Genomic DNA, 72089 nt, shown 5'->3' on the forward strand with positions numbered 1-72089 from the left:
GCCATAGCCACAAAAAGATCCCATCCGTGTAGACCTGACGCGTCGGTTTCCCCCCTCCAGGTGCCGGCGGCTGCGCCGTCCGTGACGGGGGTACACCCCGGAGACCCGTGCCGGGCGTTTGCAATCGCCACAACACTTCCAGACTTGTGGGAGGCTGCCTACGCAAGATTTGGTGGCACGTGCTAGGCCCCGGAGGCCGCCGGCCACAGTCGTAGACACGCGAAGAGCAATCCGCGTAGAGGGAAGTGTTCAGATACTTCTCCATCACCAAAAATTATGAAAAATTACCATCAGTCCTATAGCACATGTGCCCACGTCGTGTAAAAAACTCATGATTTTATCGTGCTCTGAGTATTTAATAATATTCACGCCACATCATTCCCGCAGAACGTCTACTACTGTGTCATCGCCGTTCGTGAAGGGGGCCACCCCCCGGAGACGGTGCCGCCTCTTTGGACATGCTACCACACCGTACGGCATGTATGAGGGCCCGATGCGACGCTCCGGTGGCATTGCTAACCCCCAGGGCCCCCGTCCTGCCTAACCCTATAGCGTTTGACCACGGGATCTCTAGCCCTTTGACTTTGCACGGACAGGCTTTGACCAGTGGAACTCTCCACCCGGTTGTGTTTGGTCAGCCCGTAGGACCAGTTTGGAGCAACACCCGGGCCAAAGTCACAGCAAGATCCCATTCGTGTAGACCCGACGCGTCCGTTTCCCCCCAACAGGTGCCGGCGGCGGCGCCGTCCCTGAGGGGGGCACACCCCGGAGACGCGTGTCGGGCGTTTGCAACCTCCACAACACTTCCAGACTTGTGAGAAGCCGCCTATGCAAGATTTGGCGGCATGCCCCCGGAGGCCGCCGGCCACAGTCGTAGACACGCGAAGAGCAATCCGCGTAGAGGGAAGTGTTCAGATACTTCTCCATCACCAAAAATTATGAAAAATTACCATCAGTCCTATATCACATGTGCCCACGTCGTGTAAAAAACTCATGATTTTATCGCGCTCAGAGTATTTAATAATATTCACGCCGCATCGTTACCGCAGAACGTCTACTACTGTGTCATCGCCGTCCGTGAGGGGGGCCACACCCCGGAGACACATGCCGCCTCTTCGGACATGCCACCTCACCATACGGCATGTACGAGGGCCCTGTGCGACGCTCCGGTGGCATTGCTACCCCCCAGGGCCCCCATCCTGCCTAACCCTATAGCGTTTGACCACGGGATCTAGCCCTTTGACTTTGCACGGACGGGCTTTAACCAGTGGAACTCTCCACCCGGTTGTGCTAGGTCAGCCCATAGGAACACTTTGGACAAACATCCGGGCCAAAGCCACAGCAAGATCCCATCCGTGTAGACCAGACGCGTCCGTTTTCCCCCTTCAGGTGCCGGCGGCGGCGCTGTCCGTGAGGGGGGGCACACCCCGGAGACGCGTGCCTGGCGTTTGCAACCGCCATAACATTTCCAGACTTGTGAGAGGCCGCCTACACAAGATTTGGTGGCATGCCCCCGGAGGCCACCGGCCACAGTCGTAGACACGCGAAGAGCAATCCGCGTAGAGGGAAGTGTTCAGATACTTCTCCATCACCAAAATTTACGAAAAATAACCATCAGTCCTATAGCACATGTGCCCACGTCGTGTAAAAAACTCATGATTTTATCGCGCTCCGAGTATTTAACAATATTCACGCCGCATCGTTACCGCAGAATGTCTACTACTGTGTCATCGCTGTCTGTTAGGGGGGCCACACCCCGGAGACGCGTGCCGCCTCTTCGGACATACCACCACACTGTACGGCATGTATGAGGGCCCGATGCGACGCTCCGGTGGCATCGCTACCCCCCCAGGGCCGCCGTCCGCCTAACCCTGTAGTGTTTTACCACGGGATCTAGCCCTTTGACTTTGCACGGACGGGCATTAACCAGTGGAACTCTCCACGCGGTTGTGTTAGGTCAGCCCATAGGAACAGTTTGGAGCAACATCCGGGCCAAAGCCAGAGCAAGATCCCATCCGTGTAGACCAGACGCGTACGTTTCCCCCCTCCAGTTGCCGGCGGCGGCGCCGTCCGTGAGGGGGGCACACCCAGGAGACGCGTGTCAGGCGTTTGCAACCTCCACAACACTTCCAGACTTGTGAGAGGCCGCCTATGCAAGATTTGGCGGCATGCCCCCGGAGGCCGCCGGCCACAGTCGTAGACACGCGAAGAGCAATTCGCGTAGAGGGAAGTGTTTAGATACTTCTCCATCACCAAATTTATGAAAAATTACCATCAGTCCTATAGCACATGTCCCCACGTCGTGTAAAAAACTCATGATTTGTCGCGCTCCGAGTATTTAATAATATTCATGCCGCATTGTTACCGCAGAACGTCTACTACTATGTCATCGCCGTTCGTGAGGGGGGCCACTCCCCGGAGACGCGTGCCGCCTCTTCGGACATGCCACCACGTCGTACGCATGTATGAGAGCCCATTGCGACGCTCCGGTGGCATTGCTACCCCCCAGGGCCCCCGTCCCGCCTAACCCTGTAGTGTTTGACCACGGGATCTAGCCCTTTGACTTTGCATGGACGGGTTTTGACCAGTGGAACTCTCCACCCGGTTGTGTTAGGTCAGCCCATAGGAACACTTTGGAGCAACATCCGGGCCATAGCCACAAAAAGATCCCATCCGTGTAGACCTGACGCGTCGGTTTCCCCCCTCCAGGTGCCGGCGGCTGCGCCGTCCGTGACGGGGGTACACCCCGGAGACCCGTGCCGGGCGTTTGCAATCGCCACAACACTTCCAGACTTGTGGGAGGCTGCCTACGCAAGATTTGGTGGCACGTGCTAGGCCCCGGAGGCCGCCGGCCACAGTCGTAGACACGCGAAGAGCAATCCGCGTAGAGGGAAGTGTTCAGATACTTCTCCATCACCAAAAATTATGAAAAATTACCATCAGTCCTATAGCACATGTGCCCACGTCGTGTAAAAAACTCATGATTTTATCGTGCTCTGAGTATTTAATAATATTCACGCCACATCATTCCCGCAGAACGTCTACTACTGTGTCATCGCCGTTCGTGAAGGGGGCCACCCCCCGGAGACGGTGCCGCCTCTTTGGACATGCTACCACACCGTACGGCATGTATGAGGGCCCGATGCGACGCTCCGGTGGCATTGCTAACCCCCAGGGCCCCCGTCCTGCCTAACCCTATAGCGTTTGACCACGGGATCTCTAGCCCTTTGACTTTGCACGGACAGGCTTTGACCAGTGGAACTCTCCACCCGGTTGTGTTTGGTCAGCCCGTAGGACCAGTTTGGAGCAACACCCGGGCCAAAGTCACAGCAAGATCCCATTCGTGTAGACCCGACGCGTCCGTTTCCCCCCAACAGGTGCCGGCGGCGGCGCCGTCCCTGAGGGGGGCACACCCCGGAGACGCGTGTCGGGCGTTTGCAACCTCCACAACACTTCCAGACTTGTGAGAAGCCGCCTATGCAAGATTTGGCGGCATGCCCCCGGAGGCCGCCGGCCACAGTCGTAGACACGCGAAGAGCAATCCGCGTAGAGGGAAGTGTTCAGATACTTCTCCATCACCAAAAATTATGAAAAATTACCATCAGTCCTATATCACATGTGCCCACGTCGTGTAAAAAACTCATGATTTTATCGCGCTCAGAGTATTTAATAATATTCACGCCGCATCGTTACCGCAGAACGTCTACTACTGTGTCATCGCCGTCCGTGAGGGGGGCCACACCCCGGAGACACATGCCGCCTCTTCGGACATGCCACCTCACCATACGGCATGTACGAGGGCCCTGTGCGACGCTCCGGTGGCATTGCTACCCCCCAGGGCCCCCGTCCTGCCTAACCCTATAGCGTTTGACCACGGGATCTAGCCCTTTGACTTTGCACGGACGGGCTTTAACCAGTGGAACTCTCCACCCGGTTGTGCTAGGTCAGCCCATAGGAACACTTTGGACAAACATCCGGGCCAAAGCCACAGCAAGATCCCATCCGTGTAGACCAGACGCGTCCGTTTTCCCCCTTCAGGTGCCGGCGGCGGCGCTGTCCGTGAGGGGGGGCACACCCCGGAGACGCGTGCCTGGCGTTTGCAACCGCCATAACATTTCCAGACTTGTGAGAGGCCGCCTACACAAGATTTGGTGGCATGCCCCCGGAGGCCACCGGCCACAGTCGTAGACACGCGAAGAGCAATCCGCGTAGAGGGAAGTGTTCAGATACTTCTCCATCACCAAAATTTACGAAAAATAACCATCAGTCCTATAGCACATGTGCCCACGTCGTGTAAAAAACTCATGATTTTATGGCGCTCCGAGTATTTAACAATATTCACGCCGCATCGTTACCGCAGAATGTCTACTACTGTGTCATCGCTGTCTGTTAGGGGGGCCACACCCCGGAGACGCGTGCCGCCTCTTCGGACATACCACCACACTGTACGGCATGTATGAGGGCCCGGTGCGACGCTTCGGTGGCATCGCTACCCCCCCAGGGCCGCCGTCCGCCTAACCCTGTAGTGTTTTACCACGGGATCTAGCCCTTTGACTTTGCACGGACGGGCATTAACCAGTGGAACTCTCCACGCGGTTGTGTTAGGTCAGCCCATAGGAACAGTTTGGAGCAACATCCGGGCCAAAGCCAGAGCAAGATCCCATCCGTGTAGACCAGACGCGTACGTTTCCCCCCTCCAGTTGCCGGCGGCGGCGCCGTCCGTGAGGGGGGCACACCCAGGAGACGCGTGTCAGGCGTTTGCAACCTCCACAACACTTCCAGACTTGTGAGAGGCCGCCTATGCAAGATTTGGCGGCATGCCCCCGGAGGCCGCCGGCCACAGTCGTAGACACGCGAAGAGCAATTCGCGTAGAGGGAAGTGTTTAGATACTTCTCCATCACCAAATTTATGAAAAATTACCATCAGTCCTATAGCACATGTCCCCACGTCGTGTAAAAAACTCATGATTTGTCGCGCTCCGAGTATTTAATAATATTCATGCCGCATTGTTACCGCAGAACGTCTACTACTATGTCATCGCCGTTCGTGAGGGGGGCCACTCCCCGGAGACGCGTGCCGCCTCTTCGGACATGCCACCACGTCGTACGCATGTATGAGAGCCCATTGCGACGCTCCGGTGGCATTGCTACCCCCCAGGGCCCCCGTCCCGCCTAACCCTGTAGTGTTTGACCACGGGATCTAGCCCTTTGACTTTGCATGGACGGGTTTTGACCAGTGGAACTCTCCACCCGGTTGTGTTAGGTCAGCCCATAGGAACACTTTGGAGCAACATCCGGGCCATAGCCACAAAAAGATCCCATCCGTGTAGACCTGACGCGTCGGTTTCCCCCCTCCAGGTGCCGGCGGCTGCGCCGTCCGTGACGGGGGTACACCCCGGAGACCCGTGCCGGGCGTTTGCAATCGCCACAACACTTCCAGACTTGTGGGAGGCTGCCTACGCAAGATTTGGTGGCACGTGCTAGGCCCCGGAGGCCGCCGGCCACAGTCGTAGACACGCGAAGAGCAATCCGCGTAGAGGGAAGTGTTCAGATACTTCTCCATCACCAAAAATTATGAAAAATTACCATCAGTCCTATAGCACATGTGCCCACGTCGTGTAAAAAACTCATGATTTTATCGTGCTCTGAGTATTTAATAATATTCACGCCACATCATTCCCGCAGAACGTCTACTACTGTGTCATCGCTGTTCGTGAAGGGGGCCACCCCCCGGAGACGGTGCCGCCTCTTTGGACATGCTACCACACCGTACGGCATGTATGAGGGCCCGATGCGACGCTCCGGTGGCATTGTGTGACACCCAAGTTTTTATTTGGATTTATTTTTCAAAAAGATTTTTATTTGGCTTGAGGGGAGTGATTTAAATTTTTTTTTTCTTCAAGAGAACTCTCCCTCTCAAATATTTTTTTTCTTTATGGCAAAAGTTTTATTTGGATTCACCCAAGATCTGTCTTTGGTCTTGGAGGTTTTTGCCTTTCATTTGGATTCAAGACAAAATACTTTTTCACTTGGGAAATGCCTTTTGAAAATCTCTTTGAAATTTGCACTATGGCTTTTGGAAAAAAAATCCTTTGCCACTTTCAACTATTCCTTCTTGCCATGGCCTTAGTGCAAATCCTCTCTCCTAACCCTTCCCTCACCTTTGGATTATGATTTGCATCAAATCCAGCAAGTTGAACCTCCCCATGTGATCTTTTCCATTTAAATCTTATTCAAACAAATTTCTGTCATCTATTCTAGCACTTGGAGATTTACAAAGGAACTCCATTTTCTGTTTTTATTTTTTCCCCCAAACCTTTTTCCCCTTCTAGTCCTTTGAATCCTCAACCAAGATCCATGAAGATCCACTAGTCTTCAGTTCAAAATTTTCAAACTACACTTGCTGCAAGTTTGGACCAGATTTGTCAAATTTGGTGAAATTCATTCAAAACCTTCTCCAAAAATTCCAAGTAAAATCAGGCAGCCTCTGGGTGCATTGAGTGGTCACCTCACCAAGTTACAGCCCCAGAAAAATTTATCTCATAGCCAAATCCTTCTGTCAAACACCTGCCGTGCATGGTCATTGTCAAGTTCAGAGTTTCAGAAATTCAGTCAGTGGCTTGCTGTCGTTTTCTTCATAGATGGACGTCGATCTCGCCAGTGCCACTGTGTCGCCTTGCTCCTCGTCCCCCCCTCTTGTTCCTGCACCGCACGAACGCCTGGCACCTTGCGGGCGTCGGCGACGAGCAGCAGGAGGTGCGCCGCCCCGTGACCGACGCTGGCGGCGGCTTTGCGGACGGCAGTGGGAGACACGGTGCCGACGACGCCACCCAGCGCCGCCCAAACCACCGGAGCTCGCCGCATGGCCTTCCACTCCCCCGAACGCGCTGCCACCCTCGTCGTGAACCGCAGGACGCGGAGCGCGCTCTCTGCCGCCGTCGAGCCCGTGCGGTCACCTCACCGTGGACCGACGCCATTACGCCAAGACCAACTCCGTTTAAGCTGTGGAATGACTCCAGTAACCTCCACTGATGCTGCCTGGCCACTCAAACCTCCTGCCAATCCACTGCTCCGCCGTAATCACTCGCCGGAGATTCTCCGTTCACGGCCACCGCGTCGATCCGCCTATAAATAGAGGCCCCGAGCTTCAACTCGAGCACCCACCATCCCTGCATTCCCCCTAGAGCACGCCTAGCCACTGGAAGAGCCCCGAGGAGGTCTCCTTCCTCGACTCCGGCCGCCGCGACCCGCCACGGGATCCAGCCCGATTCGCCCCCGTGTGTGCTCCTCCGCGTCCTTTCTCTTGCCAGTAGCTTCACCATGTACCACTCTTGCTGACCCACGCTTCAATTCGAAGTTTGCAGCCCTCCACCGGAGTTCCCCATCCTCACCCGAGCCGCCGTCCGCCGGAGAAAGTGTCGCCGTCGACGTGGTGCTCCCCGTTGGTCGAGTCCACCACCCACCGACGCGGAAGAAGACGCTGAAGCTCTTGGTACCCTCCGATCCTCCTAACTCGCCGTGGTTCGACGCCGGCGTCCACCGCAGTCTTCGGGCGCCGGTGAGCTTTTCAAACCTGACATGTGGACCCCGCGTGTCAGCCTCTGTTTTATTCCCCCTCGAACCGTTTTCTGTTGGCGCCTTCAGGAAAATACGCTTTCCCTCTTGAGCTCGCGCATTTCCAACCGAAGCGTTTTCTGTTTTCTCAGTTAAAACCCTGGAACTTTTCTGTTTCATTACAGATAAGTCCCTGGACAGAAACCTTTATAACTTTTTAATAAAAAGGGATTTTTGAGTGATTCTTTTTCTGACCATCTTCAAATTTTGTCTAGTTTTTTATGGGATTTATTTGAAAAATATTTGGAGAAGTTTCTGTGCACCCATTGGTTTTCACGTTAGTGCCCGTTTTCGTGATTGCCGTAGGTTCCGGAAGAGGTGACGGAGCCGCGAACTTCGCCGAGCTTGACTCCGACTTCTCCGAACCAGGCAAGCATGTTTGAACATTTGATATGGCAGATGTTTTGCATGTTCATGTGAAAGTTTGTGTGTGGCATATGAGTGTCGGTAAATACCTCGTTGATTGTAAGGCAACTACCCGCATGTTCCAAAGTCGCGATGATCTCTGATGAGAGATGGCCTAACCATGTGGTGACATGAAGGGCAGCAAGGTGGTACTGTTGTAGCATACCAGCCTTGCGTCATTCGACTTTCTCCGACGTTAACATGGACGGAGTCATGTTATCGTTCTTTTCCCCCATGTTCCATAGTTGCGATGATCTCTGATGAGAGATGGCCTAACCATGTGGTGACATGAAGGGCAGCAAGGTGGTACTGTTGTAGCATACCAGCCTTGCGTCATCCGACTATTTCTGACGATAACGTGGACGGAGTCACGTTATCGTTCTTTCCCCCTTTCGTGCTACCACATGTTTCATTTGCCAGGATGCGGTTTAGTAAGTTGGTAACCTCTTTCCGTGTACACACCAAACAGAGAGGCCGGGATGATGGTACCTTGGCCCAGGATTAAAGCCAGTCATCCGGTCAGGGGGCATGGGTGTTTCCGGTTGGGACCGAGAGGGGGGGCACCCCCTTAGAGCGCGCGTATAGAAATTTGATCCCATGCTACGCGAGGTTGTAGCCTCCCCGTTTCAAGGTTTTTCTTGAACGTTGCCGAGGGTGATCCCTGGCTTCGGATGGTTGAATTGGGTGTGTACTGGTTAGACGTGTTTCTTCCAAAACACCGTAGACGGAACTAGTCCCCGTGACTACTGAAATCCGTTGGCTGTGGTTAAGTACAAACTCTGCAGAGTCAATTCCTTCCAAATCATCGTAACCATGATCAAGTAGTGTAATCAGTACATCCATATCTATCCGCGTGAAAACTTGTCCCCGGTGAACAAGCTCAAGTGGTAAAGCCAGATTTATTGTTATTCCTGTGTTTGGACTAACTTTATAATTATCTCATGCTTGTGATAATTTATGTTCCCGCACTATTGTATTATTGAACTGTAATTTAAGCCCTTTATGTGACGTCGCGCAGACGTCCGACTGTGGCGTGTCTTTGTTTTCTTACTTCAAATATAAGCCCTTTATGTGATGTCGCTCAGACGTCCGACTGTGGCACGCACTGCCGTTATTTTCTGTATAAGCCCTTTATGTGGTGTCGCCCCGACGCCCCACTGCGGCATTATTATTCTGCATTTTCCTCTCGAGGAGTCTTTCAGACACTCGTTTGGCACCAGTATTACTATTCTGCAGTTTCCGCTCGAGGAGTCTTTCAGACACTCGTTTGGCACCAGTATTACTTTTCTGCAGTTTCCGCTCGAGGCGTCATTCAGACCCTCGTTTGGCACCCAGTATTTATTATCTCTATGTCTGAACGCACTGGTTAATTGTTCATATGCCTCATGTTTACATTTGTTATACCTTATGTCCGAACTGTCTTGCGAGTACTTTCATAGTACTCACCTGGCTTGTTGATTTGGCCAGATGTTGACGAAGGCGATCTCTTGGATGAAGAGTATGATAGCGCGTCCGACGCCTAGAGGAGTCCCAGTCAGTCCTGCGCGATCCCGGATATTGGTCACTTGTTTTGTATACGCTTCCGCCACCCGCAATAAGTCTCCTCGAGCCTCACTCCGACGCTCGAAGAGCTGTAGTCTTCTGGAATCATATCACTCGCTTCGCGGTGATATTTCCACCACCGTTTTTATCGTGAGTTAGTAGTTGCCACCCTATCCGCCGTCTTGTTTTATCGGCGTGCATGTAACAAATTGTTGGGCCGTCTCCGCTCAACCTTGTATTATATTTAGTACTCCTGGTATTTTTCTTCTGTGACCAAGATATTGTCTACCAGTGAGAAGGAATTCTTCCTCGCTGGTCCGTAAAAGGGATTGGTCTCTCAATAAGTATTTTATTGAAAAACCGGTCGTGACAAGCTTGGTATCAGAGCCAGGCTGACTGTAGGAAGCCACTAGGTGCGATCGCTAATCGGTTATTAGCGTTTTTGTGCTTTTTCAGCATTTTGCAATTGTAGCTATTTTCTGTTGGTCATCATAAATTTATGACATGACTACCCAGAATTTTTGCCTACTTTTGTAGATGGCTGGCAGCAGCTGTGAGAATCGAGTGTTCACCAACGTGCCCGAGGGGTTTGTCAAGCTCCTCGTCTCCATCACCAAGCTCGCGATCGGGCCAGCAGCTCGCCCGGAGTTCACACTGTATCAGCACAAGCTCAGTGACGACGTGTCTATGCACCAAGCCGTGGTGCAATTCAAGGGAGGACGTTCTGCAGCTCGCCACTTCCGTTTTGTGGGAAGGGCCATGCCTACAGAGAGGCATGCCATGCAGATGGCTGCCCGTGAGGCGATAGCGCGCCTTCGGGACATCCTTCCTACGATGAAGACTCGTCGCTACCGCTACCTCCCATGCCATGTGCCTTACACCAGCCACTATGCGTTCGCCTGCCATCGGGGAGAACGAGATGAAGCCATCGAGATGGTTGTGGAGTATCTCAAGGCTCTGGCGGAGTCTTTTGACAACCTCGTGGACGGTCTTGTGGCTGCCCGCATGGACTTAGTCCGGGGCGGTCCTGCCAGCAGGAAGGAGCTTCTCAGCACGGCGCCGCCTCTGACATTCGTCTCGTCTTCAGCCTCGTATGCACCGGCCGTCTTGGCCACTGCTCGCCGTCTACCTACCACTGAGGAGTTCGACCGAGTCATCGCTCCTACTCCAGTCAGAGCCGCACCGCCTGCCGCACCCGCTCTGCCACCCGTCGCTCCCACACCGTCACCGCAGCGCAGCGTCACGCGCCAGGAGCCAGCTAGAGAGGAGGTGGAGGTTGATTCTCCTGGACCGCTGAGTCTTGCCATCGGCAAGGGGAAGGAGATCTTCACCATCTCCGACTGAGAGCACCGAGTAGCCGCGTGTTATGTCTGCTTGTATGATGTGCTGTTTTATCTGTACGCTAGTTTGTATTGGTGTGTTTGTTGCCTTCCGGAGTAGTACGCTAGTCTAAATAACATGTCAGGATTGTGTACGCGCATCCTGAGTGTTGTATCGTGTGTTTGCTTTCCGCGTGTAAGATTTCTGTTAAGCAGTTCTTCTCCATGCAAAATTGTATGTTTTCTTGAAAAACCTTGAAGTCTTTTAAATTGTTGCCTTTGCAAGATTTTTCTTGTGCTACACAGTTTTTCTCATGGGTTTTGCAAATAATACCCCCAGACTGGAAAAATGTCTCGCCCGTGGACTCGCTCCATGCCCAATCAGCCAGAAGAGGTTTACGGGACACAGACCAGCAACAATTTCACTCAGGGACAGTCCAGTCAACAAGACAGCGAAGCAGCCCTGTCTCAAGTATGCCGTCTCTTCAAGCAAAGCCAGCAACAGCACCAAGAGATGATGAATCATGTCATCAATATGGGAAACCACCGTGAACCCTATCAACCACATTCCAAGTTATCTGAGTTACAGAAGACTCGCCCCTCAACTTTTGCTCACACCGATAGGCCGCTGGAAGCCGATGATTGGCTTCATGAGGTTGAAAGGAAACTGATTATTGCTCAGTGCTCAGATCATGAGAAGGTGCTCTATGCACCACACTACCTTACTGGAGCAGCCGCAGCATGGTGGGAAAACTTCCTACACATGCATCCCAGGGAACACAACATCACCTGGGAAGAGTTCAAGGAAGGCTTCCGTGGGGCACACATCCCCAGGAGCATCCTAAAGATCAAGAAGAGAGAGTTTGATGACCTGAAGCAGAGAGGCATGTCAGTGACAGAGTACAATGGTCAGTTTACCCAGCTGTCTCGTTATGCCTATGACGAGCACATGACAGAAAGCAAGAAGATGGAAAAATTCCTGGACGGCCTGGCACCAGCACTAAGATGCCAACTGATTGTACACACCTTTCCAGATTTTAAGACTCTGGTGGACAAGGCCATTACCTTGGAAAATGAGCGCCGTAGTCTGGAAGATATCCGCAAGCGAAAGAGGGACAAGACGACTCTTGCTTGCAACAACCGAGGCAAGACTGAGGTCCCAAGGACAGACGCAAGGAGATCCACGACTACTGAGCCAAGGCCCGTCGGACAATTTCATGCCAGGGACAAGGAGTACACATACCGTCCAGGGGTCACCTGCTATGCTTGTGGTCAACAAGGGCATTATGCTAAACAGTGCCCGAAGCCAAGAGACTCGGTACCCAAGCCGAACAATGGTGGAAACAATCCAGCCCCCAAGCGCAACAATTTCAACCCCAACAACAACCAGAGGAAGGTCCACCTGAACCATGTGACCAGGGAAGAAGCGCAGAATGCCCCAGACATCATGCTCGGTACGTTCCCTGTCAACACAGTACCTGCCACAGTTTTGTTTGATTCTGGAGCTTCCCATTCGTTCGTTTCGAAGAGTTTTGTTTCGCAACATGGTTTTCCGATACTTCCCTTGGAAAAATCGCTCAGGGTTACTGCCAAGGAGTGGTCATTGAGTTCGAAGGACTACAATTCCACGCGAATCTCATCGTGTTGGAAAGTAAAGGACTGGATGTCATTTTAGGAATGGACTGGTTGACCACCAACAAAGGATTCATTGACTGTTTCAATCGGACAGTGATTCTCACTCACCATCACGGCAAGACAATAAGAGTTTCCGCTCAAGAAAGGCCACGATCACAGCAACCAAAACTGAACAAAATGGACATTGCAGAACTGAGAAAGGTTCCAGTTGTATGCGGGTTTCCTGATGTGTTCCCTGAAGAACTACCAGGCATGCCACCAGACCGAGAGATAGAATTCAGCATCGAACTAGCACCTGGCACCGCTCCCATCTATAAGAAGCCTTATAGAATGGCACCCTCAGAGTTGGTAGAGTTGAAGAAGCAGATAAAGGAATTATTGGACAAAGGATTTATTCGAGCCAGCTCCTCACCATGGGGTTCGCCAGTGTTGTTCGCCAAGAAGAAGGATGGGACACTGAGACTGTGTATAGACTATCGAGCCCTCAATATGGTCACAATCAAAAACAAATATCCGATGCCACAGATAAATGATTTGTTTGACCAGCTCGCACAAGCCAAGGTATTTTCAAAGATTGATTTAAGATCGGGATACCATCAACTGAAGGTACGGACAGAAGATATCCCCAAGACAGCATTCACTTCCAGATATGGGTTATACGAGTTTACAGTGATGCCTTTTGGACTAACGAACGCCCCCGCATATTTCGTCCACCTCATGAACAAAGTGTTCATGAAATTCATGGACAAATTTGTGGTGGTATTCATTGACGATATTCTGGTTTACTCAAGGACACCAGAAGAGCATGCTGAGCACCTCAGAATTGTTTTGGGAGAATTGAGGAAGCATCAGTTGTACGCCAAATTTAGCAAGTGCGAATTTTGGCTAAGGCAAGTTGGTTTCTTAGGCCATATACTGAACCAAGAAGGCGTGGCCGTAGACCCAGAAAAACTCAAGGCCATACTGGACTGGAAGCCACCCGCCAACGTCACAGATGTGCGGAGTTTCCTAGGAATGGCCGGATATTACAGAAGATTTATTGAAGGATTCTCCACTGTGGCAAAACCAATGACACAGTTACTCAAGAAGGACAAGAAATTTGTATGGACGGAAGCATGCGAGCAGAGCTTCCAAGAACTCAAGAAGAAGCTGACCACAGCACCGGTCTTAACTGTGCCAGACATACACAAAAGTTTTGAAGTGTATTGTGACGCGTCCCAAAAAGGTCTCGGATGCGTACTAATGCAGGATGGCAAAGTTGTCGCATATGCCTCCAGGCAGCTGCGAAAACATGAGGAAAATTACCCAACACATGACTTGGAACTAGCAGCAGTCATACATGCACTCAAGGAGTGGAGGCACTTTCTGTTGGGAAATCACTGTGAAATATATACGGACCATAAGAGCCTCAAATATATTTTCACACAGCCAGAGCTGAATTTACGCCAACGACGCTGGTTGGAACTGGTCAAGGACTATGACGTTGGTATTCACTACCACCCAGGGAAAGCAAATGTAGTGGCCGATGCCCTTAGTCGAAACCCCAGCCCGGACAATGACGGTCAGCAAAAATTGGAGGCCTGAGTTTCAGCGAGAGTTCGCTAGGCTCAACATGATGTTAGTCTCCGAGGGCACCGTATCGAACCTGGAGATACAACCCACCCTGGTGGAACGAATTAAGAAGGCTCAACAGGGACATCCCAGCATCGAAGGTATAAAGAAGAAAATGAACCTTGGTAAGGCTTCAGAGTTCGTCACGGACAGTGAAGGGACATTATGGTACGGAGACCGACTTTGCGTACCTAACATTGAGGAACTCAAGCAACATATCTTGACAGAGAGCCACACCGCTCCATACTCGATCCATCCTGGAGGAACCAAAATGTACAAGGACATTCAGGAAAGATTTTGGTGGCACGGTATGAAAAGAGATATAGCCACATTCATTGCTTGTTGCGATTCATGTCAGCGCATCAAGGCCGAGCACCAAAAGCCAGCAGGGCTACTCCAACCTAACAGGATACCGGAGTGGAAATGGGATGAAATAGGAATGGATTTCATCGTCGGACTACCCCGATCACAACGCGGAAATGACGCCATATGGGTCATCGCAGACCGACTAACCAAGGTTGCTCATTTCATTCCCGTGAAGACTACCTACTCCACACAAAGACTGGCCAAACTTTATCTCTCCCGTATAGTTTGCTTGCATGGAGTCCCAAAGACTATAATATCAGACCGAGGCACACAATTTGTCTCCAAATTTTGGGATCACCTACAACAAGCTCTGGGCACGCAACTAGCTTTCAGTACAGCGTACCACCCTCAGACTGATGGACAAACGGAACGTGTAAACCAAATCCTAGAGGATATGCTAAGAGCCTGTGTGCTCACCTATGGATCCAGTTGGGAAGAGAGTTTGCCGTATGCCGAATTTGCTTACAATAACAGTTACCAAGCCAGCTTGCAAATGGCACCCTTTGAAGCATTGTACGGACGAAGGTGTCGTACCCCACTGAATTGGTCAGAAACAGGTGACAGCCGTATCTTCGGTCCGGACATGCTTAAAGAGGACGAGGAGAAAGTTAAACAAATCAGGGACAGACTCAAGACAGCACAGAGCCGACAAAAGAGCTACTATGATCAGAAGCATCGGGAGGTCAGCTTTGAACCTGGTGATTCCGTATACCTCCGAGTATCTCCTATGAGGGGTCTGCAACGGTTCAAAATAAAGGGGAAGCTAGCCCCAAGATTTATTGGACCATTTTGTGTAAAGGCACGAAGAGGCATGGTAGCCTACCAACTAGACCTACCCAAGGAGCTGTCAGACGTCCATGACGTATTCCACGTCTCACAGTTAAGGAAATGTGTGAGTAACCCGGAGAAGCATGTACCTCATGAGAACATTGATATGCAACCAGATCTAACCTACAGGGAGAGGCCGGTAAAGATATTGGAAGAGTCTGAAAAAAGGACCCGTCAGAAAACGACGAAATTTTTCAGGGTTCAGTGGAGCAACCACACTGAGGATGAAGCTACATGGGAAAGGGAAGATTTTCTCCGGGCAGAGTATCCATATCTATTTGAGGATCAGCAGAAATCTCGAGGACGAGATTTTTCCTAAGGGGGTAGGTGTTGTGACACCCAAGTTTTTATTTGGATTTTTTTTTCAAAAAGATTTTTATTTGGCTTGAGGGGAGTGATTTAAATTTTTTTTTCTTCAAGAGAAATCTCCCTCTCAAATATTTTTTTTCTTTATGGCAAAAGTTTTATTTGGATTCACCCAAGATCTGTCTTTGGTCTTGGATGTTTTTACCTTTCATTTGGATTCAAGACAAAATACTTTTTCACTTGGGAAATGCCTATTGAAAATCTCTTTAAAATTTGCACTATGGCTTTTGGAAAAAATCCTTTGCCACTTTCAACTATTCCTTCTTGCCATGGCCCTCACCTTTGGATTATGATTTGCATCAAATCCAGCAAGTTGAACCTCCCCATGTGATCTTTTCCATTTAAATCTTATTCAAACAAATTTCTGTCATCTATTCTAGCACTTGGAGATTTACAAAGGAACTCCATATTCTGTTTTGATTTTTGCCCCCAAACCTTTTTCCCCTTCTAGTCCTTTGAACCCTCAACCAAGATCCATGAAGATCCACTGGTCTTCAGTTCAAATTTTTCAAACTACACTTGCTGCAAGTTTGGACCAGATTTGTCAAATTTGGTGAAATTCATTCAAAACCTTCTCCAAAAATTCCAAGTAAAATCAGGCAGCCTCTGGGTGCATTGAGTGGTCACCTCACCAAGTTACAGCCCCAGAAAAATTTATCTCATAGCCAAATCCTTCTGTCGAACACCTGCCGTGCATGGTCATTGTCAAGTTCAGAGTTTCAGAAATTCAGTCAGTGGCTTGCTGTCGTTTTCTTCAGAGATGGACGTCGATCTCGCCAGTGCCACTGTGTCGCCTTGCTCCTTGTCCCCTCCCTCTTGTTCCTGCACCGCACGAACGCCTGGCACCTTGCAGGCGTCGGCGATGAGCAGCAGATGGTGCGCCGCCCCGTGACCGACGCCGGCGGCGGCTTTGCGGACGCCAGCGGGAGACACGGCGCCGACGACGCCACCCAGCGCCGCCCAAACCACCGGAGCTCGCCGCGTGGCCTTCCACTCCCCCGAACGCGCTGCCACCCTCGTCGTGAACCGCAGGGCGCGGAGCACGCTCTCTGCCGCCGTCGAGCCCGTGCGGTCACCTCACCGTGGACCGACGCCAAGACCAACTCCGTTTAAGCTGTGGAATGACTCCAGTAACCTCCACTGATGCTGCCTGGCCACTCCAACCTCCTGCCAATCCACTGCTCCGCCGTAATCACTCGCCGGAGATTCTCCGTTCACGGCCACCCCGTCGATCCGCCTATAAATAGAGGCCCCGAGCTTCAACTCGAGCACCCACCATCCCTGCACTCCCCCCTAGAGCACGCCTAGCCACTGGAAGAGCCCCGAGGAGGTCTCCTTCCTCGACTCCGGCCGCCGCGACCCGCCACGGGATCCAGCCCGATTCGCCCCCGTGTGTGCTCCTCCGCGTCCTTTCTCTTGCCAGTAGCTTCACCATGCACCACTCTTGCTGACCCACGCTTCAATTCGAAGTTTGCAGCCCTCCACCGGAGTTCCCCATCCTCACCCGAGCCGCCGTCCGCCGGAGAAAGTGTCGCCGTCGACGTGGTGCTCCCCGTTGGTCGAGTCCACCACCCACCGACGCGGAAGAAGACGCTGAAGCTCTTGGTACCCTCCGATCCTCCTAACTCGCCGTGGTTCGACGCCGGCGTCCACCGCAGTCTCCGGGCGCCGGCGAGCTTTTCAAACCTGACATGTGGACCCCGCGTGTCAGCCTCTGTTTTATTCCCCCTCGAACCGTTTTCTGTTGGCGCGGGCAAATACGCTTTCCCTCTTGACCTCTCGCATTTCCAACCGAAGCGTTTTCTGTTTTCTCAGTTAAAACCCTGGAACTTTTCTGTTTCATTACACATAAGTCCCTGGACAAAAACCTTTATAACTTTTTAATAAAAAGGGATTTTTGAGTGATTCTTTTTCTGACCATCTTCAAATTTTGTCTAGTTTTTTATGGGATTTATTTGAAAAATATTTGGAGAAGTTTCTGTGCACCCATTGGTTTTCACATTAGTGCCCGTTTTCGTGATTGCCGTAGGTTCCGGAAGAGGTGACGGAGCCGCGAACTTCGCCGAGCTAGACTCCGACTTCTCCGAACCAGGCAAGCATGTTTGAACATTTGATATGGCAGATGTTTTGCATGTTCATGCGAAAGTTTGTGTGTGGCATATGAGTGTCGGTAAATACCTCGTTGCTTGTAAGGCAACTACCCGCATGTTCCAAAGTCGCGATGATCTCTGATGAGAGATGGCCTAACCATGTGGTGACATGAAGGGCAGCAAGGTGGTACTGTTGTAGCATACCAGCCTTGCGTCATCCGACTTTCTCCGATGTTAACATGGACGGAGTCATGTTATCGTTCTTTTCCCGCATGTTCCATAGTTGGGATGATCTCTAATGAGAGATGGCCTAACCATGTGGTGACATGAAGGGCAGCAAGGTGGTACTGTTGTAGCATACCGGCCTTGCGTCATCCGACTATTTCTGACGTTAACGTGGACGGAGTCACGTTATCGTTCTTTCCCCCTTCCGTGCTACCACATGTTTCATTTGCTAGGATGCGGTTTAGTAAGTTGGTAACCTCTTTCCGTGTACACACCAAACAGAGAGGCCGGGATGATGGTACCTTGGCCCAGGATTAAAGCCAGTCATCCGGTCAGGGGGCATGGGTGTTTCCGGTTGGGACCGAGAGGGGGGGCACCCCCTTAGAGCGCGCGTATAGAAATTTGATCCCATGCTACGCGAGGTTGTAGCCTCCCCGTCTCAAGGTTTTTCTTGAACGTTGCCGAGGGTGATCCCTGGCTTCGGATGGTTGAATTGGGTGTGTACTGGTTAGACGTGTTTCTTCCAAAACACCGTAGACGGAACTAGTCCCCGTGACTACTGAAATCCGTTGGCTGTGGTTAAGTACAAACTCTGCAGAGTCAATTCCTTCCAAATCATCGTAACCATGATCAAGTAGTGTAATCAGTACATCCATATCTATCTGCGTGAAAACTTGTCCCCGGTGAACAAGCTCAAGTGGTAAAGCCAGATTTATTGTTATTCCTGTGGATGGACTAACTTTATAATTATCTCATGCTTGTGATAATTTATGTTCCCGCACTATTGTATTATTGAACTGTAATTTAAGCCCTTTATGTGACGTCACGCAGACGTCCGACTGTGGCGTGTCTTTGTTTTCTTACTTCAAATATAAGCCCTTTATGTGATGTTGCTGAGACGTCCGACTGTGGCACGCACTGCCGTTATTTTCTGTATAAGGGTGTCGCCCCGACGCCCGACTGCGGCATTATTATTCTGCATTTTCCTCTCAAGGAGTCTTTCAGACACTCGTTTGGCACCAGTATTACTATTCTGCAGTTTCCGCTCGAGGAGTCTTTCAGACACTCGTTTGGCACCAGTATTACTTCTCTGCAGTTTCCGCTCGAGGCGTCATTCAGACCCTCGTTTGGCACCCAGTATTTATTATCTCTATGTCTGAACGCACTGGTTAATTGTTCATATGCCTCATGTTTACATTTGTTATACCTTATGTCCGAACTGTCTTGCGAGTACTTTCATAGTACTCACCTGGCTTGTTGATTTGGCCAGATGTTGACGAAGGCGATCTCTTGGATGAAGAGTATGATAGCGCGTCCGACAGCTAGAGGAGTCCCAGTCAGTCCTGCGCGATCCCGGATATTGGTCACTTGTTTTGTATACGCTTCCGCCACCCGCAATAAGTCTCCTCGAGCCTCACTCCGACGCTCGAAGAGCTGTAGTCTTCTAGAATCATATCACTCGCTTCGCGGTGATATTTCCACCACCGTTTTTATCGTGAGTTAGTAGTTGCCACCCTATCCACCGTCTTGTTTTATCGGCGTGCATGTAATAAATTGTTGGGCCGTCTCCGCTCAACCTTGTATTATATTTAGTACTCCTGGTATTTTTCTTCTGTGACCAAGATATTGTCTACCAGTGAGAAGGAATTCTTCCTCGCTGGTCCGTAAAAGGGATTGGTCTCTCAATAAGTATTTTATTGAAAAACCGGTCGTGACAAATTGCTAACCCCCAGGGCCCCCGTCCCGCCTAACCCTATAGCGTTTGACCACGGGATCTCTAGCCCTTTGACTTTGCATGGACAGGCTTTGACCTGTGGAACTCTCCACCCGGTTGTGTTAGGTCAGCCCGTAGGACCAGTTTGGAGCAACACCCGGGACAAAGTCACAGCAAGATCCCATCCATGTAGACCCGACGCGTCCGTTTCCCCCCTCCAGGTGCCGGCGGCGGCGCCGTCCGTGAGGGGGGCACACCTCGGAGACGCGTGTCGGGCGTTTGCAACCTCCACAACCCTTCCAGACTTGTGAGAAGCCGCCTATGCAAGATTTGGCAGCATGCCCCCGGAGGCCGCCGGCCACAGTCCTAGACACGCGAAGAGCAATCCGCGTAGAGGGAAGTGTTCAGATACTTCTCCATCACCAAATATTATGAAAAATTACCATCAGTCCTATATCACATGTGCCCACGTCGTGTAAAAAACTCATGATTTTATCGTGCTCTGAGTATTTAATAATATTCACGCCACATCGTTACCGCAGAACGTCTACTACTGTGTCATCGCCGTTCGTGAGGGGGGCCACCTCCCGGAGACGCGTGCCGCCTCTTCGGACATGCTACCACATCGTACGACATGTATGAGGGCCCGATGCGACGCTCCGGTGGCATTGCTAACCCCCCAGGGCCCCCGTCCCGCCTAACCCTTTAGCGTTTGACCACGGGATCTCTAGCCCTTTGACTTTGCATGGACGGGCTTTGACCAGTGGAACTCTCCACCCGGTTGTGTTAGGTCAGCCCATAGGAACACATTGGAGCAACATCCGGGCCAAAGCCACAGCAAGATCCCATCCGTGTAGACCCGACGCGTCCGTTTCCAACCTCCAGGTGCCGGCGGCGGCGCCGTCCGTGAGGAGGGGCACACCCCGGAGACGCGTGCCGGGAGTTTGCAACCACCATCACACTTCCAAACTTGTGAGAGGCCGCCTACGCAAGATTTGGCGGCATGTGCTAGCCCCCGGAGGCCGCCGGCCCCAATCATAGACACGCGAAGAGCAATCCGCGTAGAGGGAAGTGTTCAGATACTTCTCCATCGCCAAAAATTATGAAAAATTACCATCAGTCCTATAGCACATGTGCCCACGTCGTGTAAAAAAACTCATGATTTTATCGCGCTCCGAGTATTTAACAATATTCACGCCGCATCGTTACCGCAGAACATCTACTACCGTGTCATCGCCGTCCGTGAGGGGGGCCACACCCCGGAGACGCGTGCCGCCTCTTCGGACATGCCACCACACCGTACGGCATGTATGAAGGGCCCGGTGCGACGCTCCGGTGGCATTGCTACCCCCCAGGGCCTCTATCCCGCCTAACCCTGTAGCGTTTGACCACGGGATCTAGCCCTTTGACTTTGCACGGACGGGCTTTGACCAGTGGAACTCTCCACCCAGTTGTGTTAGGTCAGCCCATAGGAACACTTTGGAGCAACATCCGGGCCAAAGCCACAGCAAGATCCCATCCCTGTAGACCCGACGTGTCCATTTCCCCTCTCTAGGTGCCGGCAGCGGCGCCGTCCGTGAGGGGGGCACACCCCGGAGACGCGTGCCGGGCGTTTGCAACCGCCACAACACTTCCAAACTTGTGAGAGGCCGCCGCCCGTGTGTGTGGTGTGTGAGGCACGTGCCATGTCAAGGACATGCGTTGGTTATTCAAATAGCACACCACCCCTGCATGCATATGCATGGGCCACACGCATGTACGGGTGCCCTCCCCCCCTCAGGCGGTCTCTATATTGAGCACCCATCTGGTGGCCCCGGTGGTCTAGGGCGTTGATCGGCACCAAGAGGGTGTAGTCCATGGGGCATAACTGCTTCTTCGTGTTAGTGCATGTCATCGCGAGATGACATACCAAGCCTAGGCCCGTTCTTCGAGATAGTCTATGGGTATCGAGAGGGAATGTGTCCGGTTTGTGCAGGAAGTGCGGGTCCTGTTGCTCCGTTGGCCTCGAAACTTCTTGTGCTCTCAAAGGAGGCCATCGCATGTATATGCATGGGCTATCCAGTGGCCCCTGCGGTCTAGGAAGTTGACCGGCACCGAGAGAGGGGGTAGGCCACGGTCAACAACTGCTTCTTCTCATTTTTATTTCTTTACACTTTAAAGTTCTCTCTCGGTGCCGGCCTAGAAAGTTGAGCAGCACCGAGAGAGGGGGTAGGCCACGGTCAAGAATTGCTTCTTCCCATGTCTTTTTCTTTACACTCTTCAAAGTTCTCTCTCGGTGCCGTTCTAGGAAGTTGGCCGGCACCAAGAGAGGGGGTAGGCCACGGTCAACAACTGCCTCTTCTCATGTTTTTTACTTTACACTCTTTAAAGTTCTCTCTCGATGCCGGTCTAGAAAGTTGACCGGCACCGAGAGAGGGGGTAGGCCTCGGTCAACAACTGATTCTTCGCACGTTTTTTACTTTACACTCTTTGAAGTTGAGTTTTGAACAAACCCAAAAAGCATAAATATATATCTATGAGGGAATCAAAAGTCTTTTATCGAAAAATTCATCAAAAATCATGGAATTTCCAAACTTTGGTCGTAAAAACATATGAAATATGAGATACAAAAAAGATAGTACCAAACAAAAACAAAAAGAGAAGGGAAAAAAATTAGAGCAGTGGTTACCGAGGGTCTGCTATAGGCTCTCGGTAATGGCCACCTTTCCGAGAGGGCCTGTCGGTAACGCATCTAACGTAAATCTAGGGGGACATATTTTCCGAGAGTTACTCTTGGTAAAAGTGTACCCTAGATCTAGAGTTGATTTCTTTTCCGAGAGCCCGCACCAACAAGCACTCGGTAAAGGTGACGTCGACTACTTAAGTATATTCCCCCTGTTGTTTCTTCTCTCTGCTCCCCACCGACCGGCGCCCCTCCACCGGCCGGCGCCCCCTCCGCCGCTGCCCCCCACACCACACCGAGCTCCTCCCTCCGGTGAGTCCCCCCTCCTCCTCTCCATGTGTGCATAGATAGATGGATTGATAGATGGATGCATAGATATATGGATGGATTGATAGATGGATGCATTGATAGATGGATGGATTGATAGATGGATGCATAGATAGATGGATGGATTGATAGATGGATGGATGGATTGATAGATGCATGGATGCCATGTAGATACATTTTTTCTATATCAAAAGACACTAGTAGAAAAATGGGCTTTCATTCGGGCCTGGCCAGCCCATTAGTCCCGGTTCTTATACGAACCCCGGGACCAACGGGTGCATTCGTTCCGGTTCGTGAGCCCAGGTGGCTGGCCGGGGCCTCGCGGGCTTTGGTCCCGGTTCGTCTGGACCCATTGTCCCGGTTCTAGGAATGAACCGGGACCAATGGGCCTCGCTCCTGGCCCATAACCATTGGTCCCGGTTCCAGCCACGAACCGGGACAAATGATTTGCCTATATATAGCCCATCGCCAGCGAGCAGAGCACTCCACCCTGCTCTGTTTTTTGCTGGCCGGCGAGGGGAGGGCATTTGGGTGCTCTAGCTCACCTCCTATGCACATGAGGTGTTCGATGAAATGTCCGAGCCACACTAGTTAATATTTCTTCTCTGGAAACTCGACCTCCAAGCTCCATTTTCCCCGAGATTTTTCTAGGTTTAGCAGTCCGTCACGTCCCGTCCCCGTCTTCACCGGCGTCGATCACCCGCGCCAATCTCGTCGCCGGCACCACCGTGGTGAGCCTCTTGTTCTTATCTTCTTTCTGAAAGAAAAAAAATTCTTACTTGAGATAGATACTTGTCTAATTTTCTTACTTTTATTATTCCTTGTTATTATATAGTGCGATGGTTCTGGTATCCGCCCCCGTCGGCCCTCGTGCTCTCTATGATTCAGATGTGGTATATATTATCTTTTTATAACTATTTGGTTCATTTATTGTTTATGACAATTATGCCGACCAACGTGACATAGAATTTATTTATGTCGGAGGTGGTTGAACCGGAAATTCTGACCGGCCCTATTGTCGAGAGGTTAAATTTAGTCAAAGAAGAAAACAATTACTTGAAGGAAAAAATAAAAAATTGAGGAGGAGAAGATGATATTGGAGTTGCATGTTGCGGACGTCGTCGATGATCACAAGATCAAGATGGATGCAATGCGGTTGAAGATTAGAAAGATTAGAAAATATGCCATTCATACCGAGGCTTGGTATCATTATGCCGTTGGATCAATTGTTACCTTAGTTGTGATTACGATCGCATTTGTTGTTGCATTGAAAGGTTTTACATAGTTTCAATGTATGGTTTAACTAGATGCTCTGGAGAGCTATATGTTGTTCAATTTGAACTATGTATGTACTTTGGTTTTAATGTGATGATGAACTACTATTAATTTGGTCACTTATCTATCCATGTTCACTTGTAGTGCTTTTCAATTTCAGGGTCTTATAGCTGAAAAAATCAGTAAATGCATGAAAAATAACAAATGAAGTCAGAAAGGCTTGAAAATTAATGATGTGGCTTTGAATGGTGCATTTTGAACATAGAAAAAGTATGGAGTTCAAATAAGTTCAAAAAATGAAATCCCTTTTGTAACAGACGAGTTTCCGTATGAAACCCTGATACTTCGAAAGAGATTGTCCGTTTTGTACACGAAGGGCATCTAGTTTTTGCCGTAAGCCTCTCTACTTTCTTGCACATGCTATGTGGGTGAAATGATGATACCATGCCAACTTTTAACCTTTTCAGAGTTCATTTGAAATGCTTTTCAATTTCAGGGTCTTATAGCTGAAAAAAATCAGTAAATGCATGAAAACTAACAAATGAAGTCAGAAAGGGTTGAAAATTGATGATGTGGCTTGGAATGGTGCATTTTGAACATAGAAAAACTATGGAGTTCAAATAAGTTCAAAAAAATGAAATCCTTTTGTAACAGACGAGTTTCAGTATGAAACCCTGATACTTCGAAAGAGATTGTCCGTTTTGTACACGAAGTGCATCCAGTTTTTGCCGTAAGCCTCTCTAATTTCTTGCACATGCTATGTGCATGAAATGATGATACCATGCTGATACGTCTCCGTCGTATCTACTTTTCCAAACACTTTTGCCCTTGTTTTGGACTCTAACTTGCATGATTTCAATGGAACTAACCCGGACTAACGCTGTTTTCAGCAGAATTGCCATGGTGTTATTTATGTGCAGAAACAAAAGTTCTCGCAATGACCTGAAACTCCACGGAACATATTTTTGGAAAATATTAAAAATATTGGAAGAAGAATCCACGTCAGGGGGCCCACACCCTGTCCACGAGGGTGGGGGGCGCGCCTGCCCCCCTAGGCGCGCCCCCTGCCTCGTGGGCCCCCTGACGCTCCACCGACCTCAACTCCAACTCCATATATTCACTTTCGGGGAGAAAAAAGTCAAAGAGAAGGATTCATCGTGTTTTACGATATGGAGCCGCCGCCAAGCCCTAAAACCTCTCGGGAGGGCTGATCTGGAGTCCGTTCGGGGCTCCGGAGAGGGGTATCCATCGCCATCGTCATCATCAACCATCTCCATCACCAATTTCATGATGCTCACCGCCATGCGTGAGTAATTCCATCGTAGGCTTGTTGGACGGTGATCCCTAGTATCCACTATGTTCTGAGATTGATGTTGCTATGACTTTGCTATGCTTAATGCTTGTCACTAGGGCCCGAGTGCCATGATTTCAGATCTGAACCTATTATGTTTTCATGAATATATGTGAGTTCTTGATCGTATCTTGCATGTCTATAGTCACCTACTATGTGTTATGATCCGGCAACCCCGAAGTGACAATAATCGGGACCACTCCCGGTGATGACCATAGTTTGAGGAGTTCATGTATTCACTATGTGTTAATGCTTTGGTCCGGTACTCTATTAAAAGGAGGCCTTAATATCCCTTAGTTTCCATCAGGACCCCGCTGCCACGGGAGGGTAGGACAAAAGATGTCATGCAAGTTCTTTTCCATAAGCACGTATGACTATATTCGGAATACATGCCTACATTACATTGATGAATTGGAGCTAGTTCTGTGTCACCCTATGTTATGATTGTTACATGATGAACCGCATCCGGCATAATTCTCCATCACCGATCCAACGCCTACGAGCTTTTCACATATTGTTCTCCGCTTATTTACTTTTCCGTTTCTACTGTTACAATCACTACAAAACCCAAAAATATTACTTTGCTACCGTTACCGCTACTTCCATACTACTTTGCTACTAAATACTTTGCTGCAGATATTAAGTTATCTAGGTGTGGTTGAATTGAGAACTCAACTGCTAATACTTGAGAATATTCTTTGGCTCCCCTTGTGTCGAATCAATAAATTTGGGTTGAATACTCTACCCTCGAAAACTGTTGCGGTCCCCTATACTTGTGGGTTATCACATGCCAACTTTTAACATTTTCAGAGTTCATTTGAAATGCTTTTCAATTTCAGGGTCTTATAGCTGAAAAAAATCAGTAAATGCATGAAAAATAACAAATGAAGTCAGAAAGGGTTGAAAATTGATGATGTGTCTTTTAATGGTGCATTTTGAACATAGAAAAACTATGGAGTTCAAATAAGTTCAAAAAAATGAAATCCTTTTGTAACAGACGAGTTTCCGTATGAAACCCTGATACTTGTAAAGAGATTGTCCGTTTTGTACACGAAGTGCATCCAGTTTTTGCCGTAAGCCTCTCTACTTTCTTGCACATGCTATGTGGGTGAAATGATGATACCATGCCAACTTTTAACCTTTTCAGAGTTCATTTGAATTTCTTTTCAATTTCAGGGTCTTATAGCTGAAAAAAATAGTAAATGCATGAAAAATAACAAAATGAAGTCAGAAAGGGTTGAAAATTGATGATGTGGCTTTGAATGGTGCATTTTGAACATAGAAAAACTATGGATTTGAAATAAGTTCAAAAATATGAAATCCTTTTGTAACAGACGAGTTTCCGTATGAAACCCTGATACTTCGAAAGAGACTGTCAGTTTTGTACACGAAGTGCATCTAATTTTTGCCGTAAGCCTCTCTACTTTCTTGCACATGCTATGTGGGAGAAATGATGATACCATGCCAACTTTTAACATTTTCAGAGTTCATTTGAAATGCTTTTCAATTTCAGGGTCTTATAGCTGAAAAAAATGAGTAAATGCATGAAAAATAACAAATGAAGTCAGAAAGGGTTGAAAATTGATGATGTGGCTTTGAATGGTGCTTTTTGAACATAGAAAAACTATGGAGTTCAAGTAAGTTCAAAAAATGAAATCCCTTTTGTAACAGACGAGTTTCCGTATGAAACCCTCATACTTCCAAAGAGAAACAAAATAAAATAATCAGTAAATGCATGAAAATTTAATAGCAAAAAGAATTATCATAAAATAAAATAAATAAGTAATTTTGAACAAAATAATATAAACTTTAATAAAATATATAAGTAGAAACAAATTAAAATAAAATAAAATAAACTTTAATAACATAAATAAAATTTATGAAACTAAAATTATCAAAGTATTTTCTGTTCAAAACATTATAAGCAACCTCTAAAATTTATGAAACTAAAATTATATAAAATTGATGCAACTAAAATTATCAAAGTATTTTCTGTTCAAAATCATTAAAAGGAAAAAGAATTTTCATAAAGAACTTTGTTTGTTAGGAACTTTAATAGCAAATATATAAGTAGAAACAAAATAAAATGAAATAAATAAGTATTTTGTTGTAAGTAGAAACAAAACAGAAAACAAAGCAAAAAAGAAAACAAAAAAACTGGGAAAATATAAAAAATTTGCCACCTACAGGGCTAGCACAGCCTGAATACGACTAGAAACCCATCCCTGGGCCAAGATTCAGGCCCGCATAAGGCCCAGTAGGCCCATCAGGCATAGCAGTCACAATTAGGCCCGTAAGCCTGCAATGGAGAGGAGCTCGAGAGGGGTGCGACAGTGGGGCTTATAAACCACTACGTGCCCCTCTCTACTAGCGAGGTGGGACTAAACTTTCGACGCGGGCGCAGCAGCACAAGGCCTTTGGTCCAGGTTGGTGGCACCAACTGGTACTAAAGGGGTGCATTGGTACCGGTTTGCGGCACCAACCGGGACCAATGCCACCCCTTTAGTCCCGGTTGGTGCCACCAACCGGGACCAAAGGCCGCCGCTTCCCGCCCTTTGGGCTGCTGAAAAGAGGCCTTTGGTCCCGGTTGGTGGCACCAACCGGGACTAAAGGGGGTCTTTGGTCCCGGTTGCTGCTATGAACCGGGACCAATGCCCTGGGTATATAAGAAAACACTTAGCAGTTTCGACCCAATCCATCACTTCTTCCCCCGACGCCCCTGCTCCTCCTCGCCGTCGCTGCCCGACGCCCATGCTCCACCTTGCCGTCGCCGCCGCCACCGACGCTGTCAGGCTGCTCGACGTCGCCATCGCCTCCGCCACCGACGCCGTCAGGCTGCTCAACGTCGCCGCCACCACCGCTGATGCCCTCTGCCCCGACGACGGCGTCGACCCTCGCGCCCCTGCCGGCCCCGACGCGCCGCCCACCGTGCCCCGCCGCCCCCTGTGAGCACCAGCCTGCTCCCGTGCCCCTCCCCTGTCCCGCGCCCCTGCGCCCCTGCCCTGCCCCGCCGGCGCCGGCGCCGGCCCCTCCGCCGTGCCCCTCCGCCCCTGCCGGGTGCTAGCGCTATTAGATTTTTAGATTTTTTAGATGTTTTTACATGTTTTTTAGATTATTTTAGTTTATGTTTAGTTTAGTTTTAAGATTAGGAAAATTTCAGATGTATAGGTATATTTATTTAGATGTATAGTTAATTTAGATGTTGTAATTTGTTCATAAAAATTGTGCACTTTTGTATAGGTATATTTTTTTCATATGTACGAAAATGTCGAATGAAAACGAAAACAAACATATAAGAAAAAACAAAGGAAAAAATGAAGAAGGACCCGCGGCGAAGCAACTCTTTTTTAAAGGTAGTTCTTTGTTAAAGTGAGGGGGGACGTTCGGAGCAACCCCCGGCCCTCTCGCTCGACCAAAACTCTCGAGGACACCCAAACCCTACAAAAAAACAATGTCGGTCTCCTACCCCCTCCCGCCGCGCCCCTACCCGATCGACAAACTCTCTTGAGGCCACCGAAATTTACCAAGTTAAAAGAGCATTGTCGTCGAGGCCACCCCGAACCCTTGAAGCGCTGTTCAGGCCACCCCAAACCCTTGAAGCGTTGCGGAGGCCACCCCAAACCCTAGAGAAGCGTCGAGGCCAGGCCACTAATATGATTCCTTTGTGCTTAGCTAGCTAGTTCAACTTTTTCCACTAATATATCCATCTTTCATGTTTGAATAATAATTGCCATGTTGTAAATATTTACAGAAACTATGGATCCGCAACCCCGAGACGAAGCAAAAGAAGCGGTGTTGGGGGAGATAATCGCACACGGAAGTGATGCCATCTTGTCTTTTCTCAACGACACATGCACCGATGGTCTGGAAAGACAAGATGAAGAAGCAGGCTACGATGATGATCAAACAATGGAGGAGTAAGGACACCGTGATGACGGCTCCGGTGACCAAATGGAGGGGGAAGGACACCGTGATGACGGCTCCGGTGACCGAATGGAGGGGGAAGGACACCGTGATGACGGCTCCGGTGACCGAACGGAGTCCGGCCAGGTATATATATTAATTAATTAAGCATGTGCTGACTATAGCTAATTGATGTATTAATTGTTTTTGGTATGTACACATATTAACTCTCTTCTTTTTCTTATTTTCTAGCCCTCCGGATCAAGCAACACTTCGGTAACGAGACAAGGCCCGAAGAGAAAGTTGCGCACGGATGAAAGGTACACGATCATCGAAATTGATCGCGCTGGCCAACCGATTGAACCCCTCCGGACCAAGCAAAAATTTAATGCTCAGTGCGGGGTTATAGTGAGGGACATGATCCCGATCAGCATCGAGCAATGAATGAAGCCTAAGGACAAAGACTCTCGGGTGTCTTATGTCAGCGATAGGCAGAAAGCTGATCTTTGGGCCGCGCTGCAGGAAAATTTCACCTTCCGGCCAGAGGAGGATCCGGAGAATCCAGTTAAAAAGCCAAAGATCAAGGCTTATGCTCTTAAGAAGATGGCTGAGCTATTCAGGAGGTGGAAGAATGAGCTGAAATCATCGTTTGTCGACCAAGACAAGACTCCAGAATTCATCGGCCGATTTGAGAAGATCAAAGATCAGTGGCCTGAATTTGTCACCAAAAAGAAATCTGAGAGAGCAGCGAAGATGTCAGCGACAAACAAGAAAAATGCTGCAAAGAAGAAGCATCACCATCGCACGGGGTCAGGTGGCTACTTGAAAGCCCGGCCGTTGTGGGACAAGGCTGAGAATGACCTCATTGATAAAGGGATCGAACCAGAGACGCGACGCTGGCAGACCGTTGCAGGACTTGGTTCTTCGGGGTTGGGGGAAAATTGGACCCTGTAACAGGGAAGTGCGTTTGGACCGACGAGTAGCTGAACACACCCATCGAGAAGCTTCAGGAGTATATCGAAAAGGCGCAACAAGGGACGTTCGTTCCGGATAGAGAGAACGACAAGCTCACAGAGGCCCTCGGGAATCCTGAGCACCCCGGACGGACACGAGGCACGCCAGGCTCCCTTTCGTGGAAGGCTGGATTTCCCGACGCAGGCGGTTACAAACGCCGGGAGAGGAAGAAGAAAAAGGAGTTGACCCAACTACAGACGCTGCACGCAAGGGTACAAGCGCTAGAGGAACGAGAGGCAGTTCGCAGCACGCGACCTGCCGAAGCTACACCCAAAGCTACCCTGCCATCTCAGCGGAGAAGCAGCGTGGCTTCCACGGAGCTGCTTCAGGAGCCTGTCTTCACGGCTCCTGCTAGCTACCCCGTAGATGCTATCACAGAGTCTCAGCATTGCCACCTTACGACGCAGTGGATGGAATTGAAAGTCAAGGCGCCTGTTGGCTCTGTTGCACCTCCTGAACCTGGCGCAACTTTTCACTGCCGGCCGATTCTAGAAGGATATGCTAGGGCGATGGTGGATGAAATCACAGAAGTATTTGAGGACCTCCAGCTTGACCACCCTACGGGTGACGGGGAGACTCGGCTGGGTTCTTGTCTAAAGACTCCATGCCTATGGCGGAAGGAGCTCATCAACCTTCCGAACTGGATGCCTCCGCCTCCTCCTCCTCCTCCGGCGAGTCAGGGCACTCCGCCTCTTCCACCGCCTCCTCCTCCGGCGAGTGACGAACAGGGCACTCAGCCTCCTTCTCCGGCGCGTGGCGGCACTCCGCCTCCTTCTCCGCCTGCGCCAGCGCGCCCGAGCAGCCACCAGCCTCCTCCTTCTCCGCCTCGCCAGCAAGGGCGGAAGAGACCCGCCGCCGCCCCGGCTGCTCCGGCGCGTCGTAGTCCTTCTCCTCCGCCTCGTAAGCAAGCACGAAAGAAGACAGTTGCAGCCGCTCCGTCTGCTCCGGCGTCTAGCAGTATTTCCAGAGGCGGGAGGCAATAGAGATACGGTCCACCTCTCAAGCCTCTAGAGAAGTTACCGTACGAGATGACCATGGAAGAAAACAAGAAGATCGTGCAAAAAGAAGTGAAGGACTTCTCTGAAGGGGCGAAAGTAGAGAGACATCCACCTCCGGAGGAGAAGGTAGATGCGGTGAAAGCAAAGTGCACTATCGATGCCCTGAGGAAACCACCAAAGTCTCTGCCGAAAACAAACTATGAGCGCGTTACTGAGAGCGGAGCGGTCGGGAAGTACTGTAAGTGATCAAAGGTTAAAAAAACGACGAGCAGCTGGGAAAAAAATTGCCCAGCTCGGCGAACAAGCGAACCGATCGTGCCCCCCGCTCAATGTGTCTAGCGACATCGTCGCTAATGCTCCGGGGATGATGCCCGGTTATAGCAATCTTGGAGATTACCTGCCCGACGATGTACATTATGATTTCTTGGAGGTGACGAACACAGATACGAGTACGGGAAGCCTCTCGTCCAAGATGAAAAATCTCTAACAACGATGATGCGAAGATTCCATAATTGGTACATGAAAACTTGTAGAGAGTCTGGGGGACGAATACTTTGTATCTGAGAGTTAAAGAGGAGCACGACCTCGTTGGAATTGATCTGTTGCATGTTCCATTTGAGGAGTTCTTCCAGTTCTTCAATCAAAAGGCCGTCGATAAATTAACGGTCACTTGCTACTGTCTGTAAGTACTACTTCTGTCATTAAGTCTCTATATATAGCTCAGCTGTTTCATTACATGTATTTATAATTACCCTCATTATATTATGCAGATTGAAGATCGTCGAGTGCAGAAAAGCATAAATGTATGATATTGGGTTCATTAACACAAATCTCATAGATGAATTTCAGGTTAAAAAGAACGCCGAAGATGCCGAGGCCAACTTGCTCAAATCATTGTTAATAAATCAAAACAAAGATTTAATACTGTTTCCTTACAACTTCAAGTGAGTGTTACTGTCGTGTGCATATTCGGTTTCCCTTATTACTCGAGCGAGGTTATAGTAATGTAATTGATGAGTTATGCATGTGTGCGCAGCTTCCACTATATTTTCCTTGAGATTAAGCTTGAGCGGGGACTAGTAACCGTCTTAGCCTCGAGACGAAAAGATCCCGAGACCTATGCGGACATGACTAAAATTCTCAGCAAGTAAGTTCAATCGATCATTATCGCACCATATTGGCAACTTTTTGTTCATTTCCTGATATCTCAAGTAATAATTATTTTCTTTGTCTTGCAGGGTTTGGAAACACTTCACCGCAGAATCTCCGGGACTGCCGAAGGAGCTGCGATATACATACCCGAAAGTAAGTACTACTAGCTAGCTAGTTGCGCGCATCTCCCGTTGATTCTAGCTACTTTCATCAATGCCATTTATAATGCTTCATTATCAGTTTGATTGACCTCTATTTCTCGTAAAGTGCTTGTGGCAGTAACAAGGGAATGATTACTGTGGATACTACGTGTGCGAGTTCATCTACAACGCGACTTGCAAAAATAAGCGGGGCTACTCTAAAAGGCAATATGAAGTGCGTAAGCAATAATATTCACAATTTCATTTTATTACACCATCATTTCTGTTGAGTTTCATTCATATACATGTATTAACCCCCTTCTTCAAATTAGACGTGGCCGATGCAGAATGTACTCCTACCACAAGATCGCATGAAAGCAATTCAAGAGGAATTGGCGGGATTCTTTCTTGACCACGTCATCAATAAAGCCGGAGAATACCATGTGGAAGTTGAGTTCAAATGCTAGGGGATTGTAAAAGATCTTACATATTGTATATGTATGTAGCCAGTAGCCTCGGATAGATAATACGAAAACTTGTTGTTCGACCAATCTCTCGGAGAAGGAGAGGTCGATCACTTCTCTCGGTATGCATGACGAACTTCTGTAATTAATGGTTTCCTTCATTTTCTTACTAGCTAGCGTGTCCAGGGCCTCTCTATACGTATAGTACGTAGCGTCGACCAAGCACGGAGATAAGAGAGGACACTTCTCTCTATTAATTAATTAGCTACCTAACACAATATATGAAACACCTTAATTAACCATACAAAACCCCCAAATCCACCCCCCTTTCATAAAAAAACAAAAACCCTAGCCCCTGAATAGCTGACGCGTGCATGCCTATTGGTCCCGGTTGGTGCCACCAACCGGGAATAAAGGGCCTCCTGCCTGGGTTCGCCGCAGCGGCCACGTGGAGGCCCATCTATCCCGGTTAGTATAAGAACCGGGACTAAAGGCCTAGGCATTAGGAACGACCCTTTAGTCCCGGTTCCCCAACCGGGACAGATGGGCCTTATGAACCGGGACAAATTGCCCTTTTGCCACTAGTGAGAAAAAATGTTGATAATTGTTGATAATGTTGTATGCATGGATGCTATGTGTGGATGTGACCGATGAGATACGTGAGAGAGTGTTGATGAGAGTTGTTTTTGGAGGAAGAAAAATCAACTTTTGAACGATGACGGTGATCTGCGTGAGCTCCTCCTCATGTTATATCTTGATAACGCACGAGGGGCTCACCCAGCTCAACCATCACCGAAAGTTGAAATACCTGTGAGAGAGTGTCCACCATATATACCATCACCAGCGAGAGTGTCCACCGTATATACGTGAGAGAGTGTCATTGAGTGTTGTTCTTGGAGGAAGAAAATCGACTTTTGATGATGGCGGTCGATCTACATGAGCTCTTCATGTTATATCTTTCATGTTTGATTCTTATGTTATTTTCCATTGTGTGATGAAAGGTGTTGGCATCGATCATTTTTTGGCTATGGCTTCCTCCAACGGCGAAGCTTCCATTAGGGTCGACTCCACGGACATGGAGAAGAGCTCCGAGGACTGCTTGGAGGAACTGCTTGAGAAGAACCCACAGCTGATCATAATGAAGTTTTTTGTGGATCTGGCCAAGAAAAATCCCCAAGCTAAGGAGTGCAAGGCTCCACCTCGTAAGGAGCCATTGAGTCCACCGACCATCATTCCCAATGACGCTTGGTCCTCCACTTTGGGGGATGCCCCCACGTGCTCTGACTCGACGATCACTGGTTTCACCAACTACACCTTGGAGTAGTCACCTAGATAGTTTGACGTTGATTTAGTTGTATCCTTAAGTACCTGCTGATATGGACTTGGATGGCCACTTGCGATGCTTTTGATTGTATGAGTGATGAATGCTTATGTTGATTATGTATGATGTGCATTACTTCTTGTTCTTTTGTAGATGAAGTGGTATGTGGTGTACAGAGGACGGTGTCCAGGAGTCTACGATTCATTGTCGGAATACAATGAACACATACTTCGTTATGAAGGAAACTCCCATGAATCATTCAACAACAGAGAGACGACAGAGTATCATTACAATTAGTATTTGCTTAAGCAAAAGATAAAAACTAAATTACGCAATGGTGCAAGCCAGACACGGCTTAGCTGGTTCAGTGGATTGAAGAACTTCATAATTCTATTTCAGTTTGTCATAATCACTACTAGAAAAAGGCTTACTAGTGGTGCACCAGTTTTGCCTACTAGTGGCGCACTACTGGTGCGCCACTAGCACCACGCCACTAGAATATTTTAGTAATGGCGCACCACAGGTGCGCCATTAGTATCTGGTATACTAATGGCGCCATTAGTATCCCACAGGTGCGCCATTAGTAACTGGTATACTAATGGCGCACCAGATGGAAGTGCGCCATTAGTAACATTTTTTTTAAATTCGTTTTTTCTTAGTCTCAGGTCACTATTTGACATATGAGATATCCAACACATATATATACAACAAGCATCCATATAACAATCATATCCAACACACAAGTTTCATCATATATACATACATAGCCAACACATAGTTCCATCGTTACATATTACAAATGTTTCACATTGTTCATCCAACACCGTTATCCATCCAACACCATATTACAAAAGTTTCACATAGTTCAGTTCTCATTGTTCTTCTCCTTCTCCTTCCTCAGCCTGATGCGCCAAGAGCGGCGAGGCAGCTGTGGGATGTAGTCTTCTACCACAATTGGCGTGGTCATGTCGCCCAGCTGTGGGATCGCCGGCGCCACCACCGGTGCATGGTCATTGTCAGGCACCACCACCATCGCGAGGCCACCTTCAGGCAGGACGGGCACGACCATCGCTAGGTCATCCTCAGCCACCACCATCTCTTGCCCATGGTCAGCCACCACCATCTCTTGCCCATGGTCAGCCACCACCATCTCTTGCCCTTGGTCAGCCACCACCAGCGCTAGGTCATCCTCAGCCTGATGCCCATCGTCATCCTGCAGCTCCTCATCCCCACTCTGCTCCTCTTCTCCCCCACTCCAGTCCGGATCATCCTTCTTGCTGTCTTTGCTGCTGCCAGAATCGCTGCTGGTTTCGCTAAAGCCAGAATCACTGTTTCTTTTGCTACAGCCATAACCGCTGCTGCTTTGGCTGTAGCCAGTGTCGCTACTGCTGCTCCCATTGCCTGTCCAAATGCAACAATGGCCGTTAACAATCGATGTGAGACAAAGCCAAATGTAGAGGAATAAGAAGAGGCAGAACGCACTGGCATCTTCGTCGTCAGCGTAGCGCATGCGACACATAGTCGTGTTGAAAACCTTCACGATGAGCATTGTGGCATCATCGTCGTACCTGAAGAGAAGAAAGTACCCGGTCCGCAGGTCGTAGGCACTGTAGAACTTCTCCCAGCCACGGCACAGGTACATGTGGCCCTCCTCGATCACCAACTCCACGTCCCACAGCCTGCGAACCCCGCTGCCGGCCTGTCGGAGCTTCACATTATCTGGCGGATCTTCACCCAGCATGTTCATAAAAGTGTCAGGCAGCCTCTGCAATTTGGGACAAGGAGTGATGTAGCAAACAACAGAGTTATCATAATGAGATGGGTGAAGGGGAGATCTCTCGTTTTATATACCTGCCTCGTGGATGATACTGAAGTCCCAAATATGACACTGAAGAACTCGAAAGCATCCAACTCATACTCCGGTGAGGCAGAGCGGCGGTGGCTGCTTCCCCCCATCTCTGATAAGCAGCAGAAGAGACCAATTAGTACCCTTACAACATCACATTGCAAATAGATGAATTGTGTAGGTATGCATGGATTTAAGATTATTTGTTCAAAGCCAATTTGTCAAAGATTAATATGATATCTCAATTTCCACCAAATAATACATTTGTTATACACCACATTTTCTTTTCCTTTGGAAAAGAAAAAAGCACACTGCATTCAAGTGAATGTATCTTTTATTGCAAAGCCACAACTTAGCAATAGATTCAAAGTTAACGATTGGCACCTAGAAAAGCATTTCAACATCTTCACAGATTTTACTAGCTACAATACATTCAAAAAATAAATGATATACAGTTTGTATCTCTTTGCAATAAACACACTCTAGGGGTTTTGCCATCCCCCTTTTCCTTAGATTGTCACAAGTCATGATTTTGTTCTGGGAGAACATCCAAATCGAACCTTATACCCTAGGGGGCAATTTAATACTCCATACTACAGGAAGATACAAAGGTTGCACCCCCCTAAAATTCACTAGAACATATAGAGATTTATAAGAGCAGGTCCCTTTAGATTCATGCTAGCTAGGCAGGACCTAATTGGGGTAATTTTTTCCAAATAAGAAAGAAGTCTGCCTCTCCATCTAGCTATTTTGGCTAAAATTTTATCAATAAAAGCTAGCAGATCTTCTCTGCCAATCTTGTCAAAATGCAAAGGAATTCCTAAAATACTTAACAGGGAAATCCCCAACTATGCATTGGAAAATGTCCACAAATGGAGTGAGATCATTAACTGTCAAGTTAATGGGGATAAGAGTACACTTATGATAGTTAATTGTCATCCCAGCAATTTGTTCAAAACAGGTTAGAATCCATTTCAGATTCAGAGCAATTCCAGCATCATTTTCCAACAATAAAAGGGTATCATTAGCATATTGTACTCTTATAATAGCACTCTTATAATGGAACTATTCTATGACCATACTCGAAAGGGCTCCAGAGATTGCACTTGCACGCACAGATTGTGTACCACGGTCGAGGGGAGGGAGGGAGGGAATGGGGAGGAAGGGTGGACAATTTCATTCACAAATTCTTAGTAGTTTTTTAATACAGCAGAATAAATCTTGTGATCTCATTCACAAATTCTTAGTAGTTTTTTAATATAGTAGCTAATTGCCTGATCTGGTTGGTGCCAAGATCAAGTGGTGACTTGACCTCTTGCCTGGAAGTTTCTATTCCTTGCAATCTACTGAATTTCTAGTACCTTGTTTTTTAAACTGCTAAGCTATTTTGAGCTTGAGCATGGGTCAATTCAGTGCCCTACAAGATGACCATCTTCTCAACTAGGAGAATTTCATTGCCTCTTTCTTTAAATTCCAGAATTTAAATAAGGTTATCATTTAATTTGTTCAGAAATTACAATTTAGTAATGCTAAAGGTTCTGCTTCCCTTCTTCCAATGGGCTATGTTGATGCATGTGCTGAGTATGGATATATACAGTCTAGTTGGTACATCTATACATCTGATAACTGAGCACCATCGGCATCAACGCGCTACTATTGGTGTTATTAATATCAAATAGCCCTGCATACCTAGCCTTATGCAGTATTTTAGTTAATAAACCTACAAGTCACTCACTTCTTACTAATGATTGGTCTGTTGGTGTTTGCTTGCACCTATTGAACACAACAGGGTTCTTTCCCTAAATAACTGGAACACAGCAGGTGTTGTGCCTGGTGATGCTAATTGGCTGTCGGTCACCTAAACGTACTTGTTTAATCCCTATGTGTTGCATACAAATATGTACATTCATCACCCCTTAGCAAGTTTATTTATGTTTAACTCAAAATCAGATTTTTTTTTAGGTGTTGCATACAGATTTTTTTAGGTGTTCATGTATGTTTTTTTGCTAGCTACTGAGGGAGGGAATGGGGAGGAAGGGTGGAGAGGGAGGAAGGAGGAAGGAGGAGGGGTACCTGGGCGGGCGCGACTGGTCGCCGGGTGGCGGAGGACGGCAGGGGTAGGTGGGGTGTGGGCACGTCGGAGGAGGAGGAGGCCTTCGCTCGTCGGCTGCTGCAGGGGCCGGAGGAGGCCCTCGCTCGTCGGAGGGAGGAGGAGAGGAGAGGAGCGCTCGGCCGATCTCGTTCGGGGGGCGCGGGGGCGGCGGGGGTGGAGTCCCGCGGGGGTCGGGGCGGCGGCGTCGGGGCAGCGCAAGACCACAGCGGCGGCGGCGTCGCCGACGGCGTGCAGGCGCGGCGGACGGAGGGGCCGGAGCAAGGGGGCGGCGGCGTACGGTTGGGGTCTAGTGGGGGATCTGGCGAGGGAGGGAGGGAGGCCACAGTGCGAGGGAATAGGTGGAGTGCGGGATGTCTATCTAATGGCGCACCTCCCCCAAGTGCGCCATAAGTACGACGATAGCAATGGCGCACCTCACCCTGGTGCGCCATTAGAAATTACTAGCCCGACTGCTCAGGTTATATTTCCACCTAACCCTATCTCCATCAGAACACGCCCACTAGCCCGACTGGTTAGCACGCAGCACACACACTAGGATGTCCTGGGTTCGATTCCCAGGCTCCCCAATTTTTGTTTTTATGCATTTAAAATGTTGTTTGATATTTATTTGTGTTTAAATATGTTCAAACTTGTTTAAATCATAACAGTAATATTTTTTTATAAAAACAGGGTGCGGGGGGTGCTCGGCGGCGATGGAGCGGGGGAGGGTGCGGTGGGTCGTCGGGGGGTGCGGGGGGTGCTCTGTCCTTGTCGTTACCGGTGTAGGATTCTATCGTTACCCCGGAGTTCTGATAACCATCGCTCTTCATGTCCTTGTCCTCGGTGTAGAATGTGTAGCCGTTGAATGCGAGGCGGAGGTTGCGGCGCGCGCGGGCGAGGGCGAGGTTGGTGTCGGCCCTGCGGCGCTGCTCCGACGATAGTGGGGTGGGGTCGGAGGGGAGGATGGGGAGAGGGAGGCGGCGGGGGCGCGGATTGGGAGCGGATGGAGAGGAACTGGCGCGAGGGAGAGGGATGAAGGGGAACTGGCGAGGGAGAGGAAGGAATTAGCTACAGGGGGAACTGGCGAGGGAGAGGGAGGAATTAGCTATAGCATTCATTTGTGACGGTGGAGCATGTAGGGTAACGTAGCACAAAACAAAAAATTTCTGACCTACGCACCAGCCCAGGACCACTATGGAGACTGCATACAAGGTTTGATCTTTTTCGTTACCGACTCGTAGCGCAGCGGGAAGTAGAGTCGATGACGATCGGCGGTGCAGATCCCCGCAGCTAGGATTTACAACCTCCCAACCGCGAGGATGTATACCCACATCCGCCATACGGACAGCCCTCCGGGAGGCGGTCGGACAGTCCCGCGGACGGTGTCACGGACAGCCCTTCGGGAGGACCTTCGAAACTCGAACGGTCACTCGGACAGCCCTCCGGGAGGACCCATAGAACTCGGACCGTCACTTGGACAGCCCTTCGGGAGGCACTCTCGAACAGCCCCTCAGGGCACTAAGATCGAAACTACGACCTCTCTACAGAGTTGGACACATACGGTGTCAGCTATCCAGCAGGGCTTCGCCGTCCAGAACTAGTTCCTGCCGGAACCCAGACAGCCTTTCGGCTCTACGAAGCTATTTCGCTGGGAGGGAGAGAAGAAGCCAGATCATTGCAATGGCATGTATGTGAGAAGGGATGATCCTTTAGGCAGCCCCCTCCACCCCTATTTATAGGCCAAGCCCAAGGGTGGCTTCTCCAAGAAGCCAAGGGGGGAAATACCAAAACGGCCCTCAAGGTGGCTTCTCCAAGAAGCCAAGCAAAAAGCACTTTCACTATTCATCACGACATATTTCAGCGTCCGTTCGAATTGAAAATATTTATGTGGGCTCAGAACATTTCCAGTACCCACTAAAATAATTTTCAACGCGTTCCGAAACAATTTCGGTTTAGTGATTTTCATCTACGAAAAGCAAACAAGAATGCGTTTTCACTATTCATGAAGACAATTTTTCGCGTCCACTAAATCCGAAAATATTTCTGTGGGTCTTAGAATAATTCCAGTACCCACTAAAATGATTTTGGATTCGTTCTGAAACAATTTCATATTAGTGAATTTCATCTGCGAAAAACAGCCAAAGCGGTACCGGCAGCTCCGAAACATTTTCGGTTTTTATTTCTAAAAATTCCAAAAAGTTTCCAGAATGATTCTGGCACCCTCCAAGAATTATCAGGCATGTGCCGAAACCATTTTGACTTAATGGCATACCCCGAAACAACTTTTTCGGTTTCACCGAAACTCATCCGGTGACCTCTCTCTGCGGTACGATTCTGCTGTCCGAAACTTTTCGGTGTCCGAACCTTTTTCGATGATTTTCTCTCAGACTCCCTGTCTAGTATTCAGCAGATAGATGACCCTTAAGCGTGTGACCCTATAGGTTCGGTGAAGTATAGACATGACTTGGAACCCCTTCCGATCAATGATCAACATCGGAGCCGTGGACACCCATATTGACCCCTATACCCACACGAATGAATATTCGAGTGAACCTCCAGTTGAGGTGAGCTATTCCTGTTGCTTCACGATATATCACAAACACCTGAGGTGAGATTTATTGCATCCCCGTGGGCCAACACTTTGTCCACTATGCAAGTTACCTCGTTACCGGTTTTGTTCTCTTTTCTCGTTTCGTGTTCCGGCATCCCCGTGATCAAATCACAAAGTGTCTGGCCAGACGATGATGGACACCGTAACACCGAGTGGGCCCGAGTATATCTCTCCATCATCGGAGGAGCAAATCCCAATCTCGAGCTATCAAGTTACTTAACATACTTTCCCATGAACCCGTAAGCCGCCGTAATAGCCATCCAGTTACGGATGACGTTTAACAAACCCCAAAGTTCATGAAGCAAGCATGAAGAAACTCGATACTCTCATGGTCTAAGGAATTATGCAAACATTAACTATCTCTGTGTTATAAACCATTAACTTGTGACGAATGTATCTCATAGCATAACATCAATTCGGGTCGATTCAACACAAATGTCCTTCCTGACATTGTGCCCTCAAAGTTGCTTGGCCTAGAGATGCCCATGATTGGGAAAACATAATCATCATGCAACACTTGAGCTAGTCTTAGAGGCACGACTAGGAATACATTTTACCGTTTATTATTCCACACGTGCATATGGGTTCTCCCCAGAGCCTTTATGGATATACGGGCTCGGGAACCACAACAGTTATAGCATGGAACATAAACATAATTATGAACAGGAAGATAATCAATAACATTTATTATTGCCTCTAGGGCATATCTCCTACAGAGATGGCCGGAGAGGGTGCAGGGGGTCGTCGGCGGCGGTGGAGCGGGCCGGGGAGGGTGTGGTGGGTCATCGGCGGCGGTGGAGCAGGGGAGCTAGGGTGCGGTGGGTCGTCGGCGGGGGTGGAGCGGGGGAGGGTGCGGTGGGTCGTCGGCGGCGGTGGAGCAGGGAAGGGTGCGGTGGGTCGTCGGCGGCGGTGGAGCGGGGGAGGGTGCGGGGGGTCGGCGGCGGCGCCCGGTGGAGCAGGGTAGAGGGTGCGGGGCGTGCTCGGCGGCGAGGGGGACCGGATCTGGCGAGGTGGGATAGCGATCGAGATGGAGGGGGATCGCTAGTAATGGCGCACTGTTCCCTGGTGCGCCATTAGTAGTTTTGCAAAAAAATAAAAAAATAAAAAAATATAGTAGTGGCGCACTATGTGCCTAGTGCGCCATTACTAGTTAGAATTAGTAATGGCGCACTGTGCCGTGGTGCGCCATTAGTATGTTTGGAAAAAAAATTGTTACTAATGGCGCACCGTTTGTCCGGTGCGCCATTAGTGTCTTTCACACTAATGGCGCACCAGCACATGGTGCGCCACTGCTATAGCAATGGCGCACCACATGTCTGGTGCGCCATTAGTGGCCATTCCATCTATAGCCCTTTTCCTAGTAGTGAATTGTGGTATTGCTTTTTATCATAAGGTGCATGCATGTAGACCACTTTGTTGTTTAATTAGTAAGTAAGCACTTGTACTAAAGAGCTACTTTGTGATTTGAAATGAAGCTTGTGTGAACTATTTATGGATTAATGCTTATGTGAGTTTGTTGTTAACCTGTGTGACTTGAAATGCAAGTTTGAGTATTGTATAAATATTTTTGCTGCACGGACTCGAGCAAAAAACAGTATGAACAGAACTGGGAACAAAACATTACCGAGGGCAATACTCGGCAAGGAGGCATGCGCTGGGAGCTGAAGGCACTTGGCTGTTGCAGTTATGCCGAGAGGACTCTCCGTAGAGTTGTGGTTATCGAGGGTAGATTATTGGCTCTCGGTAATGGCCACCTTTTCCGAGAGGTCTCTCGGTAAAGAATCTAACCTAGATCTCTTTCCTTCTTGTGCATTCTCGATAATATGTATTATACTTTTTTTGTTGTTTTCTTCCATGCTTGGAAAACAACCTTAGCACATCATAATTATCGTCTTGTATTTTCTTCTAGAGATGGGCCTCGCCCGGTTCTAGAGACCGGCACCCCTCCGGTGGCCCCGACGGTCTAGGGCGTTGTTCGGCACCTAGAGGGGGTAGGCCACGGGAATACCTACTTCTTCGTGTTAGTGCATGTCATCGCGAGATGACAGACCAAGTCTAGGCCCGTTCTGTCACGGGATCACCCACCGAAGACTGTCTCGGGGACGAAGCAGCCGGTCCTCGACGTTCCCGCCCGTGTGTGTGGTTTGTGAGGCACGTGCCACGTCAAGGACGTGCGTTGCATATTCAAATCGCACACCACCCCTGCATGCATATGCATGGGCCACACGCATGTAGGGGTGCCCTCCCCCCTCGGGTGGTCTCTATATCGAGCACCCATCCGGTGGCCCCGACGGTCTAGGGCGTTGTTCGGCACCGAGAGGGTGTAGTCCACGGTGAATAACTGCTTCTCCGTGTTAGTGCATGTCATCGCGAGATGACACTCCAAGTCTAGGCTCGTTCTGTCACGGGATCACCCACCGAAGACTCTGTCTCGGGGGCAAACGCAGCCGGTCCTCAACGTTCCCGCCCGTGTGTGTGGTTTGTGAGGCACGTGCCACGTCAAGGACGTGCGTTGCTTATTCAAATAGCACACCACCCCAGCATGCGTATGCATGGGACACATGCATGTAGGGGTGCCCTCCCCCCCTCGGGCGGTCTCTATATCGAGCACCCATCTGGTGGCCCCGGCGGTCTAGGGCATTGTTTGGCACCGAGAGGGTGTAGTCCACGGTGAATAACTGCTTCTCCATGTTAGTGCATGTCATCGCGAGATGACAGACCAAGTCTAGGCCCATTCTTTGAGATAGTCTATGGGTATCGAGAGGGAAAGTGTCTGGTTTCTGCAGGAAGTGCGTGTCCTGTTGCTCCGTTGGCCTCGAAACTTCTTGTGCTCTCAAAGGAGGCCATCGCATGTATATGCATGGGCTAACCGGTGGCCCCTGCGGTCTAGGAAGTTGACCGGCACCGAGAGAGGGGGTAGGTCACGGTCAACAACTGCTTCTTCTCATGTTTATTACTAATAATCTTTAAAGTTCTCTCTCGGAGCCGGTCTAGAAAGTTGGCTGGCACCGAGAGAGGGGGTAGGCCACGGTCAACAACTGCTTCTTCTCATGTTTTTTACTTTACACTCTTTAAAGTTCTCTCTCGGTGCCTTTCTAGGAAGTTGGCCGGCACCGAGAGAGGGGGTAGGCCACGGTCAACAACTGCCTTTCTCATGTTTTTTACTTTATACTCTTTAAAGTTCTCTCTCGGTGCTGGTCTAGAAAGTTGACCGGCTCCGAAGGCCACGGTCAACAACTGCTTCTTCTCATGTTTTTTACTTTACACTCTTTAAAGTTGAGTTGTGAACAAATCTAACCCAAAGGCATATATATATATATATATATATATATATATATATATATATATATATATATATATATATATGAGTGCATCAAAAGTCTTTTATTGAAAAAATTCATCAAAAGTCATGGAATTTCCAAACTTTGGTCGTAAAAACATATGAAATATGAGATACAAAAAAGATAGTGCAAAACAAAAACAAAAAGAGAAGGGAAAAATTAGAGTAGTGGTTACCGAGGGTCGATTACCGGCTCTCGGTAATGGCCACCTTTTCTGAGAGGCGCTCTCGGTAAAGAATCTAACCTAGATCTCTTTCCTTCTTGTGCATTCTCGATAATATGTATTATACTTTTTTTGTTGTTTTCTTCCATGCTTGGCAAACAACCTTAGCACATCATAATTACCGTCTTGTGTTTTCTTCTTCAGATGGGCCTCGCCCGGTTCTAGAGACCGGCACCCCTCCGGTGGCCCCGACGGTCTAGGGCGTTGTTCGGCACCTAGAGGGGGTAGGCCACGGGGAATAACTGCTTCTTCGTGTTAGTGCATGTCATCGCGAAAAAATAGAGGCCATGAAAAAAGAAAAGGCCCAAATAAAAAAATGAGAGAAAAAGAGAGAAGGGACAATGTTACTATCCTTTTACCACACTTGTGCTTCAAAGTAGCACCATGATCTTCATGATATAGAGTCTCTCATTTTGTCACTTTCATATACTAGTGGGAAATTTCATTATAGAACTTGGCTTGTATATTCAAATGATGGGCTTCCTCAAATGCCCGAGGTCTTAAGGAGCAAGCAAGTTGGATGCACACCCACTTAGTTTCTTTTGTTTGAGCTTTCATACACTTATAGCTATAGTGCATCCGTTGCATGGCAATCCCTACTCCTTGCATTGACATCAATTGATGGGCATCTCCATAGCCCGTTGATTAGCCTCGTTGATGTGAGACTTTCCTTTCCTTTTTTTTGTCTTCCCACATAACCCCTATCATTATACCTTATTCCACCATAGTGCTATATCCATGGCTTGCGCTCATGTATTGCATAAAAGTTGAAAAGGCTGAGGCGCGTTAAAAAGTATGAACCAATTGCTTGGCTAAAACCGGGGTTGTACATGATATGAATATTTTGTGTGGTGAAGATGGAGCATAGCCAAACTATATGATTTTGTAGGGATAACTTGCTTTGGCTATGTTATTTTGATAAGACATAATTGCTAGGTTAGCATGCTTGAAGTATTATTGTTTTTATGTCAACATTAAACTTTTATCTTGAATCATATCGAATCTGAACATTCGTGCCACAATAAGAAGAACTACATTGAAATTATGCTAAGTAGAATTCCACATCAAAAATTCTATTTTTATCATTTACCTACTCGAGGATGAGCAGGAATTAAGCTTGGGGATGCTTGATACGTCTCCAACGTATCTATAATTTTTGATTGTTCCATGCTATATTATATTCTATTTTGGATGTTTAATGGGATTTATTATACACTTTTATATTATTTTTGGGACTAACCTATTAACAGAAGGCCCAACCCAAATTGTTGCTTTTTTTGCCTATTTCAGTGTTTCGCAGAAAAAGAATATCAAACGGAGTCCAAACGGAATGAAACCTTCGGAAATGTGATTTTCGGAACAAACATGATCCAGAGGACTTGGAGTCCATGTAAAGAAATCAACGAGGAGAACACGAGGCAGGGGGCGCGCCTACCCCCCAAGCGTGCCCTCCATCCTCGTGGGGCCCACGTTGCTCCACCGACGTACTTCTTCCTCCTACATATACCTACGTACCCCCAAACCATTAGGGGCATCCACGAAAACCTAATTCCACCGCCGCAACCTTCTGTACCCGTGATATCCCATCTTGGGGCCTTTTCCGGCGCTCCGCCGGAGGGGGCATTGATCACGGAGGGCTTCTACATCAACACCGTAGCCTCTCCGATGATGTGTGAGTAGTTTACCTCAGACCTTCGGGTCCATAGTTATTAGCTAGATGGCTTCTTCTCTCTCTTTGGATCTCAATACAAAGTTCTCCTTGATTCTCTTGGAGATCTATTCGATGTAATCTTCTTTGCGGTGTGTTTGTCGAGACCGATGAATTGTGGGTTTATGATCAAGTTTATCTATGAACAATATGTGAATCTTCTCTGCATTCTTTTATGTATGATTGGTTATCTTTGCAAGTCTCTTCGAATTATCAGTTTGGCTTGGCCTACTAGATTGATCTTTCTTGCAATGGGAGAAGTGCTTAGCTTTGGGTTCAATCTTGCAGTGTCCTTTCCCAGTGACAGCAGGGGCAGCAAGAAACGTAGTGTATTGTTGCCATCGAGGATAAAAAGATGGTGTTTATATCATATTGCATGAGTTTATCCCTCTACATCATGTCATCTTGCTTAAAGCGTTACTCTATTCTTATGAACTTAATACTCTAGATGCATGCTGGATAGCGGTCGATGTGTGGAGTAATAGTAGTAGATGCAGAATCGTTTCGGTCTACTTGTCACAGACGTGATGCCTATATACATGATCATACCTAGATATTCTCATAACTATGCTCAATTCTATCAATTGCTCGACAGTAACTTGTTCACCCACCGTAATACTTATGCTCTTGAGAGAAGCCACTAGTGAAACCTATGGCCCCCGGGTCTATTTTCCATCATATTAATCTTCCAACACTTAGCTATTTCTACTGTCGTTTATTTTACTTTGCATCTTTATTCCTCTTTGTTATAGAAATACCAAAAATATTATCTTATCATATCTATCAGCTCTCACTCTCGTAAGTGACCGTGAAGGGATTGACAACCCCTTTATCGCGTTGGTTGCGAGGTTCTTATTTGTTTGTGTAGGTGCGCGGGACTCAAGCGTGGTCTCCTACTGGATTGATACCTTGGTTCTCAAAAACTGAGGGAAATACTTACACTACTTTACTGCATCACCCTTTCCTCTTCAAGGGAAAACCAACGCAGTGCTCAAGAGGTAGCGGTGGCCTCGACGGTCTAGGGCGTTGTTCGTTACCTAGAGGGGGTAGGCCACGGGGAATAACTGCTTCTTCGTGTTAGTGCATGTCATCGCGAGATGACAGACCAAGTCTAGGCCCGTTCTGTCACGGGATCACCCACCGAAGACTCTGTCTCGGGGACGAACGCAGCCGGTCCTCGACGTTCCCGCCCGTGTGTGTGGTTTGTGAGGCACGTGCCATGTCAAGGACGTGCGTTGCTTATTCAAATAGCACACCACCCATGCATGCATATGCATGGGCCACCCGCATGTAGGGGTGCCCTCCCCCCCTTGGGCGGTCTCTATATCGAGCACCCATCTGGTGGCCCCGGCGGTCTAGGGCGTTGTTCGGCACCGAGAGGGTGTAGTCCGCGGTGAATAACTGCTTCTCTGTGTTAGTGCATGTCATCGCAAGATGACATACCAGGTCTAGGCCCGTTCTTCGAGATAGTCTATGGGTATCGAGAGGGAATGTGTCCGGTTTGTGCAGGAAGTGCGGGTCCTGTTGCTCCGTTGGCCTCGAAATTTCTTGTGCTCTCAAAGGAGGCCATCGCATGTATATGCATGGGCTATCCAGTGGCCCATGCGGTCTAGGAAGTTGATCGGCACTGAGAGAGGGGGTAGGCCACGGTCAACAACAGCTTCTTCTCATGTTTATTACTTTACACTCTTCAAAGTTCTCTCTCACTGCCGGTCTAGAAAGTTGACCGCCACCGAGAGAGGGGGTAGGCCATGGTCAACAACAGCTTCTTCTCATGTTTTTTTACTTTACACTCTTTAAAGTTCTCTCTCGGTGCCGTTCTAGGAAGTTGGACGACACCGAGAGAGGGGGTAGGCCACGGTCAACAACTGCCTCTTCTCATGTTTTTTTACTTTACACTCTTTAATGTTCTCTCTCGGTGCCGATCTAGAAAGTTGACCGGCACCGAGAGAGGGAGTAGGCCACGGTCAACAACTACTTATTCTCATGTTTTTTACTTTACACTCTTTAAAGTTGAGTTGTGAACAAATCTAGCCCAAAAAGCATATATATATATACACACATCTATGAGTGCATTCAAAGTCTTTTATCGAAAAAATTCATCAAAAGTCATGGAATTTCCAAACTTTGGTCGTAAAAACATATGAAATATTAGATACAAAAAAGATAGTGCAAAACAAAAACAAAAAGAGAAGGAAAAAAATTAGAGCAGTGGTTACCGAGGGTCGATTATCGGCTCTCGGTAATGGCCACCTTTTCCGAGAGGCGCTCTCAGTAAAGAATCTAACCTAGATCTCTTTCCTTCTAGTGCATTCTCGATAATATGTATTATACTTTTTTTGTTGTTTTCTTCCATGGTTGGCAAACAACCTTAGCACATCATAATTACCGTCTTGTGTTTTCTTCTTCAGATGGGCCTCACCCGGTTCTAGAGACCGGCACCCCTCCGGTGGCCCCGACGGTCTAGGGCGTTGTTCGGCACCTAGAGGGGGTAGGCCACGGGGAATAACTGCTTCTTCATGTTAGTGCATGTCATCGCGAGATGACAGACCAAGTCTAGGCCCGTTCTGTCACGGGATCACCCACCGAAGACTCTGTCTCGGGGACGAACGCAACCGGTCCTCGACGTTCCCGCCCGTGTGTGTGGTTTGTGAGGCACGTGCCACGTCAAGGACGTGCGTTGCTTATTCAAATAGCACACCACCCCTGCATGCATATGCATGGGCCACACGCATGTAGGGGTGCCCTCCCTCCCCCCGGGCGGTCTATATATCGAGCACCCATCCGGTGGTCCCGCCGGTCTAGGGCGTTGTTCGGCACCGAGAGGGTGTAGTCCACGGTGAATAACTGCTTCTCCGTGTTAGCGCATGTCATCGCGAGATGACAGACCAAGTCTAGGCTCATTCTGTCAGGGGATCACCCACCGAAGACTCTGTCTCGGGGACGGACGCAGCCGGTCCTCGATGTTCCCGCCCGTGTGTGTGGTTTGTGAGGCACGTGCCACGTCAAAGACGTGCGTTGCTTATTCAAATAGCACACCACCCCTGCATGTATATGCATGGGCCACACGCATGTAGGGGTGCCCTCCCCCCTCGGGTGGTCTCTATATCGAGCACCCATCCGGTGGCCCTGGCGGTCTAGGGCGTTGTTCGGCACCGAGAGGGTGTAGTCCACGGTGAATAACTGCTTCTCTGTGTTAGTTCATGTCATCGCGAGATGACAGACCAAGTCTAGGCCCGTTCTTCGAGATAGTCTATGGGTTTCGAGAGGGAATGTGTCCGGTTTGTGCAGGAAATGCGCGTCCTGTTGCTCCGTTGGCCTCGAACTTCTTGTGCTCTCAAAGGAGGCCATCGCATGTATATGCATGGGCTATCCGGTGGCCCCTGCGGTCTAGGAAGTTGACCGGCACCGAGAGAGGGGGTAGGCCACGGTCAACAACTGCTTCTTCTCACGTTTATTGCTTTATACTCTTTAAAGTTCTCTCTCGGTGCCGGTCTAGAAAGTTGACCGGCGCCGAGAGAGGGGATAGGCCATGGTCAACAACTGCTTCTTCTCATGTTTTTTACTTTACACTCTTTAAAGTTCTCTCTCGGTGCCGTTCTAGGAAGTTGGCCGGCACCGAGAGAGGGGGTAGGCCACGGTCAACAACTGCCTCTTCTCATGTTTTTTTACTTTACACTCTTTAAAGTTCTCTCTCGGTGCCGGTCTAGAAAGTTGACCGGCACCGAGAGAGGGGGTAGGCCACGGTCAACAACTGCTTCTTCTCATGTTTTTACTTTACACTCTTTAAAGTTGAGTTGTGAACAAATCTAACCCAAAAAGCATATATATATATATATATATATATATATATATATATATATATATATATATATATATATGAGTGCATCAAAAGTCTTTTATCGAAAAAATTCATCAAAAGTCATGGAATTTCCAAACTTTGGTCGTAAAAACATATGAAATATGAGATACAAAAAAGATAGTGGAACAAAACAAAAGAGAAGGCAAAAAAATTAGAGCAGTGGTTATCGAGGGTCTATTATCGGCTCTCGGTAATGGCCACCTTCCGAGAGGCGCTCTCGGTAAAGAATCTAACCTAGATCTTAACCGTTCCCCTTTCTTTCTCTGTTCATTCTTCTCCTTCTCCGTTCACTACGCCACCGCCGCCGCCGACGCCGAAATCGCCACCTCCACCAACTGCGGCCGCCACCCCTCCTCAAAAGCTCCCAATTGCGGCCACCGCCACCCCCTCCTCCACCGCCCACAACTGCGGCCACCGCCACCCCCTCCTCCACCGCCCTCCACCGCCACAAACTGCGGCCGCCACCCCTCCTCCACCGCTCCCCACTGCGGCCACCGCCACCCCCTCCTCCACCGCCCCCAACTGCAATCACCGCCCCCAAGCTTCATGGCCGGCAGCTGGCGCGGCGGTTCTTCGATGCGGCCCAAGGACGGCCGCCGCAGCGGAGCTCCTCCGGTAGCGCGGCAGCAGCTGGAGATGCCCTCAGGTTAGTATCAGATTCTATGCCTAGAGTAGGATATTTTGCACAAATGTAGGAACTATGCACAAATGTGATTAAAAGTAGTAGATGAAGATGGTCCTGTTTAGTAATGCCTAGAGTAGTATTGAAGTTTGGAAGTTTGGAGTAATGACTAGAGTGTTTGTTTGACTTTTAGTTTAACTAAACGAGTAATAAGAGTTTAGTTGCTATTGTTCTGGTTTAATTTTACGACTGATGATCATTGTAAATACTAGTAATGTGCTACTGCCAATATATATAGAACAGATTCAGCACTGCGTATGCTTGTCGTCGGTAAGTGATTTGCCATGGAGAATAAGGTTGTGGATGCTTTCGTTTTGCCTCCTATGTTTGACTGATTTAGTTTCGGTTAAACCGAATGAGTGCTCGAAGTATTTAGTTTCAGTTGAAACTAGTTCTCTAAACTTCTTGTCTCTGAACTAATGCTTGTCGTCGGTAAGTGGTTTGGCGTTGGGATAAGGCTGTGGAGGCTTTGTTTTTGCCGAATGAGCGCTCAAATTTTGGTCAGACTATGCGTCAGTACACTAGTTGTCTGAACTTCCTGTCTCTGAACATACCTGAAGAGATCGACACCTTCTCTGAAGAATTCGACATCTTGTGAAGGATCAACACCTCTATGCTTGTGTTTTTTTAGATAAATACTTGAGTAGATCAATGAAACTATATACTTGTGCTTGTTTCCTTGTCAGTGCTATGGCATTAGTAAATGAAACTATATATCTGAGACTTGATTGAGCTATTTGTGTTATTTTTTGCCATATATGATATGACACTTAGATTAGGAAAATTTTGCGTTGGAACTGAGAGTAACCATATATATTTTGTTTTTTAGATTCTGATGGGAGCACTGCTAGTAAGTACCAGAGAGTCCCGAGTGGTAGGACCGAGTCGTCCACCTCCCATCAGGCCACAACCGAGGCATCGTCATCATCGGATGGCGATGTTGGAGTGGACTTAGATGCACCAGATCCGCTCGCTACCGAGTCGGGCGACATGGAGACCTCGGACGGCTCGGGGTATACCTCGAGCAACACTTCCAAGAGGAAGAAATCCGGGCGTGGTCCGGGGAAGGTCCCGGAACCAACTGATGCCAGCAACCGTCCTGTCATTTTCCCGACAGGAAAGGGGTAAGCAAGCATTTCATTTGCATCATATTTTGGATGCCACAACTTTGACACTCACATATGCTTGTCTTTTATATCATGGAGTCAGTGGGCATTTATCTCGACACAACCTAAGGGGGCACGCCCGCCGAACCACTTCATCGTCTCCCTCTTGAGGAAGCACTTCCTTGGATTGTCCAAGCCGGGTGATGACGATCCGTCGTCGCCACGTTTAACCTGGGAGCATTACCTACACAACAAGGATGAGCATGATGTCACCATGGCCACTCGGGTCATCAATGCTTTTTTTGTAAGTATCTTCGCTCCGACCACTGCATTTTTCCATATCCAAATCCTTGCTTGCGTGGATGGTGAGAAGATGCCATATGCTTTCTTGTAGGAAACATTTTCTTGCGTGTATGGTGAGCAGCAGAAGGCGATCAACGGCATCGTGAAATCTGCCCGAAAGATACTCTTTGACCTCAAGCACACGCTGCGGTACAAAGCCGTGATGCAGTGTCGGCCGCTCGATGAGAAGGGAGAGAAGATGACAAGGAAGACTGCTTGCCAGACCAACATGTCGCAAGAAGAATACCTGTCAGTGGTAAGTGACTACATCGGTTGCTAGTACTTTGATTCATCCCTCTTGTTCCTCAATTATTCGATTTTGTCTGACTAGGTGAAGGAACCCTGGATGAAAGACAATTGTTGGGAGGCCCTGGTTGACATGTGGTGTGACCCAGCATGGCAGGCGCAACATGTGGAGAAGGGAAACAATCGATCCAAAATGACAGGCCCAACTCATGTCCAGGGGAGCTGGAACCTAACCGCTCTCAAGCAACACATGGTATGTGGATTAAGATGTTAACTTTTTCGCACGGTGCATCTTGGTTCATTAAACTTGATGGTTAATTTTGCAGGAGGCGAAGGTTGGTCGCCGGGTCCACATCCTGGAAGCCTGGAAAGAAGGCCACAAGGGGAAGGATGGCGCCGAGTTCTGCAGCGAGTCGGCACAGGAGAAGTGGGGGACCTTCAAAGAGGTCTTCCAGGAGGTGCATGGGCAGGAAGCCGAACCTACGTCCAAGCCCCTTGATCCTGAGCTTCTCATCATTGTTGGCCAAGGGAAGGGCCATGGCCGCCACCTCCTTTGCAACGGGGCGATCGCCACCTCCTCGCATCGCAAGCTGCACGAGATACGCGCGTCGAGTACCAGCTCAACTCCGTCCATACGGAGTCGCCCAACCGCCGCATCACGTGAGATAGCGCGTCTCAAGGTTAGCATCCTAACCTTTCATTTATGTCCATGCCTCGAAATAGCACCGTTCCAACGTATATGAGCGTAATGCCATGTTAGAGGATTTAATGACGTATATGAGCAAAGTCGGCAGGCTGAGCAGGAGTCCAGAGAAAAGGAACGGGAAGACACGAACAAGAGGTTGAAGCTGCTTGAGGATCAACTACAGGTAGAACATTATCTAAACTAGAGTAGAAGATTCATTACATAGGGACGAACCACTCTCACGTGACTCTACTCTTATAGGTTCTTATGCAATCTCGAAGCAGTGCAAGTGATGCCCCTCCTCCTCTTCCGGAATGTTAACCTGATGGCCTCTCCTCCTCAAGATGATCTATATATATGAACAAGTGTACTTCTATTGTGACGTGCACGTGTTTTGCAAGTAGTGACAATATGTATGAATTTGTGACTTGTGTGTGACGTCTACTAGGATAATACATTCGACTTGTGTGTGACAATATGTGGACTATCCCTAATTATGCATATATATGTGGACTAGATCAAATTATGCCTATATGTGATCAAATTATGCCTATATATGTGTGGACTAGATCAAATTATGCCTATATATGATACTTCTGCCATGTACTTGTTTTTATCTGCAGGGATCAGAAAAGAAATAGGTTAAACAGCAGAATGGATGGGAAAGATTTCCGAGAGCAACACTCGGAAAACGATATACTACCGAGAGCTCCTCTCGGAAACATGGTCGTCTGGGAGACCTACTGTTGTGCCACAACTTCTCCGAGAGCAGCTCTCGGAAAAGAAGGCGAGCATTGCCGAGACTAGCTCTCGGCAAAGACATGTAAACTGTCAGCTGACATGAGGGCCACGCTGTCCTACTGGTCAGGAGGATTGCCGAGAGCTGCTCTCGGCAAAGATATCAGTCATTTTTTTTCAAAAATATTTAGCAAGTTATTTGAAACTTTTACTGATAAATGTGACCAGTGGGACCACATGTCAGTTAGAAAGAACACACACAGAAAAAGAAAATATGATGTTGCATATGCTTTGCCGAGTGTCGTACTGCGGCTCTCGGTAAAGTACGCAGTAACTGACGGAGCCGTCTGTTGTGGACGGGCATGCCACGTGGCTCCTCTTTGCCGTGAGCGCCTCTCGGCGTCTGCAGGGTTTGCCATGCGGTGTCTCTTTGCCGTAAGGCAGTGACGGCAAAGATGGCAGTTTGCCGTGAAGCTGGGTTTGCCGAGTGTCCGTATTTTAGCACTCGGCGAAGAGCATTACACCCGGCGTACGTGAAAATTTCAGTAGTGACTATGGACCAACGTATCTGAGCTAATTCATGTTTCCGTTGCATTACAATCTCATCAGATTTCTTTCTAGCTGATTGTTCTCTGACTGATTTATATAGATCTGTCAATTTAATTATCACCAGAGCTCTTTATGGTCTTTCTGTTTCTGCTATGAAAAGTGAATCCTGCATGTAGTTGTCCAAGCGACTTTCAGTAATTAGGGCATGAGTAAGGCAGGGATGCCATCAGCTATATGGCTAGACATACTTGAGCAATTATTAATGACACTATTGACCAGTCGCAGCTTAAAAGTTCTTGCGGTTACATGTTGATCTGCTTATTACGAAATTCTTAACAAAATCTTGTTCCACAGTTCATTAAGCCTATTTTCAGTTCTATTACTTTGTACTTCTTCATTTCTGGTGCGTCTAGATATTCTGACTTGATTTTGGTTTTTCATTGTGTCCACCTTGCTAGTACCCATACCATGGATGTCGCCAGTCCATGCAGTTCTTGTTTCGGACTGGTTAAACCTGCACCTAGTATGGTATACATCGCTGCCTACTGTTTTTTAAGGTCCATGTAGTAATACCACAGTACCATATTTACGCTACTACACTAACTGTATTGTACCAGGCTTACTATTGTCATGGCTCACATTTGTAAATGAAAATACTACTCCCTCCGTTCCTAAATATAAGTCTTTTTAGAGATTTCCCACGGACTACATACAAAGCAAAATTAGTGAATCTATACTCTAAAATATGTCTATATACATCCGTATGTAGTTTATAGTGAAATCTCTCAAAAGACTTACATTTAGGAACGGATGGACTATTTGGCAAAAGATGCACATGTATAAGACTTCTGCTTTACACTAGAATATGCAGCCTTACTTTTTTATGTTTTATCTGTGAATGAGAATCATGGGAGGCTGCATAGCCCGCTAGCGTATACAAGAGCTCAGTTGTTTTCTCTCTTCTACTAGTCTACCTTGTCATTTCTCCCAAATATGTGTTTGGTTATGCATACATATACTGCACAGTATGTGTTCAAGGACATATCTTGAGGCTTTCTTCATTCCAACTTTTCCAACTGCTGACCGATTTAATCAACTTTTGCAGTCTGGAAAAGAATCAACTGGTCAGCTCAAGTTCAGGGAAGGTCCCGTTGAAAGTGCCATGTCGTGCATCAAAATGATGTGTTTCCGTGAATTCCGTGGGGATGAAGGCGAGGTTGCCTTCCTCAGATTGTTCTTCAAGAGCACAACGATGCTGGAGACCGCAGTGGTAATAATGGCGAACCCCAGCTTCACACCATTTTTGACAGCTGCAGCATCTTCCATGGTGCGGCGAGCTTCTGAGGTGAATAGGTGCAACCAAGTGCTGGTCCTTGAGAGCACAGGTCCTGAAGGAGGTGATGCGTGGAGCTTTAGAATAGGATGTGATTTTTCATGTGAGGACCCCTTTTCAGAAATGGAGGCCCTCAGCCAATCTTAGTGCCTGCGGAGCTGTGGATTTTTTTTGGATGTGCTGAACTAGGATGAGTCATGGATGGTATCTGCTTCTTTTGGCTCACGGCCTTTGATTTGGCGGTCTTACATTGCAAACTTTGGGTTAAAATTTGTGGCCTGATATCTGGTGGGAATCAGAGATACTATTAATTCGTACACTAGCAGATTTGCATTTTCTTATCCTGGTTGAGGTGTCAAATTTAAGACCGCCATGGTTTACTGAAAACTGCTGCCTCACTTTCTAATTTGTGTTACACATGAGTAGCTGCATATATAGCGACGACGCCAGCACAGTTATTTTTCTGCCTCACTTTGGTGCTTTGTGCTAGTTCCATGCATGGAAGTATTGATCTGCCATTTCTCCAACACCATAATTTGAGGCTTCATTTATGCATGGTGGTATGGTGTCTAGTGGGAATCAGATTTACTATGAAGTATGAACTGATTATTTGCAATGCCGGGTAACCTGTTTATCAGTTTCCATCAGTAACATTTTCATTGTGCTCCTGATAAGCACGCTACACTTCTATACACTTGTAAATTTGGGTGCAATTTATCTTGACAGCATATGCACACTCGCAACATTTTGTGCGAAATGGAACAAAGTAAAACTGTTTGTCTGCGAACGCATTGCTATTCGCTCACCACTACTTGTGAAAGTGAAAGGTCAGTGATTATCCACTGGAACTAGTAGGGAACAAGCTATGCAAATTTACCAATCGCTTCAAATTTACAAATAATTTACCAATCACTTTGAATTTCCAAGTTGTACCAACAACAGGAAGCACGGCATGGAGCTATATTTTTGCTGCAACGCATAGAACTTACATCTTTGCCATGAAGTACAGACAAGCAGGAGCATGGGAAACCTGCTACAACATTTGCTGCAAGATACACAAGTTGCATCTTCACAAGAACATGCCAAACAATATGCTGGTCACATAGGCCAGAACATTATACTGTGAGCCCAACTTCAGTGCTCCAACTTTCAGTCAATGCATCATTGCCAAAATTAACCAACAAATATTGTGAGAACTACATGACATGAAAATTTCCTCCTCAGTTCTTAGCGGTGAGAGCATTGTTCTCGTTGACCCAAACCCGGTTGTCTAGCTTGGCAAAACGCTTCAGGTTTTCATAAGGCAGCGTCTTGGCATCTTTCATCTGCAGCTCGCTCAGAACAGGACGCTTGTTGATCGTGTGCCACAACCAGACAGGGTACTCAGAGTCTGGTTGGACCTTCGGGTCAGAACCCTCCTTTAGGATATTTGCCCCAAACACACTTGTACTCTTCATTTCTTTGCTGAGCACAGGTTTAGCATCAGCTGCGCCACCTTTCTGCCCTTCTTTCCCTTGGCCGCAACCGAGAAGCTTCTTGTCCCGACCAATTGAGCTGTGTCTCTTGGAATAACTACAAGCTTCACTACCTGTGTCCAAGACATTGCCATCCATGGGTCGATATTTTAGCTGCATAAATCAATCAATCATCAGAAGTAAGTGTTGACTGTACTAAAAAACAATGAAGTGTCAACTCGTATAACATTAGAAAATCACCAAATGCTGACAGAAAAAGGAGGGTTCGAAGCCCACAACCAATGAAGGCATCCGAACAGAAGGTCGTAGGACTACACACATGCAGAAGGAGTATGCTGGGTATGTCAGAATCAAAACTGGATAAATCAGGTTTGGGGCCATGTTAGCCTGCTTCTGCCACAAGGTTTTCATTTATACTGTAATATAGGGAACTGAAGCTCGGAGAGCTAACATGTTTTAGTGAAGAGTTGTAATTCTGCTTCCAAGATGTTTACTGCAACTTATTTCGAAATTACTATGTCGTTATACTGAATACATGAGTTACACATGATTAAAGATGTGGATAATCAGATATAATCATCATTTAAAGGTTATTGCCAAAGTAAAACCAAACAAAACATTTGGACTGGAGCAGACCAAAGCCCTGAAGAAAGTCAACACTATTTTTAGCATCAAGCCCCAACCTAAAGCAAAATCTGAACTCTAATAAATCCCCGATTCCCCGTGTTAGGCCATAATTCGCAGTATGGCATCATTCACAATATGTCAGGCAATAAGCACCACAATATGCTTGGTTAGCAAATTTTTCTTGGAGTTGAGCAAAATCATGAGAAAGGCGCAGAACAGAAATGCCCAGTTATAATACCAGTTTGTTTCTTGCTGAAGCAAAATCAGTTGAAACATCAGACACTAGTTGCAGCATGAAGCACTAGCCGACTCAAAATCAGATCCATAATCCAGCCTTTAGACCATTTATTTATGCATAACACAGTTCACAACACCGTGCCGCATTGTACCGCGCGAGCCAAGCCCGCTGGCCGCCGTGGGGTCGTACGCACCATCTTGCCGCATGCCACCTAGTGCCGAGCCGCATCGTACGTATTTGAACTGAACTCCAGCTGCGAGTTGGAAAGAGAAAAAAAGAAACGAAGGAATCGATAATCCAGTATGCATGCAATAAGAGAGGGAAGAAATGGAAACGCCGTTGCAACGGAATAATCAGATCGGGCATGTTGCTTCAACTGCATGCCCAACAGGCCACATGCATTCACCCAAGGGCCAGTGGCGGAGCTTGACATGAATAGGGGGGGGGGGGGGGGGGGGGGGTCAAAGACAAAAAAAAAGGGTTGCTGCAATTTAAGGTTGCAAACCACAGGGCACTTAAAAAAATGGCTGAAAGCCGGTGGGGTTCACTACTACCTGGTAAAAGTAAAATTCCATTTGGGTTGGGGGGGGGGGGGGGGGGGGGGGGGGCACGGCCCCCTCAGCCTTACATGTACCTCATGCACCAAATTATCTACCTTTCATAAAAAATCTGGATTTTTTGAATGTTTTTGAATTTTTATGAATTGATTTTTGACCGGGTGCAGATGAGCTATCCCGCTGACTAGTACTATATTACACATGTCTTGATTTAGTAGGTACTCGTGGGTGGTATACGTAAATAACAGTTGAAAGAAACATGCATAGACAGCTCCATAATTCAGCATTCCAAAACTAGCTACGGCAGGCCAAAAGCTAGCTGGACCGGACTGCTGGAGCCTGGAGCGATCCCATCGGAGTGTAGCCGTGATGAGCGCGCAGGGAGGAGTGTGCATCCTTGACTAGTCTGCTTGTGATCAATACGTGCGCATACCGGCTCTAGCATAAGTATAGTGAAATTAATGCATGCATGCATCTCTCCATGACAGTCCCCACTAACCCACTACTCCCTGCGCGTTCAGCGGCGCACTGGCGGCACGCGACCTCGCCGATGATCCGTCCATGGCTGCGAGGCACGAGCAGTGGATGGGCAAGTATGGCCGCGTGTACACTGACGCCGCCGAGAAAGCACGGCGGCTGGAGGTGTTCAAGGCCAACGTCGCGTTCATCAAGTCCGCCAACGCCGGGAACAGCAAGTTCTGGCTGGAGGCCAACCAGTTCGCTGATATCACTGAGGACGAGTTCAGGGCTACCCACAAAGGATACAAGCCAGTTGCTGCTGACAAGGGCCGGAGCGCTGGGTTCAGGTACAATGACCTCCCAGCCAAAAACGATGGTAGCATCCCGGCGAACCCCACCACATGCTTCGGGTCACCGGTTCAGCTTTGTACCTATGCGCACACAGACACCGTGATAGAGTGCTTAGATCCAGCTGGCGGCAGATTCCGAGGTAGGGCGAGTGAAGCGTGAGAAGAGGCGTACCATGTGGGGAAGATCTTGATGGACTGGGTGATGTTGAACGCAAGAAAGATGACAATGCATGGGGAGTTTGAAAACAAGGTAGGAATTGATAAAACGGAGTACAAACGGTATTGCAATGTTTGAAAATAAGGCCTAGGGTTCATACTTTTGCTAGTGCAATTTCTCAACATTGCTAACATAATTAGATCATATAACAATCCCTCAAAGTGCGACAAAGAGTCACTCCAAAGTTCTTATTTAGTGGAGAACATAAGACAAAATTGTTTGTAGAGTACCAAACCGCCTCAAAATTATTTTTTTCGATCAATCCATTGAGTTATTCCTATAAGTGTCACAAATAGCTCTAGAGATTGTACTAAAATAACATCATATGATACACAACAACCAACTCTAATTAATGTCAGCTAGATACTCCAATATCACCACAAGTATACATGACTTTATTATACGATGTGCATCAAACAACTTCAGATTCATAATATTCAATTCAATACAAAAAACTTCAAAGAGTTCCCCAAGATCTCTACTGGAGAAACAAGGATGAAAACGTGCATCAACCCCTCTGCATAGATTACCACAACGTCACCTCGGGAATCCGCGAGTTGAGTGCCAAAACATACATCAAAAGTGAATCAATATGATACCCCATTGTCACCACGGGTATTCATACATCAAGTGTTCCCAAATCCATAAAAGTATTCAATCCGATAATAGTGAAACCTCAATTCATCACAATAAGGTAGACAGGAAGAAACACCATAAGATCCAACTATATTAACAAAGCTCGCAGTACATCAAGATCGTGCCAAATTAAGAACACTAGAGAGAGGGTGAGAGAGAGAGAGGGAGAGAGACAGAGAGAGATCAAACGCATAGCTACTAATACAAACCCTCAACCCCGAGGGTGGACTACTCCCTCCTCATCATGGTGGCTGCAGGGATGATGAAGATGGCCTCCGGTGATGATTTTCCCCTTCGCCAGGGTGCCGGAACAGGGTCCGATGGAGTTTTCGTGGATATAGAAGCTTGCGACGGAGGAACTTCTCCTCTAGGGTTCTTTTCAAGGATTGGGGTATTTATAGGAATTTTTGGCGTCGGCCTCACACGGGGGGAGGGTGCCCGAGGGGCCCACAAGCTCGGGCGCGCCCCCCGGGCTTGTGGCTCCCTGGGGAACTTCCTGGCCCAGCTCCGGTGCTCCGCAGGTTTCTTCTGGTCCGTAAAAATCACTGTAAATTTTCAGCTCATTCCGAGAACTTTTATTTCCTCACAAAAAACGACACCACAATAGTTCTGCTGAAAACAACATCAGTCTGGGTTATTTCTAATCAAATTATACCAAAACCATATAAAATTGTTTTATTGGAGACGCACCACTCACCTACACAAGATTTCGAGGAGGTTCAGGTAGTAGTGCTCACGGCCTATCTGAATGATCCTTTGTTTAATATGTAGTGTTACTTGTCTTTTGGATGGATTATTACATTTTAATAGGCAGGCTCATGATCCTTGATATATTGCATACCAAGGTGAGTCAATCTAGTGGGGTAGGGAGAAGATGGCATTGGAGGAGGCGGTGGCTAATTTCGGTGTTGAATTAGCCAGTAAAAACAGATTGATTGTTGAGCTGAAGCGTACTATTGCAAAAGAAAGGAGAATTGTTCAATGATAAGTTGACACTAGAGACTGATCTAGCCATATTTGATCATGTGGTAGAGGAGCCGCAAACAGATGGAGAGGAAAAAGCAAGAGTCATACAAGGACTTGAAGTGAAGGCATTGGACAAAATCAGATACATGGTAGCACTTATCATAGTTGCCATCTCTTTACTAGCTCTTTACTATATAGTTAAAGTAAATTCAAATAAAATAATATTAGAGATCTCCAAATATGATGGGTTGTTGAGCAAGTTTGTACCCCTGGAATCTAGGCAAGTTGTGACATCCTTTTAACCCCTTGGAATTTAGTCCACATTATATGCATCCTTGTTCGTAAAAGTTTCAGGCAAAAGATGTTTTATTTTTATTAGGCTACTAGATGAAATTTGTCCGCACGACATCCAATTTTAATACAAAACATATGCTATTTGGTGTCTACCAATTGAAAATTTAAGGAATTGAAAACATTATGGTCTGTGATACGTCTCTATCGTATCTACGATTTTTGATTGTTTCATGCCAATATTTTACTACTTTCACATAATTTTGGAAATAGTTTATATGATTTTCTCACACTACATATTGATCCGGTTCCCAGTGTCAGTTCCTATTTGTTGCATATTTTTTTATTTCATAGAAAAACCATATCAAACGAAGTCCAAACGTGATAAAATTTTACGAAGATATTTTTTTTGGAATATATGTGATTTTTTGGCGCAAGAATCAACACAAAACGGAGGCCCACGGCCTCCAAAAGACAATAGGGCACAACCACCCCCCAGGGCATGGCAAGATGTCTTGTGGACAGCTTGTAAGTCAGTTGGAGCTCTTCTTTGGCTGCAAGGAAGCTTATATCGGGAAAACAATCGTGTTAAATTTCAGCCCGGTTGGAGTTATGAATCTCCGGATATTTAAGAAATGGTTTTCATCTAGAAACAGAGACGTGAAGGAGAAAAGAAACATAGAGAGATCCAAACTCGGATGGGCTATCTCGGAGGCTCCTGCCCTCTGGGAGCTATGGCGGCCAAGGTTTAGAGGGGAAACCCTCCTCCCATCTAGGGGGAGGCCAAGCAAGAAGAAGAAGGAGGGGCGGGATCTCTCCCACTCTCTACTGGCGGTGCGGGAGCGCCCACCGGGGGAATGACGGCGACGCCATCATCACCAACTTTCTCCCCATCTATGCAGCGGTGTAACCTCTCTATTCCCGTTGTAATATCTACTTAAACATGATGGTTTATGCCACATATTATTATCCAATGATGGGTTGCCATCCTATGATGTTTGGGTAGATTTTTTTTGTCCTATGGGTTAATTCTGGTACGGTGTGATTGATATGATTTGTATGTTATTATGGTGGTATCCTATGATCCCCCTCCATGTCGCTCAAGGGTGTGGGATTATCGTGTTAGGGTGTTGCAATATGTTCATAATTCGCTTATAGTGGGAGCAACCTAGGATTAGCAGTTGGCAATAGTGTTGGTGGGGGTGAACACCAAGAGAGCCCATGTATAAGGCCATGATTTTCCAGATAGCTGTAAATTTTAGGAGAAATGAGGCAAGGACACATATATGCAGGCTGGAGCTAGTGGTAGGGACAGACATGTACACAATTCAGAGTAGAAAATCCCATGTTGGACGACTGAAAGGGTTGAATGATGGAGTGAATGGGGTTGAAAGGTGTCGTGGCCTTATTATAGTTAGGATACTATACTGATAGGTGAATTTTATAAAGCACATAGTTTCAGATCCACAAATCATAAGCCCCTAAAGAAATCCAGCAATTCCAAATGCAAAATTGCTTACTTAATTAATAGTCGAATGATACAATCTTCTTCTATACGATCATGTACTATTACATCGATATCTTCTGTCAAGCACATATAATAGTACAATACTACAATACAACCATTGTTGTGTAGATACAACAACCTAATGTTTGCAATGAGCTTCTCTTATTCTATTGCATAAAGGTACAAATATACATTGCAATACTGACATATGTGTTGAAAGTGCAGGTACGTGAACATGCATTCCCACGTGATATACAAGCTCAGTGCATCACTTTGACGACATAGCTTTGGACCACACGTGTGGAATAGCTATGAGTTGCAGGCCATACATCTTGCTGACATTAATCCCAAATTTCTCAGACATGTCAACTGAAGCGGCGTTAGCCCCATTCGGAAGCAACCAGTCGAAGTGATACAAAAAGTTTGTTAATGCCATCTCAGTGACTGATGAGCTGAACTGAATACCTGGGCATTGTCGTCGCCCAGTCCCAAAGGGAAGGAATTCAAAGTATGTCCCATTGTAATTCACGTCATTATTCTCAAACCTTTCTGGCCTAAACTCTTCAGGTTTGTCCCAATATCTAGGGTCTTGAGAAATTGCAAAAACGTTAATATATACACTAGTGTCTTTAGGGATGTCATAACCCATAACTGTACAATCCTCTCTGGCCATGCGGGGAACAAGAGGATTAGGCGGATGCAACCTAAGGACCTCCTTGATGATCATTCTCATATACTGGAGTTCAACAAGGTCGCTATTAGTAATGACAGCTCGGTCTTCACCCAAAACCTCACGCACTTCTTGTTGTGCTTTAGCCATACTGTTTGGACTACGCATAAGCTCTGCCATGGCCCATATCAAAACATTTCCCGTGGTCTCCGTGCCACCTGCAAATACGTCCTGTAACCAGAAGTCGTGCAAAGTACAATAATTAATTAATCACATAAAGATAATGCGAGCCCGAGGATGGTTCAAAATAAAAAGCTACATATAAACATATGAATGGTCAAACCTAGTAACTCCTCTTTCTAAAGACTGATATCGTAACTTGGCTCCATATGATCTAGACATTGCATGCTGATAAGTACACCATTGACAGGTTGGAAAAAGCGGTAGGCGTAAGTGAGGCAGTTGGCCTTAGCCGAGTGCCTAGGTGGTTCTTAAACGTCCTAGGCGCGACCTAGGGGGTAATATAGTTTTTACTACCATGGCGTATCTATGGTTGTTATATGTGTACTATATTAATTCATGGCATATAAATATATTAACTACCACCTACTACCATTGGAATATGGCTCGACATATCAGTGCAATATGGCATGATTTCTCGCGTGGGTAGACAATTTCTTGCTTGCCTTGCCTAAACTTCCGCTTACGCCCCAGGTGAGGCATTTTGCCATCGCCTAGCACCTAAGCATGCTTAAGCGCCTCCTAGGCACTGCCTTTTCCAACAGAGCCATCGCGCTAAGAAAACTGTGCACCATATCGATGCATCAACATAAAATACCTCTACCTAGGAAAAAGAGGGTTCAACAAGAAAAATTTAGAAAACAGTCACCGTCTTTGAAAACATGACATTAGGAGCCTATCAAGATCAAATTGATGCATACAATCAAACTACTAAAAAGGAGTGAACAATCTCCCCATCGATCCAGCGCCTTGCCTCCGCCATGGTGCCACCCACGCGTCGTGTGCTGTAGAGGGGGCATGTTTCACGGAGACTCCTTGTTTTTTTTGGTGGGGGGGGGGGGGTGGGGGGGTTATGGTCACGGACGCCAAATCTAACGGACAAACATGCATGAGTGTCATGATCGTATGGCTCTGAGGGCGCCCAATCAGATATTTCTTTCGCCCCGCCAACGTCTAGCACAACCCAAAATAAAAGGGACAAAATGACACGTCAATTAATTTCATGGCAATGAGTATAAGCCCACAACAAGATTATTTTAAATTTATTCGCCCCACTTGCAAACACCAAGACTACAAGACATGGGTCTTAAGGAAATATCTCCAAGAATTTATTGAAGCCTATGCGCCTTCGTTGTTACATCTATCCACTAAAATAGATCATAGACATTTTCACCAAGAAAAATGGTTCAAATAGCTCTAAATGATTAAAAATTGCACGTAAGTGCCATCGACGGTAGGCTAACCAGCAGCGAAGGACAACCAAAGTCGGCGCCATGTCCTCCCTTCCTTTTATGGAACCTTTGTATGAGTGTTGCCAGTGGGTTGACGGTGATGATCGTTATTGGCATGACGTTGATCGTTTTGGCATGTCTTTTTGGGTCATGTACTATCTTATTTTACATTTGGGTGCCGCGAGATTTCTATCGATTGAGAAATATCTCAATCAGCTAACATTACCGTAGGGATTTTTTTTTTTGAAATCTCAAAAAAAAAAATGTTGCATGAATCACTGCACAGATCCGATGGTTTAGGAGTTGATTGAGAAATAACAACCCCGTTTATTTTTATAACAACTTGGTTGTGTGGAACTTCGAGGTATTTACGTACTATATTCCGATCAAGATCAATAACATATACTTGAAATTAGAAGGAATACTCACAAACAAGATGGCCCCCATTGTCTCTGTGGTTAGAGGAAATTGCAACGAGTCCTCGTGCTGCAGCCTGAGCAGCACGTCCAGCATGTCCTCGTGGCCGGCGACAGAGCTGCCGGTATGGGCAGCTCGCGAGGCCTTGCGCTCCTCGACGACATTGGCAATGATGCGGTGGATGCGGCGATGGCATTTGTTCATCTCGCGCTCGCCATTGCTCAGCCACCTGACCAACCTCGACGACGGGAAGAGGTCGTGCAGGCAGAAGCCGCCCAGCAGCGTAAACGCTTTGTCCAACTCACGGAGGTACTCACCTTGCTGTGTGAACTTGCCGCGGAAAACTGCCCTCGTGGTGACGTGGTTGCTGAGCGCCATGGCCTTCTCGCTGAGGTTGATGGTGGCGCCATTTGAAGCCGTGATATCCCGGAGGAGGCTGCCCACCTCCTCAACCCTGATGCTTTCCATGCGTTTCACCTGCTTGGAGCTGAGGAGCTCCATGACGCCGATCTTGCGCATCTGGCGCCAATGGTCACCGTATGGGGCCAAGGCGATGTCCCTTCCGCCAGAGCCGAACAATTCATTGGTTGCACTCCGCGGCCGGCCGGCGAACGCGAGGTCGTTGGCCTTGGTCACCTCAGCCATCACCTCGGCGCTGGAGACCACCACGGTGGGGACCTCGCCTAGCCTGAGAAGCATTAGGGGCCCATGACGGCGAGATAGCTTCATTATGGTGCGATGAGGGAGGGCAGTGGTGACGTGGTGGAGGCTGCCGATGATCGGGAGAGTCCATGGCCCTGGAGGTAGGTTCTTCTTGGCTGACTTGCTCTTGCTACCCGAGAGCTTGAGAAGCCAAATCGCCAGCACCGTGGACAGGGCTACGAAACACACACTTGGCCACGCGTCCATTGCAGGCAGCTCCAGTATGTTTGTCATGGGTTTCTGTTCTGGGCCCGGCTATATACACGTATTCATGTTCGGATTTTTTTTTCTCGATCATGTTTTTCTATGTGTTAGCCGCCCCCCTTGCTAATAAGGGTTTTTCTATATGATGGCTGTTACGTACAAAGACCGGGCAAGGTTTCACCTTTTGTTTGCACAAGCTGATCAACTTTTAGATTGACAAAATTGAGATGTCATCAGATCTTGACAGCTAATTATAAACCCTACACATTCAGAACTTACCTGGAACCTATTCATTTGCGGCTGCTACCATGCACTGTCACTTTCAGTTATCCATATAACATGTTTTGTCGGTTTCAACCAAAAAATGTTACTAGCTCATTTGGGGCTGATACCACTGTCAATTTCAGATATCCCTATAACACCTTAGAGACTTAGCTAGACCACATTTATAATACTATTCTATAAACAAAATATCATCAACAAATTCAAGTTTACCACACCAGGGGCATATCCCATAATTGGGGCCACTCAGAGCAAGAAGCGTAGACCACATATATATTATTGTATAGCATGTTAACTTAGTATTAGTCGCCCATATAAAATAGTAAAGTATAATCTAGTATTGTAGTGGCTGCTATATAATTACGGAAGTTTCGGAGAAGATGCAGATGTAGGGTTTTCTGCTAACTCACGCGCCACTGTGTATAACGTATACATCTAGATTTTTAATTATAGCTATAGCTATAGCTATATATATATATATATATATATATATATATATATATATATATATATATATATATATATATAGCTATAACACAACATGTAAATGAGTAACTTCGTTTATCCGCATTGCTTTGTTAATGATATTGTGGACCCTAATTACAATGAAAGAGATAATAATGAAAGTAAAAACAATATACGTGTGTCACATATGTGTTCGCATCAAATCAGTCAAATAGTTGATCAGTACAACACTACTGAAAATCGACTTGATTGCCAAGTGTCGACCTGCAGTTGTTTGTCAAGTCTTTTTTATTGAGCACCTAGTTTTACACTCAGCAAATAAAAACAACTCCACAAAGGCCGACCTTTAATGAGGGTTATTTTGTGAAACAACCGGCAAATCTATTTTTATTTTCGGTATTTTCATTCTTTTCTTCCATTATTTATTTATATACATTTCTTATTTTTTCTAAGGATTTAATGGTTATAATTCAAAATTTGAACTGCAAGTGCATGAAAAAGTTGGCAAAAATGGATGGAAAATTCTTATTTGTGCCAGTGAGTCTATTTTTAGGCGTTATCCAGGGGGAAAAATCAAACATATGGTGCCAAGACTTAACCCCGGGATATGGAGTTTATTGGTTTTTTAATTCCAGAATTTGCAGACGATGTCTAATAAGCATAAATTTTGGCATATGGTGTCATCACATGACACCCATAGATTGTGGTAAAATTTTGAGAAGGTTTTCAAAAGTTGTGACATATGTTACTTAGAAACCGAACCATCTATGAGGAAGAAATGTGCTTTTGAGAGGAAACAAATCATGCTTGAAGGCAAATTGCCAGTTGCTTCATCGTTCTCCTCGTTCTCACGACAAGCACCAAACAGCTCCAATGTTGTCATCATGAAGGTGGAGAAGGATGTGGAGTTGCTAGCCGAGCTGGCCGTAATGGGCAGGGGTGCGTACTCTTGCCGATGGCACCATCAAAGCATGTTGTATGTGGTCTTCCTGGAGCACGCCATTGCAAATGGGAAGGGTGAGGCGGAGGACTAGTGTTAGCCAGCGGCATTCATGGCGGCGGATGAACAATAATGAAAAGAAATCAAAGAAATAATATTAATTAAAAAAGGTGAAGGAAAAAAAATAAAAAAATTGACTAGTGTTTTATAATAATACACTCCGAAAAGCCACCGAGTGAAGAAACACGTGATCCACATGCTTCACCGTGACTGGTCATGAGGGGAGGGTGTGGATCGAAGAGGTGGCATCATCTTATACAACATTCTTCCCGTCTCTCTCTCTCTGTGTGTGTGTGTGTGTGCGCGCGCGCGCGCGTGTCTCCCCCCTTTTTTTCTTGCACTCGAATGGTACCACCTAAATGATGTAGGTGTTAGCTACCCTTCTTGCTCCATCCAACAAAGGTTGTCGAGCTCGCCTTCCACCCCATCAAATCGTCATCATCAACAGGGACTGACGTCGTTGATACATCTCCCACGTATCAATATTGTTTCATGTTTCATACCATATCTCCATCATTTGTACAATTGTTTTAAAGTTTATTTGGACAAACATGTCAATAAAGTGCCCAGTGTTAGTTCCAATTTTTTAGTTTTTATATTTCTTTAGCAAACCAAGTATTTTAAACTTCTAGGAAAAATCCAAAAAAAATGATGACAATGTATGCATGAATTAGCACCCATGGGACATTGACTTGATCCAGGAGGGGCGACGAGGCACCTAGGCTCCATTTCCAGGCGCTCGCAACCCAGGGGAGCCTAGACAATACCAAGAAGCTTCTGTAGCCCTCCCTTTGCCGCAAACTTTGCCCCGAAATTGTTGACCTACCCTAAAAATGTCAGATTTTGGGAATTACAGATCTTTCGAAAAAGATACACAATGAGGGAACTCAGATTTCATCTTGCAGAAATAGCCCCCCCCGCCCTCCCCCCTCCAAAGTAAGATCCAATAATCTCTGGGGAGGCTCCCATTCACAACAGCCATGGCAACCAAAAGCCAAAGGGAGACCCTTCTCCCACCTAGAGCAACAGCCAGGGAATAAGATTAAGGTATTGGGCTCTGCCCTCACTTCCGGCGGTGCCCCGATGCCATATCTAGTACCATCTTCTTCCCGCATCAAAGGTTTCTCATCCATAAACCTATTCAATCCATGGACAAATATTGATGTCTTGTTCCTTGACGTTTGTGAAATAATACAAGGATAATTTGAACTTTAGATGTTTGTTACTATGCAATCTGTTGTGTTTTTTTGTATGAGTGCATGCGTACACATGGGGGATACTTAAGGTGATGCAGTGAGTTATGATAAATATATGAAAGGAGATCAAAGTGACTTAAATGACCATTCCAAACATATAGAAGTTATAACACATGCGAATTAGGTACCCTATAGCAAGATAAAGCTATTGTTGGGTTTTTATCTTAATTATTCTTAGTACTTGTGGATGCTTGCCAAGGGTACAATTATAAGTGCATGCGAGGCCATGGTTTTGGAGCTTGTTAGCGTAGGCTCCTCCCAAGAACCACACTCATCGAGAAAAGCACAAAGAAAATCTTATAATATAACGTATTTTCAACCATGTGGTGAGATCATTTTTATGTGACAACCAACAATAATCACTTAGGCGGTGACATAACTTTTATGTGGCAATGAAGGATAATTTCCCTAAGTAGATAGATTAGATGCATCTTCTGTGTTTCCATTAGACTTGACCCCAAGATAATAAAATTAGGCTTTCTATTTCGTGCCCCTCGTTGCTTAGTTTTGCCCCAGGCAACTAACGTTGCTCATTTTTGCCCTTCCTCCTCCATCACCTGCTAACAAAATTCCAAACAAAGCACTCCCGTATGGTCAAAGCCTTTCATAGTTACCTCCTAATTGTGGGGCCGTGTGATATCCTGACAGGCGGGTTCGGTCCACTCTCTCTCACAGCATTGTCGGTAGATTCCTGACATGCGGGGTCGAGGCAACTTATGACATGTGGGGCCGCATGATACCCTGACAGGTGGAGTCGGGCCATTCTCCCTCCCCACTATGTTGACGCGCTAATATCCTGACATGTGGGGCTATCGCAACTTATGACAGGTGGGGCCGAGGCAATTTAACATAGGTAGGGCCGATGAAACTTATGATAAGTGGGGTATATTCTCTCTATCATTTGTCAACGGCCGACCACACACAGCCCCGACCACCTTCCCCCCACATACCACAGAGCAGCCATGGCCACATGGCATCCCCTTGTCTAAGTGAGCATGATGGAAATTCCTTCAAAGAGTGCAAAATCTGAAACTGAGCATGGAAACTCGACAACTTGAATACCTTTCTCATTGAGGTAAAATCTTATGCTTGCAACAAACCCTTATCTTTAGAGCCCAACAAATATACACTTTTTGTCACTATATTCAAGGAACACCAAGGTGCAAGGGCCTCCAAAATTTCTATGTTGTTAGTGGGAGGAGGTAGAACAAGTTCTGAAGTTATTCGATCAACTTAAAGCCGGATTGACGTGACCGATCTTAGGCAGGATCGTAAATTATTAATCAGAATGGCCAATGAAGATAAATAAATGTTACTTGATACATTAAAGATTGCGAAGTACTCCCTCCGTCCGGAAATACTTGTCAAAGATACATCCATTTCTTTGACAAGTATTTCCGGACGAAGGGGTTATAATAGTTAGTTTATGTTTATACTTGGTATCTATTGTGATCTCGTTATCATGGAATTTGCCTAATTTATCCAATGAAAATATTAGCTTGTCCCATTGAAGGTAGTATTAGTTGAGACCCTACTAGTTGCCCCTATATTTATCCATGACAAGGTTAAAATTTGGATAGTATATTGAAATCTAAAGCAGTTATGAGGGCATGGCCAATGTTGGTCAAAACTTGGTGGTTAGAATTCTTAGAACCATCGAAACTTGATGCTAAGCATTTCAACATGCATGTGCTATGAAAACATTGCTAGAATGTTTTCTAGTATAAGCACCTGGTTTTAGAATAAAATTGACCACGAATGGATCCAATGCTATCCCAAATTATTAGACAAAAGTGGATGAGAAGGGGATTTATGAATGTGTGGGTGGAGAATAACTGTGAGGACAAGGACACAATTTGGTATTGCTACGAGCAGCCCGCTAAATCTTGCGGGTGACGAGCCGATGTATCCATCGTTCCATGAATTTGGTCTGCATTTTGCCAGGAGGGTAGCTATTTGTTGTGATAGACACTTATGAAAAAATAATTCTCTTACCATTGATGCTCCTATAGTGCTCTTTGATGTAATGCTTGTTTATCATAGTGCAAACTGATAACTTATCATATGAACTTTCTTAATACAGGAACGATGTTCTAAAAAATTCTATCATGAGGGACCAAGAGCTGGTGCTAAAAAAATGGAATGTTGGAGCAAATTTTGTTTCCTAGAATGCAATGCCGGAGCATCTCAAATTAGTATTTTGGTGGTGTCGGTAACCTTCCTTCGACGGCATGACCTTTTCGCGTGTGCGACTATGAGCTTCCATCATTCAATGCCTACTATGACGAGCGGTTTGTTGATGGTGCTTCACAAAGTACCCCGAACATTAGTAGATTAATGTACATGAATTTGTATGAAAGTGGGATGTAACTTTAGTTTATATCAAACATACACGAGATGATTTTACCCAAGTTCGGGCCTCTGCGAAGCGAATGACGACCCTGATCCTACTTATCTAGAATTTATATATATCAACGAATACAATGTGGAGGTCCACGACCTTTGAGAGTAAATCGATGGGATATCTGGTGGCCATATCTCCACGGGATCTGTAGGTTCGAATCTAATCCAAGCATCGCTTCCGTCATCTTGGTCATCAAAGTAGAATTTTT

The 72089-nt window shown here is 47.2% G+C and overlaps 1 protein-coding gene and 1 pseudogene across 1 annotated transcript; one reads left to right on the forward strand and one right to left on the reverse strand.

Annotated features, from left to right (window-relative positions):
• The first annotated feature begins 29323 nt into the window (after positions 1–29323).
• Positions 29324–55833, forward strand: LOC141040660 (uncharacterized; annotated as a pseudogene).
• A 7444-nt stretch (positions 55834–63277) lies between these two features.
• On the reverse strand, positions 63278–66480 carry LOC109780052 (ent-isokaurene C2/C3-hydroxylase-like). The gene is made up of 2 exons (XM_020338644.1): positions 65581–66480; positions 63278–63910 (listed from the first exon to the last, which is right to left on the reverse strand). The coding sequence occupies exons 1-2, from the start codon at positions 66475–66477 to the stop codon at positions 63278–63280; spliced, it is 1530 nt and encodes a 509-aa protein (XP_020194233.1). The 5' UTR covers positions 66478–66480.
• Positions 66481–72089: the final 5609 nt, after the last annotated feature.

Source organism: Aegilops tauschii, chromosome 2 (genome assembly GCF_002575655.3).
Source record: "Aegilops tauschii subsp. strangulata cultivar AL8/78 chromosome 2, Aet v6.0, whole genome shotgun sequence".
Classification (NCBI taxonomy): Eukaryota; Viridiplantae; Streptophyta; class Magnoliopsida; order Poales; family Poaceae; genus Aegilops; species Aegilops tauschii.

Bases quoted from the DNA above. Each gene is read 5' to 3' on its own strand.
- LOC109780052 (XM_020338644.1), bottom strand. From the start codon at position 66,477: ATGGACGCGTGGCCAAGTGTGTGTTTCGTAGCCCTGTCCACGGTGCTG. The intron at 63,911-65,580 runs GTGAGTATTCCT...TTCTGGTTACAG, and splicing joins CAATGGGGGCCATCTTGTTT to GACGTATTTGCAGGTGGCAC.